Source organism: Euphorbia lathyris, chromosome 4 (assembly GCF_963576675.1).
Source record: "Euphorbia lathyris chromosome 4, ddEupLath1.1, whole genome shotgun sequence".
Taxonomy (NCBI): domain Eukaryota; kingdom Viridiplantae; phylum Streptophyta; class Magnoliopsida; order Malpighiales; family Euphorbiaceae; genus Euphorbia; species Euphorbia lathyris.
In genome coordinates, this window is record NC_088913.1 from 90,263,286 (window position 1) to 90,335,374 (window position 72,089).

The window sequence follows — 72,089 nt, forward strand, 5'->3', positions numbered from 1 at the left end:
AAATCTCAGCAAATAAGCTTTTAACCATGTGCATGATAGATGAATCAAATTTCAGCAACACCCTCACAGAGGTCACTCATTGCACTCAAGTGTTTAAGATATAATTAGTTTTAAAAAATCACTCAAGTCACAACCTAGAATGAAATTACCATAAGCTTGCCAATATATCAAATCTCCACCACTTAGTATGAATTCAAGACATTAAGTCAAAGGGACTTAAAACATGGTGTAACATAGGTTGGGGGTAAGGTTTGGAAAGGAAAGGATGAAGAAAGGGAAACCGAGAGTAGTAAAAATGTACATTCTACTCTAAAAATGGCCAAAATGGAAATCAAAGCTCAATTATTTACAAATGACTTACAATTCTCAAACTTCAGAATGAATGTTCAAGATGAACTTTAACAACTATAAACAGATTGAAACGAAAAAAAAACTAACAAGAAATTTTTCTTTGTTTCTTTTTCTTTTTCTTCTTTTTTTTTCTGCCTCTGACTTTTTTTTTCTTCTTTTTTTCTAAGGCTTTTTTTCTGATTTTTTTTAATATAGAAAACCTTTGAACAAGAACAAGAAAGCTGCTATTTTGCAGACTAATGTCTATGTAGACACTTTTTGAAGCACACCCACATATACTATAACTAAAGGACTATCAATTGAATCCTTATACTTTGATTAACTTGTGGTTTTCGAACACGAAAATTGCTCAAAGAAGCAATTAATCATTGAATAAAGTAAAAGAATATACAGAGTCTGATGGCTAAAATGTCCCTGACCAAAGGACTCAAACAAGGGTTGTGTCAAGAATGGGGAAAAGGCTCAAATGTGGCTAAACTAAGGGCTGGATACTGTTATTTTTGTTAGTCTTGAGCAAGACTAAGGGTTCGAATTTATTTGAAATGACTAAGAAAAGAAAACCTACTGCCCTTATCAGTTTTAATGCTCAAATTCATCAGATGTGGTCTCGAAATGCATAACATAGCAAGTTCTAGAATTTCAAACTAAAATTTGACAACACTCAGAAAAATAGAACAAACTGTAATGTATTTTGTTCTTGCATTTAGGCTCAAAGTCTTTCCAAAAATAGGGATAAAAGTGGTGTTGCTTCATTCAAAACATCTTTCCATGTAAAGGGAGATTAATCAAGTAGTTCATATGCATCTTTAAGGTAATTATGCAATCCTGACCCTTTGAAATCAATGACCTTACTCAATACAAGACTTAAGGATTTCAGTACTAAGTTAGCAACCTAGTTTCAATCGAGCGCAAAATAGAGAGCTAGCATTGGTAGTTTTAGGGACGAAGCAAAAGGTGGACACCTCACACTATTTTCAACACATATCCCATAAAATTATGCCTAATTTTGCAACAGCAAATTGCACATAATCCATCCAAATTTCAGCAGCAAATTCATCAATTTATAGCAGTAAATCAGCACCCAAAAACCAGAGATTGCATCAATATACTTAGAAAATTTCAGCAGCAAACTAAAAAAATTTCAGCAGCAGATTCAGAAATTCAATCTCAAATATACCAACACAAAATACAGAGTAAATCATCACTTCTAATTAAATTAGAGACCCCTAAATACCTCACACTTAATTCTCGTATTGTCCTCAATGCGGAACAAAACATGATTATAGGATGAAGGGTAATAGAAATTAAATGAAAGAGAAAGAAGAAACTGCCCTGATATGAATAACCATTAAATGATGTAGTGGAATGGTGAGGGGTTTATCTGCACCGAAGTTGACAGTGACGGGTCTGATCGGTGCTGTGTACTGACTGCTACATGGGAGGGATGACGACCTCCTTGAGTTGTAGGAACGGTGGAATCCGAATGGTGAAGGTGGAGTGTGGATTCGAAATTGGAGAAAGATTGGGGAATGGCGATGGTACTTTGTTAGAAAATGAAGGAAATGGAAATATGAGGGTGGTGGTGGTGTTGGGAATGTAGTGAAGGGGTCAAAGGAGAAGTAGGAATTAGAGAGTGACGGTGGTGAGGGATAAGTGGAACTAGGGTAAAAAAAGTGTGATTTAACAAAAATTGGAAAATTAAAACAATGGTGAAATCAATTTTTTCCCTTTTTAACCCCTGTTATTCAGCATATTGGGCCATTCCTCTCTTTTTTTTTTCTTCACTTCTTTGGGCCTTTATTCCTCCATTCTTTACTTTCCTTCATATCTGTAAATCAAAAACCCAGAAATTGTAAGCCCTTTGAAGAAGATGATTGTAGTTAAGTTGGTTAGTTAAATAAAAAACAAATCAAATGAAAATGAAACTATGAACATTAGTTGGGCAAGACCAATACTGGGCTGCCTCCCAAAAGCGCCTCTATTTAACGTCTTTGGCCAGACGTCTTTGATTTTACATTATCCAATTCCTAACCGTTCATCCTCCTTTCCATCCCAATCATAACCAAAAATATTTTCAAGATTGTCCGGGTTACTCTTTTCCTGCACAGTGGAATCAATCAAGCCAACCTGAAAAGCACAATTAAATTCAATTGGATATAAAATTATACCCTCTTGAATATCCAAATTTTCATTAGCCTTAGATGAGTCAAGCAGAAAATTTTGCTCTGAATTTATGATTGAAATGTTACTTGCATCCAAAACATAAAAATCCTTTGAATAATCTAACTCAATGTAATTTTTATCATCAATTACCTTGTCATTCTCTATTATTTCATCTTCCTCTAACGCATAGTCATGAACTAAAATTGGAGTGGATAAATTCAAAACAATTTCATCAAGGGACATACCTGAGGTTGATGAATTAATAGAATATGATTGATAATTATCTGAACTTAATTGGTTCCAAAAGAAATTGGGACATGGAGAATAATATGGATCAGAATTCTAGCGATACTCATTGATGAGTTGAAGCACATGATCCATAATTATGAAAAATCACTCAAATGAAAAAAAAAATACAAACCTGATTATTAATAAAATTAAAGCAAGTTAAACTAATCCCCGGCAATGACGCCAAAATTTGACGGGTGTCGAATCCACCAAAGATAATTATAACTTCACAGCCCTTAGGCTTGCACAAGGGTAAGCAAAGGTCGAACCCAAAGGATTAGTACTGATTTAACTAAATTAATAACTAAAAAAATAACAAAATTAAATAAAAGGGGGATTTGAGTAGATTGATGAACTAAGTTAACAGAAATAACAAAATCAAAATTGAAGTTGAATATAATAAGTAAAGAAGATTTCAGTCAAGGGATTCTCAGGCAAGGATTTCAGTTAGTCTTGATCATTGACGGAAAAGATTATTCTTCTAAATCAAATATCAGATTAGTTTGGATTATTCTTCCGTATTATTAAATTGGTTAAGTAAGGCTATAACCAATACCTAATTAACAGATAACCTTTCCTCAGCGGCTAAGATTCAACCTATTAATATCATTATGAAATAGAAGAACCGAATCTAAGCCAACTGATTCTCAGCGTCAGCGATATCGATTCAGAAACTTAATTATTTATTCACTTGATGTGATAAAATTGAATCTTGATGTATTAATGTCACGTGGAGAAAGGAATTTCAGATTGTCAGTCTGATTTTATCTCCGAATACATTCCAAGATTCGATTTTATGTTATCAATCACTATCTTTTTTTGATTCAACTAAACAATGACTCTTCGATTCCCTAGCTTAATCAAATAGTTGTATGTTAATTTAGTCAAAGAACAATCAGCCGTTATTACTCAAATGTAAATTAACAATTGGGATGAAATCTCTAAACACAGCGAATAAATAAATGACATCAATAGAGAAGAATTATAGAAGTAAAACGATCTCACAATACTTGAGAAAACCTGCCCTTGAATTAACCCTTAACCGAAATTGGAAATTTAGCTATGAATAGCCATGGAAGAATAACGCTTTCTCTCTTGGGAAAGAGAGAACAAAATAAAAATAAAAGCTAAACCTAAAACTGAATAAAAAAACTAAAAACGGAATTCTCTATTAGAGATAGATCCTCTCCTATTTATAGGAGTTCTCCAACCCTAATTTGGAGATAAATCCTAACTAATTATAAAAATTAAATATTCCAACTTCCTAATACTATTTGGTTTTTTCCTTTTTGATTTGTAGGCTCAAAACTCCTTAATAGACATCTGAAAACGTGATGGAATGGAACAGATTCGCACTTTATCTATTTGGAAAGATTTCTGCCCGCCTGCTTCTTAGTCTTGGGCAAGACTAACTCCAAGTTTCGACTTCAGGTCTTTAAAACAGTTCCAAATTTTATTTTTAGCCAAATTAGCTCCAAATAGCCCCAATGCAGCTCCTTTCTTCATAATAAGTCCCTGTAGAGGCATAATACACAAAACAAGCAATAAAACCCGTGATAACAATCAAACCGGCTAACAAATAGCATAACAAGTGGGTATTTTATCGCTGAAATAGATACTTATCACTCCGCGTACCTTCATTTTAAGGAACTTGCTCCTTGCTCCAGCTTTCTCCTTAATTACAACCCTGCCACTCCTTATTTACAACCCATGTCACTCCCTATTTACAATCATACCACCCATTTACCATTAACCCACTTTACCCTTATCTTTGTCATTTTAATTAGTTATTTGATTTACCCTTTTATGTAATTTATTTTAGAGTTTTGAGATTGTATAAATACATCTCTTTCTTTGTAACTGAATTTAACTTTTTATCAATCAAAATTATATCATCTTCTTCAAGAAGTGTTTGTTAAGGTTTTCACCTTCAACAATGGGGGATCTTTGACTTCCTACGGATTTAGTCCGTAAAACCCGGGATTCATTCCTTCTAGTTTAGCTAGAGAAGAACATCTTTGTTAGTTTACGATTAAAACTAACACATCCAGAAACCGATCCGTATCAGCTTTATACATTCAGTAAAATTTAAAGTTACTTATCAGAACTTACTTGTTTCAATAGAAAAATCAATTCACTTGACATCGAAAAAACAACTTACTTCAATGCGAGAGGAACTATTCGATTTTTTCTTTTGGATTTTAGAAGTTGAAGTTGCAACTTTTGACGAAGAATTCTGATTACAATCTAGGCTTTTGAACCCGATATTTATAATTGCTAGTTCTTCAACATTCAACAATCCTAAATGATTAGAAGCATAATCAATTTAAGCTTTTCCGCTAAATAAAAAAACAAAAACTTGGATTTTTGAAGCATGTAAAGAGTACCTTCACTTGTAAAAAAGGAAGCATCCCAATCTAAACTTTTCCAAAAATCACCAATATTCACTCTTGAAGATTTACTGGATACAAAATCTATTTGCCTATTTTCTTCCGATATATTATCTACAAGTTGAATATTAAGAGTTTCAGACAATTCTTCGGAATCGAGAAGCCCTGAAAAGGTAAAAAGAAAAAAAAAACATTAGTATGAGATTGAAACTTGTACAAAAGTTGCATTTTTCATACCCGGACTGTCAGAGAAGGCACTATCCCATGTCAAACTCTTGCGCGGATCGAATAAGAGTCTTGATTTGGATGACTCTTTCCCTCTATGCTCAAGTATATCAGGGCGATTTTCGATGTTCTGAAGGACAACGTTCTTCCTCCAATCTGGAAGTTCTGCTAAACCATGGCCTTAGAAAAACATGAATGTGAATACAAAATTATTTAGGGGTAAGAGAAACCATGAATAATGGAGTCAGGACTTTATCAAACACATTAAAATTTCATCGTTTTTGTGTTGAGGCTATAAAATTGAAATGATCTAGCTTTAAGGGTAGATATTTTAAATTTTTTTATTATTACAAAACTGATTCAAAAAAAAATTATCTTTTTATTTTCAGTTTTAGATTTCTTATATTTTTTATAGATTAAAATTTAATTCAACAATTAAGTTTTTTTTTTAGTATCAAAAGTTCAAAAAAAAGGGTTAAAAAAGTAAAGAAAATAAATAAAAATAATGTCTTTTGTTAGTTTGGAAAAAATATAAAGAGCAATGAAATTCAATCTCCAAATTTGTACTAATTTGAAACTAATAAAAAAAAATAGGTCAAATAATTGAGGTTGATTATTAAATTTGATAAGGGATTTAATTGACTTTAACCTAGGTTGATTATTAAATTTGAAAGATAAGGGATTTAATTGACTTTAACCTAAAATATTAGGGATCTAATAAATCTATGAAAAGAAAAGAAATTCAAACAAATTTTGGTTGGAAATGGACTTTAATTTTTGTTAAGCCCGTTATGGCCAGGCCTGTAGAAATAACCTGTCCACTTATTTTTTTTTAAAATTCAACCTAATCAAAACGACCTAGTTTTGATTAGGTTGAATTGAAAAAAAAAATAGAGGGGTTTTGTTTAATCTGTCATGACTCATGACTACCCAGCCATGGCAGACAGAAAGTCAGAGCCAGCTGGGGTTTTATAGGTCGGAGGGTATGTCAACCTTCCTGTGATCCTTGGTTCCATCTCTGGAAACCACATGTAAATAAGATTAACATTTTGTTGAGCCATAATTTTTTTTTTTTTGCCGGCACTGAAGAGAAATTTTACAATACTCTCATAGCCGGTAATGGTAAATGCAAAAGATTCGAAATTTATTTGACTATGCTGATTTAAATATACATTTTATGTATAATCATCTCCCATAAATATTGACTATTATCATCATATGAATTTAAAAACCAAAACCTATCGATGTAATAATTTGTTATAACAATCTTAAATTGACAATTGTGCAACAAATATAATGTCATAAATTATCAAACATGTAGAGAAGGAAAAGGTTTTCAATAACAAAAAATTAGATTTAAGTGTATTGACGAACCCAAACAAAGGGTATTAAGATATGAGATATTTTCTTAATTAAGATTAGAGAAATTTTCCTAATTCAGAGAGGGTATTAGGATCATGGTTATAAGTTAAATAATTTTCTTAATAAATTAAATAATTTAAGCTAAATTATAAAATACATATTCTATTATTTATAATATCCTATTATTTAGGAGTTCGTAATATTAATAAAAATAATAACTATTTAATTTCAAAAGTATTTTTTTTCAATTTTTATATTTATTTATCATATTAAATTTATTGCTTTAATATCTCAAAATATCATGTTTTGATATTAAATAAATATTATATTAATATAACTTTTATAATTATCGTTAATATTATATTATATTATAAGGTTAAATGTGAATATAAATATAATTTTCACATGATTTTTAAACACCGGTTGAATCCCCATTGAACCCTAACTAAACCTCTAACTATTTTTGAATCAATAATTCAATCAAATTAGGAAAGAAAGATATATGTGTCCAACCTGCATTTCGTGCTAATCCAACAGATTTTTCATGTAACAGAAAATTGATTATTTAAACGTTAGACAATGTACGGCTAGTAGAAAAACAGTAAATGTATATTTGGATATAAAACTTATTACGGAATCGAAGTACCCTAGTTTTGGGGATGGCAACCATAGAAAAGAAGGTGTCAGTTTTCTCAAAACACTAATTAATATGTAGATTCAGCAACTTGTTTTCGTGAATTTCATGCCCGAAACAGGACTGAATATGATAATGTGTAGCACAATTAGCAACATAACTATTTGATCTCTGCTCGCTATATGTGAATGGTTGTTTTGAGGATGATCTATCCATGGAACTATCGAGGAATGTGCAAGACGACTTCGGTGAGGAAAATTCTCCGATGTTTTTGAAGTGTATTTTTCTTTTCAATAATTTATGTTGAGAGAAGAAAAGAGATTGAGAGACGTGTGAAATTGGAGGGGGATTTATAGACGAGGGAAATATTTAAATAAATAAAAGGGATAAGTTCAAAAAGTATCCCTGTGGTTTCAGCATTTGTCAATTTGAGGATTGTGAATTTTTTCTTGACAAAATGATACCCGAGGTTTGCTCCATTTGCAAAGTGAGGATTATTTCTTCGCCTCTTTGATTCATATGACATGATTAAAGAGTTTTTTCCTCCATTAATTTGTAAAGCTCATAAAATAAAGTGTTTTATTTAGCTACTTGGAAAAACTCATCAATAATATGTGAATCTGATTATATGCCTCTCAAAACTCTTCTATTTTCCAATTCCTTAAAAATTTACCATCTCTTTTTTTTCACACCAGTTACAGGGAATGATTTTTCTAGATATCGCAATGAGAAAAACTTTTATTTTTGTTCAAAGTAGTGTATATCTCAAGTGCAGAATTGATACTATTTTGTCTGGGTAGTGTAGATTGAGTAGATAACTAATAACTAGGGTTACAGTAATAGAAAAGAGAGAGTTTTGATAGACATATAATCAGATTCACAATTTTATTATGAGTTTTATAAGTTGATGGATGAAAAAAACCCTTTAATCATAATGGTGTGAAAAAACAATCCTTACTTTGCTAATGGAGCAAACCTCATGTACCATTTTATCATTAAAAAATTCACGGTCCTCAATTTGTCAAACACTAAAACCACGAGTTTTTTTTATGTACTTATCCCTGAATAAAAAAAGGGACAAAAAGAATTAAGGAAATTAAAGAATTTGACCATATAATTTGACTAAAAGTCTGTTTTTAACCGTTGACTTTAACAAATTAATCACTTCTAAGAATACAAAGACTGGGTAATTAATGTATAAAAGCAATACAAATTTATAAATTATTTACCAACATAATTAAATAAATTGAGGAAAGCTTGGCAAGAGAAGGTAGGAATGGATGTAGGAGCAGTATCTGATAAATTTATCATGGAAGCTATCGAAGAATATAAGGAGATGTGAAGAGGAAATTGAAGTCATCAGAATAGACCTGTTCACGGGTTCGGGTATCCGTCCGGCTTCCAAGCCCGTATTCTTTGGACCGAGTTTGGACAAGAAAATTTGTCACTATGTCTAGTCCAGTCCAGGTCTGCTAAAGCCCGTCTCTTTTTTTGGGAACGCTTGGGATTTATAAAAATAGTACAGACCGGTCGAGTCCGGGCCAGCCTATTGATATTAATTAATAAAATTTATATATAAATATTTATTTTTAAGTATAAATTTAATTTTTTATTATTAAAAACTATACATATATATTTAGGTGGGTTTATATGGGTTGGGCTTGGGATTTGATTTTTTCAGCCCGTCTCTTTTTTGGGTAGGCTGGGGATTTATAAAAATAATATGGGTCGGTCCAGCCCAGTCAGCCTATTGATATTAATTAATAAAATTTATATATCTATATATTAATATTTATGTTTAAGTATAAATTTATTTTTTTATTTATTAAAACTTATACGTATGTATTTAGGTGGCTTTATATGACTGGGTTTGGGATTTGATTTTTGAACTTGAGCCCGTCTAAATAACAGAGGGTTCGGCTGAGCTTGTGCTGAGCATTTTTAGACAAAAGCTCGTTGGGCACAACCTATGAAAAGGTCTAAGCATGTGTAGACCTGTTAATGGGCTTGGGTACCCGTCCTGCCTATCCAAGTCCGTGTCCTTTGGACCGGTCTTGGACATGAAAATTTGTCATAAGGCCCAGCACGGTCCAGGCCCGCCTCTTTTCTGGGCGAGTTTGAGATTTATAAAAATAGCACGGGTCGGTCCAGCCCGGCCTGTCTATTGACACTAATTAATAAAATTTATATATTTATAAATTAATATTTATTTTTAAGTATAAATTTAATTTTTTATTATTAAAAACTATATTTGTATTTAGGTGGGTTTATATAGGCTGGGGACGAGATTTGATTTTTGAGCCCGAGCCCAGTCCGGTCCGAGCACCTCTGAATTAACAGTGGACTGGGTTTGGACTGAGCATTTTTAGACAAAAGCTCGTTGGGTCCAGCCCAGTCCGGCCCATAAACAAGTCTAAGCATTGCATGAGTGACGTTACCGGTGGAAAGATTTAATTTGGCGACAAGATAACTGAGTTTACTAGATAACTGATTCAGAAATTTTGCTTTTAAATCAGAGTAGGAGAAGATGCCAATTTTTCTGTCATTGTTGGTTCAAATGAAGAGAGAAACAAAACAAATTGAAGGGAGATGTGAGAGAATGATGAGACAGCTATCGGAATACTTTAACGGGGTGTTTGTTAGAGTGGATAAAGACACTGGGATAGGGATAAAAAAAAATTGAGACGAGTTATCTCATGTTTGTTTTAGAGATAGGTTAGGGAGATAAGAGCGGGATATGAGTCTTATCCCTCAAATCATATACCCAAGAGGGGGTGGTACAATGAGGTGGGATAAACTCCTGCGATTTTAATAGGATGGGAAAGTCAATCTTATCCCTCAAATTAATGTTATGTAGTTTAAATAAGGTTAAAATAGTAAAATGTATTATTTTATCCTTATCCGTATCCCACATACCAAACATTGAATAATAATTCTCGACTATCATATTTTTATCCTTATCCCGGCCATTTATCCTTATCCCTATCTCAACCTTTATCATTATCCCTATCCCAATAGAATATCAAACACCCCGTAAACGTTTATGGGGCTAATCAACCTTTTTGGATAAATTCAAGAGGCAAATGATGTATTAAGCATTTTATCTATTTAGTGGAGACTACATTACTTTTTTTTGTTACAAGGAAGGCATAGCCCGGAAAAAAAACAAAATAAAAAAACTAGTGTACTCCTCTTTTAGTTGACCTGCCTAGCCGGTCATCTTCAAGAATAGTTTGGAGGCCTACAAGAGGCGCATCATACTCATGATAGCCCAAAGCACATTTCCCTGCGAATCTTATCATCCAGTCAGTAGCCTGGTTCCCTTCTCGATAGATATGGACGATTCTCGTTTCCCACATCCTTTTCTGAGTTGTCTACATTTCTATATGAGGCAGATTTGAGGATGTTGGTCATTTGTGTCCTCCTCCAATGCTTTCATCACATTCAGGGAGTCAATCTCAATTTCAACTTGTTTGAACCCCTTCCCCTATGCTAACGACAGTTCGTAGTAGATCCCCCATAACTCAGCCATGAACGCGGAACAGATACCTATGTTTGCAGTAAATCCTCCACACCACCTTCCATTCTGATCTCTTATAACGCCCCCCGCCGCTGCTTCTCCCGGGTCTCCCTTTCTTGCCCCGTCAGAGTTAACCTTTACCCAATGGATCTCCGGAGGATGCCATTTGATCCAGTTTTCCGTTCTCGGTTTTATACCATTTAACTGTCGTTGTTCCATCGCCTTACTGAACGCATCAGCTTGGTTCAGAATCATTTCTGCTTTTCTACCCCTAAAAACCTTTTCTTTAAAAACGCTCTGGTTCCTCCACCTCCAAATCCACCACACCGCAAACGCAAAAATTGTTTGCCATTTAACTCCCCTGAACAATCTCTGTTCCTTCATGTTTCTATTCACCCACTCTTCCCTGCTTAGTTCGAAAAACGTAGCCACCACGTTGCTTGGTAGCAGATCGAGCCAGATTGTTCGGGCCTCCATACAATCCCTTAATACGTGCAATGTAGTTTCCGTTTGTCCATATTCCGCGCATATCTATAGTTTTTTGCATGCATTTCTGTTAGTTATGATTTTTTTTAATGAATTTTTGCTTGGCCATATTGGATTTAAGCTAGAAACTGCAACTTTTTGATTTTTCAAAACTGCTCTTAACTTTTTGTGCTTTAGGTATGCAAAACTTTTTGTAACTGCTCTCAACTCTATGCGGTTTTGGTATACATTTCACCGCAAGGGAAGAATGTATTCTACAACAATGATATCTAAGTTATTAAGGTCGTCTTAAACATTTTTGGGGCCCTATGCTAAATGAAAAAAAATTGGACCATATTCATTATAAAAATTAATACGTTCATATCATACCAATGTTTCTACAAAATGAAACATCAAGATACTTTTAACTTGATTTTTAACATAATAAATATAATAAAAATAATTAAATTAGATATAGTATAATAATAATAATAATAATAATAATAAAAGTTTGGCCCTTAAGACTCTTATAGCATTAATTTTCTGGATAAATTAACATTCACTTAATTTTTCACATAATAATTAATAACAATAATTTATTTAGATTTGTATAATAAAAAAATTGGGCCCCCTTAAATTTGGGGCTCTATGCGGGAGAGCTCCTTATACACCCTTCTCCTACTCCCATGTAAGTTATTACAGAGCAATAGTGAAAACTATCACTGTTGATATTGAAATTTTTACTGTTTATAGATCTTTTTTGGTAAATAGGGGAATGCTAAACGCTCAGAAAAAACACAACAGAAAGAACTAGTTAGAGTGGAGGCCTACAGGAGGCGCAACACACTCGTAAAAGCCCAAAGTATAATAACCTGTGAAATTCACCATCCAGTCAGCTGCCCTATTCCCTTCCCTGTAAACATGTGTTATCCTTAATTCCAACTTCGTGGTTTTGAAGCGATTGCAATGTGTAATGATCCATGCGAAAGGATGATGTGCGTGGATCGGATCGGTCATGAAATTAGCCACAATTTGCAAATCCAATTCAATCACAACTCGCCTATGACCTTTCTCCTATGCCAGATTTAGGCCAAAATAAAGACCCATAATTCTGCTACTCGTGAGCAGATTCCTAGATTCACAACAAAACCGCCTCTCCAAACACCTCTAGAATCACGAATGATTCCTCCTGCGGTAGCGAAGCCCAGGTTGCCTTTACAAGCCCCATCACAGTTGACCTTAAACCATCCCTCGTGTGGGGGATGCCATTTAATTTGAATCTCCCGCTTAGGACTTCTATTTAGACCAGTAAGCAAACGAAAAGTGTCCTTACATTCAGTGCTCTTCTAAAAAATGTAGCTCACAGCGTCGCCCTGATGTCTGTCACCCATGCCTAGAACCCTGTCGTTTCTCCAACGCCAGCACCACCAGATTACTATTCCGAAAACGATCTGCCATCTGATACCCCTCTAGTTAGCGACCAACTGCAAATTGATAACAACCCACTCCTTATGAGGTAAATTAAAAAAAAAAATTGTGTATGATTTGGGTAGGAATTATGATGCAGATCGGTTTCGGGATGAGTTAGTTTTAATCGTAAACTAACAAAGATATTTCTTCTCTAGCTAAACTAGAAGGAGTTAATCCCGGTTTTATGGACTAAATCCATAGGAATAATGAAATCCCCATTGTTGAAGGTTAAAACCTTAACAAAGCTTCACAAAGGAGACGATATTAATTTGATTGATAAAAAGTTAATGGATTGCAATGGAAAGAGATGTATTTATATCATCTCAAAAACCTAATTGCCAAATTACATAACGAATTAAAATGTAAGGATAAGGGTAAATTGGGTTAATGGTGAAAGGGGTGGCATGATTGTAATTAAGGGGTGGCAGAAATTGTCCCAAGCAACCAAAACTTGGAGAGGAAGTAGTCTTCAGCAAGGTACGCTCCGGGTCCATGAGGGCACGCCCCGCGTAATCGACCTCCTAGAACTCATTCGCTCCGAACACTCGTTCCAAGCTCCGCGTAACTGAAGATGCGCTCCGCGTGGATGACCTTCTGGACTCTCTTCCTGGATTGGGGCTCTTCACGCTCCGCGTGTCTTGATGATTGCCGATGCTTCCTTCCTCCTTGGATGGCTCTCCATAGCCCTTGCTAGCTTTGGCGCTAAGCTCCTCGTCCCTTGGCTTTGGGGTCGTTGTTATTGGAGAGATGCCCCGCATCAAATTATACACTGTCAAATACTTCGAGCCTTTGAACAGTCCCTCACAATATACATATATTATTTTAATTATTTGGTTGGTTTTTATTATTTGTTTTTTAGGAACTTGGAGTTGGTGATTTGGATAATTGGATAGTTGATATACATAAATCAAGTAGCGATTAGTGTGCATGGTTTTGATTTGTGCAACAACGAACCATCTAGCCACTAGAATTTTTTTGAGAGTTAAGATTTTTTTTTTGTTTGTTTTTTTAGGAAATAATGATTAATAATTTAGAAATGATTTATACAAAGAAATTAGATTGCTACAAGAAAAACAAAAAATGGGATTATATGTACTTATCAAATTTGACGCTAACGTTTTTGAAAAAGTGTAAACTTAACCTTATGTATGAAATTGTATAAATTTAACTCTAATATTTATAATCAATATTAATTTTAGGTATATGCCACCAAAATTTTAAAAAAAAACTGAATTAACTATTATTTAACTATAACATTAGACATTCCAAATAAATTTATCGATAAATTACCAGTTTCACACATTTTTGGTTGGTTGTAAACATTTTAGACGGTTGAACAAAAACAATTATGATTAACTAATACATGACAAACTTTAGTATTTTAACAGTTCTTTTTATAATTGCGTTAATAACACATAAAATATGTTAGATATAATTAATTTTAAAAAGTCAATTGTGACTGTCAAATAACAGTAAGCCAATATTTTCAAACTTTCAGTAATATAAGGCTAAAATTGATATTACTTAGAAATGTTAAAGCTAAATTTGAAACATTTTCTACGTTAGAACTAAATGTACATTTCACCGAAAATGTTAAAGAAAAACACTGTAATTCCATAATTTAAAGCAACACCAAACTTTTTTTTATGACATTACATTAAAGATAGTACAAGCAGAGACTGTGTGAGCATATATTATATGTATGCTCAACAAAATTTGATTACCTATGGTAATAAATTTATTATTATTATTTGATTATCTCACCCAATTTAACAAGGATGGCAACATAAAATTCCAAGATAGCTGGACCAGCTTGGACATTTTCTCTGGTGGATTCATAATCTATTTTAACTAAACTTCCATCTGATGCTTTAATTAAAGTTCCATCAAATTGTAAAACCCAATCATAATTATCACTGACGGTAATAGTATATTGGAATGATTTGTAGTGATCAACAACATCTCCAGCTATTACTTTATAAGTAATTTTCTGAATTCCTGGTTCCACCACGTCATCCTTTGTTACTATATGAGTTTCTGTCTTGATTGGACATCCTATTTAAAATTATACAAGAACAAAAATTAAAATGAAGATTATCGTAAATTAAAACAAAAAACGGTACTTCAATGTAGCACGTTCTACTCCTAAATTTATAATTGTGTTCCACTATTCGATTCAATCACAGTATAAGTAGTTTACCTTGAGCATATTCGACCATGAAAGTAGGTGGCTTATTGGTGATTTTAGTAATTGCTTGTAAATTTCAGACAGTAACCCACAAAGTCTAACCGCATCTTCTCTATATAAAATATGCAGTATATAATCTGGATTTGCTTTGCATAGGAAAGTGGTTTCGCCAGAGCTTTTGAAAGCCATAATACAGTTTTTGATGTCTCAATCTATGCTTAATCTGCAGCATAATCAAGTATTTATAGTAATTTAAGAGTTAATGTGAACAATGTATAAAGCCTAGAATATTTCATGACTTAATTAATTAATTAATGACTGAGACTCTATAAATTCCTTATCAGAAAAATGTACATGATTCTATAACGTTTTAAGATCACCATTAATGCAAAATGGAATGCTATTTCTACGAGAATCTATCTATCTATTGATGCAAATTAATATGTGATATAACCGGAGTATCAGTAACCCCAAAACGTAATATAAAAAATAATAAATTTTTTTTTTTTTTTTTGACAGAATAAAAAATAATAAATTAATAATCATAAATCAACATATAAAGAATGGAAGTATCTTCAGAAAAAAAGAAAAGAAAAGTATGATAATTATAAAATTGGAGGTATGCGGGGAAGGTAGCAGTGAGTAGTGGAATATGACGTCAGTCAACACACAGCAACTGCCCACCTCGTTTTTGGCTGCCACTCTCCGACAATAGTTGTCCACTTCTTTTTCTTAATTAATCATTCAAGTTTTTTAATCTAATAAAGTCTCGATTTCATATAGTAGTATTTTTTAAATCATATGATAAAATTATATAATAGTGATTTTTAAAAGTGCAAAACCATATGATCTAGAACTCCTCCTTTTGAGAGGTCTTCCTCCTTTTGAGAGGTTTTACGATCTTTTTTAGGGTTCCTTCATTTTGAGAGGTTTTCATCCGGTCAGTGGTGGATTGTGGGCTTTGTGATTGTGCTAAGATGGAAGACGATCTTCAAAACTTGAGAATTGTGGAGGACGGATTCGAGTTCATAGCGGCAGAAGAATCGTCGGTTTCTAACTTGAAGCTCTGCCTTGTCGGCTCTCTCATCACCGATAGACCTTTTAATTTCCAGATTTTTAAGAATCGGATGGCAAGTATTTGGAGGCCAGGGAAGGGGATCTCAATTATCGAATTAGGAGGTAAACTCATTCTATTTCGATTTTTTCATCAACATGACTTGAGATGGGTGTTCGATAATAGCCCGTGGACCTTCGACAACCATTTGTTATTGCTGCATATGCTGAAAGAAGGGGAAAACCCGTCTGATGCCCCATTGACACATACCAATTTTTGGGTGCAATTTCACGGATTACCCTCGGGTCTATTTACGGACACAGTGGCGAAGGCGTTGGGGAATTTTGTGGGAGTGTATGTGGCTGCTGATGTGAAGAATGTCTGGGCTAATGAACAGAGTTTTCTGAGGGTCAGAATCTGTATTGACATTCGTAAACCATTAGCGAGAGAGAAGAAAGTCCGTAGAGCAAGAGGAGAATGGATCACCTGTAAGTTCAGATACGAGAAACTTCTCATATTTTGCTTTATATGTGGCCTCATTGGTCATCTGGATAGGCATTGTGAGGTTTTTTTTCAGAACTCTGAGGAAGAGGTGGTTAGACTATGGGATGTGTCGCTTAAGGCTCCGTTTCGTAAGCAGAATCTACTAGGAGGTGAGCGTTGGCTTAGGGAGGAAGGGGGGTCATCACAGCAGGAGGGTGTAGTTAATCCTGGTCCGGAAGGGTTTCAGTTACAAACTATCATTCAGCCTCCGAGAGCTAGGAAGAATTTGCAACATTTAGCCCGGAACTTTGGGGTTAGCATCTTTGAGGAAGGTGAGATTAATAAGAGGGCATCAGGGATTCCTGAAACAGAGATGGGTCTGGAAATCGTAGAGGAAAGGAAGCGGAGAAGAGGTGAAATTAGGGTTGGGAAGATAGTGGTAGGCGAGAAAGTCCAGGAGACTGTGGTGCACTCGATGGAAGTTGATAGCACAGTTGGAAGACAGGAGGATAAGGAGCAAGTGAACCCCAATGTCCAGGAATCATCTGGAAGTATTAAATCCATTCCGGCGGACCGAAAGGTCTGCCCGCAACCATGAAAATCTTCAGTTGGAACTGTCAAGGTTTGGGCAATGCCAGGGCAGTTCCTATTCTCCATGAGCTTGTGAAAGCTCATAAGCCTGATATTGTATTTTTATATGAAACTTTGGTTAGCAGCTCACGTATTGAGAGTATCAGATGCAAGCTCGGGTTCGCAGGGTGTCAGTCTGTGGATAGTATTGGGCGTAGCGGAGGAATTTATGTTCTCTGGAGGAATGCAAACGATTGCTCACTGCTCTCTTTCTCCTCCAATCATATTGATCTCACTATTCAGGATTCTGTTAATGGTGACTAGAGGCTTACTGGTTTTTACGGGTGTCCGGAGAGAGCTAGACGAAAGATTTCTTGGCAAATGCTCAGGAATCTTGCTGCCGCCTCTCCTCTTCGTTGGGCTATTTTGGGGGATTTTAATAATCTTCTTCATCATAGTGATAAGAAAGGTCTTCATGAGCATCCGGAGTGGTGCTATAGGGGGTTTAGAGAAACGTTGGCGAGCTGTGGATTGCAGGACATGCCTATGTTAGGGTATCCTTTCACTTGGATCAGAGCAAGGGGGAAGCCAAATGAAGTCCAGGAGAAATTGGACAGGGTGCTTTCAAATGAGGAGTGGTCGGCTAAATTTCCTAATAGCAGCTGTTCTAATGCTATTGCTCCAATTTCGGATCATTCTCCTATTATCATGCACACGAATGAGGAGGTTCCATTTGTATTAAATCGTAAATTTCGTTTTGAACAGAAGTGGATAAGGGAGGAGGATTTGAATGATATAGTGGAAATGGCTTGGGTGGGGAACAGTCAGGTAAATTTAGAGGGGAGGCTTCATGACATGGCTGGAATTCTTAGTAGATGGAGTAAGGATAAGCAGGGGAATCTTCGTAAATGCATTTCAAACCTTGAGAAGCAGCTGTTGTGGCTTAGGGCTAGTGGGGATCCGATTGATGCAGTAAGGTATGAAACCTCTCGAATTGAATTGGTTAAATTGCTGGTTCAGGAAGAAGAATATTGGAGACAGAGATCTAAGCTAGTATGGCTTCAAGAAGGCGATAAAAACACCAGATTCTATCACGCTTTTGCTTCGGGTCGTCGAAAAAACAATAGGATCAACAAGCTTCGTAAACATGGGGGTGAGTGGGTTACGGACAATGACGCCATGGGTCAGATTGCTAAAGACTATTTTGAGCAGCTATTTTCGGAAAGTCATAGTGATTGGGGGTCGGTGGTTGATAAAGTTCAGTCCTGTACCTCAGGGATTGATAATGATATGCTGCTCCAACCATTCACAAAGAAAGAGTTCAGGGATGCTTTATTTGCAATGCACCCCGATAAGGCAGCCGGCCCGGATGGATTTAATCCGGGCTTCTATCAGCACTTTTGGCACATTATGGGAGAGGATATCTTTAAAGCGGGGATTGGTTGGCTCGAACAAGGTATTTTCCCTCATGAACTGAATAGTACTATCATAACTTTGATTCATAAATGTGAAAATCCTGTGGATATGACTGAGCTTCGTCCAATTGCGTTGTGTAATGTCATTTTTAAAATCATATCCAAAGTTCTTGCTAACAGATTGAAAGAGGTTTTGCCGTCAATTATATCTGTGAATCAATCTGCTTTCATTAAAGGTAGATCTATCCATGACAATGTGCTTATTGCGTTTGAAGTAATTCATAGCCTGGATAGTAATGTTGTGAAAAAGAAAGGGAATGTTGCGCTAAAGCTGGACATGAGTAAGGCTTATGATAGGATTGATTGGAACTATCTTAGGAGTATGATGCTGAAAATGGGTTTTGATGAGAAATGGGTGAGTATGATCATGCTTTGTGTCTCTACTGTGAAATATATGGTTAAAGTGAATGATCAGTTAGTTGGACCTATTATACCTAAGAGGGGTCTAAGACAGGGGGATCCTCTATCTCCCTATCTTTTTTTGATCTGTATGGAAGGGCTGTCTGCTTTGTTAAAAGATAGGGAATGTCGGAACCGAATTCATGGTTGTCGTATTGTCAGAGGGGCGCCGACTGTGTCTCATTTGTTATTTGCCGATGACGCATTTTTGTTTTGTGGGGCTAATATCGAAGAGGTAAGGGAAGTTAAGTTGCTACTTGAGGAGTTTGAGAAAGCATCTGGGCAAGCTATTAATTTCAGAAAATCTGGAATCATGTTCAGCAGGAATGTGGCATCAGATTTAGCTACGGGTTTGTCCAGTATAATTGGGGTGTCGAATCCTCTTAATACGGGAAGGTATCTTGGGTTGCCCTCACTAGTTGGGAGGTCTAAAAAAGCTATTTTTGCCCATTTTAGAGATAAACTGTGGCAGCGGTTACAAAGATGGCGAGGTAAGGGCATATCTAAAGCAGGTAAGGCTACTTTAATCAGAGCTGCCGGGCAGGCAATACCTATATACTTCATGAGTGTTTTCTTGCTTCCTATCTCAACAAGTGAGGAACTACAGAAAATGCTAAACTCCTTCTGGTGGGGTAATAAGAAATTGGGTGAGAGAGGGTTAAACTGGTTGAAATGGGAGAGGTTATGCGCACCCAAGCAGTTTGGGAGACTCAGCTTTCGTAACTTCACTGCCTTCAATCTTGCTATGTTGGGAAAACAAGGGTGGAGGTTGTTTACCGACACTACTTCGCTAGTAAGTCGAATCTACAAAGCTAAATATTATCCACGAGGGGATTTCTTGAGTGCCTCTTTAGGCCACTCACCTAGCTTTATTTAGCGAAGTATTTGGATTTTTCAATTGATCATTAGAGAAGGTGTGAGGTGGAAGATTGGTAATGGTCTCTCAATTAATGTTTGGAAGGATAAGTGGTTAAGGGATGAGACGGATGGCTTTATTCGAACACCTGTGTTGGTTGGGCTGGAACAATTGAAGGTCTGTGATCTGTTTATTCCTAATTCAAAGGAATGGGATATTGAGTTACTTAATGAGCTGTTCCATGAGCGTGATATTCAAGAAATGCAGAAAATTCTGATAAGTCGGGCTGCTGGTGCTGATAAATTGATTTGGCTTGCACATCCTTCTGGGCGGTACACGGTTAAGAGTGCTTACCGGGTGGCTACGGACATGGAAGGCAGTGATAGACATCACATTGCTGGGCTATGGAAGCATGTTTGGAGTGCAGAAGTTCCACATAAGGTCAGATATTTTATTTGGCAACTGGCTCGGAATTGCTTACCAGTTAGGGTTAATCTGCAGAGAAGAGGGGTTATGGTGGATTCGTGTTGTGCGATTTGTAATGGCGGTTGGGAAGATGAATGGCACACATTTATTGAATGTGGTTGCGTGCAACGAATTTGGAGGAACAGAGGGCTATGGCGACTGATTCAGGAAAAAGCGGCTGGTGCGGACAGTATCTCGGATTGGTTCCATTTAGTTCTTAACAGCCTTAACAAATTAAAAGGTGAAGAGTTTCTAATGCTGCTTTGGAGTATGTGGAGAGAGCGGAACGAGTGCTTATGGAATGGTAAACAGGCATCTGATGAGGGGATCTGTTTACGAGCAAAGATTACGCTCGAGGACTGGAATAGAGCCTGTCAGCTGAAAAATGCAGTAGATCAGCAAGGAAAATCCCAGAACTGCAATTTGTGGCATAAACCTGTACATAATAAGGTTTCTTGCTGTGTTGACGCAGCGCTTTTCTTTAGTGATGTTTCTGCAGGTATCGGGACTGTTATTCGGGCGGCGGACGGAAGTTTTGTGGCTGGTCGGAGTGAAAAGCTGCAGGGCTGTCCGCTGGTACAGGAAGTGGAGGCGGAGGCCCTGTTGAGGGCGATGTTGTGGGTTCAGGAGTTGCATTTGGGTGAGGTGATCTTTGAAACTGATGCTAAACGGGTTATTAACGCGATTCAGACTGAATCGGGGAATGACTCTGAATTTGGGGACCTCATCTCATGTTGCAAGAGTATTCTTAGTTCGAACGACGCATTCTCAGTCAAGTGGATTAGGCGACAAGCTAACGAGGTGGCGCATGCTATTGCAAAGTCAGCCCGTTTTAATACTTGTCCGTTATTCTTTAATTCTTTACCGAGTTTTATTTCACCAAGTGTACTTCTTTCTTACCAGTTATTGGCTCATTAATTCATTGATTCGTTGGTTTCAAAAAAAAAAAGAATGGAGAAAATATATGATAGAAAAATATATGTGATATACCTGTGGTTTTTTTTTTTGCAAACACAGCAATGTGACTGCAAAATTTTACATGTTTTTTTTTACTTTGCCAAATTTGGCAGATAACGACCTCAAAATGAAAATTTTTCAAGAATTAAAGTTGTTTAGTATCATATTTACTATGAAACCATATTTTTTATTTTTTATTTTTTAAAATCATCATTTTTTGAGATTTCTCTCTTTAAAGATTATCTCTCTCTCATAAAATAACAACACTTAAATGACCCCAAACCTAAAAAGTTGAAAAATTTAAATTGCTTAAAATATCATTTAACTTTTGAAAATTTTCATTTCGTGGTCGTTATCGACCAAATTCTGACAAAGTAAACTCAAAATACCAAAGGTACCGGTCTGCAAATCGACCAAACCACAGGATAGTTATTTGTAATTAACTTTAAAAATAATTTAAATAACTAAATAAAAATTATAAAAATAATAATTTATAAATAACTTTATTTTCCATATAAATATAATTTCAAAATTAATACCATAACTTTATTTTTCATATAAATATAATTTCAATGTCATTGGTCTATTTCACAAAATATTATAGTAAGAATAATACTTTTCGGTAACAATATTACTAATAGAATTTGATTGTGAATATGTGGAATCTAATTAAAATCCCACTGCTCATATGGATGCAACTCAGTGGATGTGAAAGATTCCAAACCACCGCTGAAAATTGTTTGTTAACAACTGTTTTTAACTTTAATTTTGAAAGGGCGTATATGGAAAGTAAAAGCAAAACGCAGAGTTATAGATGAAACAGCAGGTTTTGCTGCTGTTCGAATACGCAGGTCTTTTCTTCCCTAAACGCAAGGAGTAGCTGTTTATAATTTTAACAAACATTTTTGCATATACTTTTAAGTCTTAAACAGCAAACATGAGATTAAAAGGGAGAAAACAAACACCCTGTTAGTTGGTTTTATTTTATATTGTAACACAAGTAAATTAATGAAGCCTGTATAGAAAAAGATGCTAATTTCTATCTTATTTCATTTGTTATTTTGCTTATTATCTCTCAAATATTTATATTGCTATATTGATTAATTCAACATTTATTGGAAAATTTATAATATTCTTATTACGTATTTACATATATCCATAAATAAATAAAATTGGATTGAAAAGAATCAACAAATAACTTTCTGTGAATCTGAATCTCCATTTTTAGGATTTAACCAGTGGCAGACTTTATAGCATGGCTAGGGCTTTTTTCTCACAAGAATTCGTGAAGGCTTAGCATGGCTAGATATCTTCAGTGGTTTACGAGATGAACCTGATTCTCCTCTTGGTGTATCATGCTTTATACATTCAATAAAATTTAAAATTACTTATCAGAACTTACTTGTTTCAATAGAAAAACTAATTCATTTGACATCGAAAAAACAACTTACTTGAATGCGAGAGGAACCATTCGATTTTTTCTTTTGGAGTTTAGAAGTTGAAGTTGCAACTTTTGATGAAGAATTTCGATTACAATCTAGGCTTTTGAACCCAATATTTATAATTGCTAGTTCTTCAACATTCAACAATCCTAAATGATTACAAGCATAATCAATTTAAGATTTTCCGATAAATGAAAAAACAAAAACTCCGATTTTTGAAGCATGTAAAGAGTGCCTTCACTTGTAAAAAAGGAAGCATTCCAATCTAAACTTTTCCGAAAATCACCAATACTCACTCTTGAAGATTCACTAGATTCAGAATCTCTTTGCATTTGCTTCCGATATATTATCTACAAATTGAATATTAAGAGTCTCAGCCAATTCTTCGGGATCCAGAAGCCCTGAGAAGGCAAAAAGAAAAAAAAAACATTAGTATGAAATTAGAACTTGTACAAAAGTTGCATTTTTCATACCCTAACTATCAGAGAAGGCACTATCCGATGTCAAACTCTTGCGCGGATCGAACAAGAGAGTCCTGATTCAGATGACTCTTTCCCTCTATGCTGAAGTATATCAGGACGATTTTCGATGTTCTGAAGGACAACCTTCTTCCTTCTATCTGGAAGTTCGCGAAACCATGCCCTTAGAAAAACATGAATGTGCAAGTAATACCAAATTATTTAAGGGTCCATCGAACACATTAAAATTTAAGGTGCAACAATGCCCCCAACGTTTTGGGTGAGGAGCAATTTTATCCGTAACGTGTAAAATGGTGCAATTTTGCCCCTAACGTTTTTAGCCAATAGCAATTTTAGCCCTAACGTTGGTAATTTGGGTCAATCTTAGACACTATTATAAAACACATATTTTTATTCATTATTTTGCACAAATTGCATATCAATTCATTCTAAAAAAAAGGATTTCATATTTTTTATAATTTAATAATAGAATTGGAGATTAATATTTATAAATTCGGTGAATTTTTTGAATTTTTTTTGTCTAATTCGTACAAAAGACAGTATATTTTTTTTATTATTTTTTTTCAAATCCCAACATATGTTTATGATTTGTTATTGATAGAATAACGTACATGTGAAGTGTAGATGATAAGATTCATAACCGAGAAGACAGCTTGATGAATTATTTTTGAAATTGACTCAATTTATCAATGTTAGGGGTAAAATTGCTCTTGGCTATAAACGTTAGGGGTAAAATTGCACCATTTTAGACGTTAGGGGTAAAATTGCTCATTGCCCAAAACGTTAGGGGTATTTTTGCACCTTAACCTTTTTTTTTTAATTCAACCTAATCAAAACGACATAGTTTTGATTAGGTTGAATTGAAAAAAATATACATAAGATGGGGGCTTTGCTTAGTCTGCTATGACTGTCCAGCCATTGCAGATAGAGAGCTGGAGCCAGCCGGACAACCTCTCCTTAGGGTTTTTCGGTAGGTCGGAGGGTTGGTCAACCCTCCCCGCGCTCCCTGATTCCGTCCCTGGAAACCATATATAAATAAGATTAACATTTTGTTGAGCCATAAATTTTCATTTACGGGTACCGGAGAGAAATTTTACAATACTCCCAAAACAATACAATACACTCCACTAAACCTAGACATGGACCGACGAGCCCTCCCGGCCCGCCCAGGCCCAGACCCATTTAGCCGGACTTGAACACATGAAAATGCTATCAGGCCAGCCCGGCCCAAGCCCGTATAAGCCCGCCAAAAATTGAGCGGGCTTGGGCTTTGCTAATTTTACATCGGGCCAGCCCGGTCCGGCCCGATATAATATATATAATATATATATATATATAAATTGTAATATATTTTTTATAAAGATAAATATAAATAATTTAATTTTGCTGGTTTCATTATCTTTGAATTAAAAATTTTAGGTAGGCTTAAATCATTATTTTTTTTGGTTGAAAAAATGATAAGGAAATTCTGCAGTGTGTGGATTACAGGTGAAGGATTGAAAAAATTAGGGTTTTAGAAATAACAACTTTGATAATTAAAACCAAAAAAAAAAAAAGGATAAAGTACTTATTTTTTTTAATTAAGGATAAAGTACTTATTTTTTTTAATTACACATTAATATAAATTTAATTGTATTTTATTTTATTTTATTTTAATATACAGATGGGCTTGAACGGACGGACTTGGGATTCATATCTTAGGCCCGAACCCAGTCCGAGCCCGACTAAATTTCTTACGGACTGGGCCTGGGCTCGTCAGGCTTTATTAAAAGCCTGATAGGCCCGGCCCGAGCCCAGGTCTACACTCCACCAATCAATAGGTGCGACTTATACACGTTTATTTTTTCTTAAAACCAATCATCTCCCATAAAGTGGTATAAAGGTGTATTACTCACAACTAGGTAGAAATTCTCATAGCTGGTAATGATAAATGCAAAAGATTCGAAATTTATTTGACTATGTCGATTTAAACATGTATTCTGGCTATTTATGGTATAATCATCTTTATGGAAAAGTTAACTGTTAAAGTATGAATTTAAGTAAGAAAACCTATAGATTTAATAATTTGTTATAACAATTTTAAATTGAGAATTGTGCAACAAAATTATTCAAACATGTAGAGAAGGAAAAGTTTTTCAATAACAAAAAATTAGATTTAGAATATAAGTGTATTGGTGAACGTAAACAAAAGGTATTAAGATAAGACAGTCTTGATCACATGCACCTTAACGAGTGAGAGTATATTAAAATAGGATATATTTTTCTAATAATTAAGATTAGGGAGGGTATATTAAGATAGGATATATTTTTCTAATAACTAAGATTAGGAAAATTTTCTAATCAAGATTAGGGAACAAGGAAGTTATTGGAAAAGAAGGAATTATGTTCTAATTAGGAAAGTGATCTCCTAGTTGTTAAATTATTGTTGTACCTTATGAGGCATTTTGAGTTTATATGGTTATTTAAAATCAGAAATGGTTAATTTCACAAAATAAGAAAAATCCATAAAGAAATTCTCTGTTATTTTAATCAAGAATTTAATCAAATTGGAAAAGAAAGATATATGTGTCCAACCTGCATTTCGTGCTAATCCAACAGATTTTTCCTGTAACAGAAAATTATTTATTTAAACATTAGACAATGTCCGGCTAGTAGAAAAACAGTAAATGTATATTTGGATATAAACTTACAAAATCGAAGTATCCTAGTCTTGGGGATGGCAATCGAAGAAAAGAAGGTGTCAGTTTTCTCAAAACACTAATCTGTAGATTTAGCAACTTGTTTTCCCAATTTCATATCCGAAACAGGACTGGACATTATGTGTAGCACAATTTGATGTTTTAGAGGAATCACTTATAGCATAACTATTTGATCTCTGCTCCATATATGTGAATGATTGTTTTGATGATGATGTATCCATGGAACTACCGGGGAATGTGTAAGACGATTTCGGTGAGAAAAATTCTACGATGTTTTTGAAGTTTATTTTTCTTTTGAAAAATTTATGTTGAGAGAAGAAGAGAGATTGAGAGAGGTATGAAACTGGAGGGGGATTTATAGACGAAGAAAAGATTTAAATAAATAAATAATGGACAAAAAGAATTAAGGAAATTAAAGAATTTGACCATATAATTTGACTAAAAGAATTTCTGTTTTTAACCATTGACTTTAACAAATTAATTAAAGAATTTGACTAAATCGTTTCTAAGAATACAAAGATTGGGTAATTAATATATAAAAGCATACAAATTTATAGTGTATTTACCAAAATAATTAAATCATTTTTTATAGGATAGTTTAACATTTTGAGCGACTCTAGTATTGAAAGTGATTGCATCGTCTTCTACTTCTAGGGTAAATTACACCCATGGTCACTGAACTTTACCCATTTAACATTGTATCACTGAACTTCAATTCTTAACAGTATGAACATTACACTTTTTAACACCGGAAGTCATTCAATATCTCAAAACAATCGTTGACAGTCTCAAAATAAAAAATTCGAAGAGTTAATGGTATTTTAAGGAACTATAATTTTGAAAATTTTCGTTTTGAGGTCATTTAGGTGTTTTTTTGTTAGGAAAGAGAGTGAATTTGTAGAGAGAGAAAACTCTAAAAAATGTGATTTTGGAAAATAAAAAATGTAGTTTCATGGTAAATGCAGTTCTAAAAAACTTTTAATTCTTGAATATTTTCATTTTGAGGAATTAGTTAAAGTTCAGTGGCCATCAATACTAAAAAAAAGAATAAAGTTCAGTGGTTATACGGTTAGCAATTGAAGTTCAATAGGCACAATGTTAAAATGAGTAAAGTTCAGTGGCCATGGTGTAATTTACCCTCTATTGCTATTGCTATAGCTCGGATGACAAGGCGGGGTTTGGTGGATGAAGGTAGGAATGGATGTAGGAGCAGTATCAGATAAATTTTTCATGGAAGCTATCGAAGAAGAGATGTGAAGAGGAAATTGAAGTCACCAGAATAAACATGTTTACGGGGTTGGGTACTCGGCCCGCCCCAGACCCGTGTCATTTGAACCAAGTTTGGATATGAAAATTTGTCACTAGGTCCAGTCCGGTTCAGGCCTATTAAAGCTCTCCTTTTTTTGGGCAGGCATGGGATTTATAAAAATAGCACGGGCCGGTCCAATCCGACCCGCCTATTGATATTAATTAATAAAATTTATATATTAATATTTATTTTTAAGTATAAATTTAATTTTTTATTATTAAAAACTATACATATGTATTTATGTAGGTTTATATGGACTGGGCTTGGGATTTGATTTTTGAGCCCGAGCCCAGCCCGACCCAAATCTGTCTAAATTAACAGTAAGCTAGGCTACGCTAGGTTGGGGTAAAATGCATATATTGTGATTCTTTTTAGAATTATTAGTTTAAGGGGTTAAATGCATCATTGCTCACTAAACATAAATAAGTATTTCAAAATGGTCACTCAACTTCAATTTGTCTCAATAAAATCACCTTAAGTTTGAATTTTGTCTTAATTAGGCCACTCTGACGATTTTGGTGGTCAAAAGGCGTCAGAATGATGATATTACTGTTATATCAGCATGAGTCAACTTAGATATTTGATCAAAACGACACGTGGTGTCGATTATTTTTATGAATAAAAAAACTTGAGTTTGTTTCTTTTTCATAAAAATAAACAACATGTGTTAGTTAGTTGGCGCGTACGTGGATGAGATATATGTCATTTCGATCAGAACTATGAGTTGACTCATGCCGACGTATCACATGTGTCATCATTCCGATCTTTTTAATTATTGAAATCGCTGGAGTGACCTGATTTGAGACAAAACTCAAAGTTGAGTGATATTATTGTGACAAATTGAAGTTGAATGGCCATTTTAAGATAATCATGAAGTTCAATGACTATTGGTGCATTTAACTCTTAGTTTAAGTCAATTTTATTGTTTCTTTCTACCACTCAACTCAAATTTAATATTATTATTTAATGTTTTACTATGCAAAATTAATGTTATTATTTGTTGTTTTACTATGCAAAATGTCAACAAAAAAAAAAGTTTTACATATGTTATAAAAATATAATGAAATGGTATAGGATGGGGACAACAAAAAAATTTTGGTTTAGGTTTTGAGGACGAGAACATGGAATCACCGATATGTATGGAAGCAAGGATGAGGGATGCATTGAGAGGCAGTCATTGAAGAAGGATAATATGTGCTATTGTCGTTGCTCTTTGGTTCCATTTTAGTTGATTATGTTTTTGTTTTTTTTATATATGATTGTGAATTACTAGGAAAAAGTATAAAAATAAATCTTAATATTTGGTCGATTTGTAAAGACAATCCACGTGCTTTAAAAGTTTGCAAACAAAAGCGTATACTTTTTGCATTTTAGAAACTCAATCATTCCTTCAAAATAACCCTAAAGGGGAGCAATTTGAAGCAATTAAAAAAACTGGGTGTGTAAAATGTAATACCCCAAATTATATATATTTAAGCTAATTGCTAAAATAAATTAATTAGAAGGAGTTAAAGTTAAAATATAATTACTTTTAGGAAATTTTTAAAATATATTATAAATATAGGGACTAAAACGGAAATTTGGCCAATGTTTGTTAAATAAAAATCTGCCGACTGCGCGCAGATCATCTTCTTCCTCCAATTCAAGCTTCATTTTCATTCCTCAATCTTTTCCAACCTTGTTCTTCCTCATTTCTTCACCGTTTTTGGCGTTCTTTATACCAAAACGAAGCTCTCAACTCCAGCTACAAGTGCATGTAAGTTTTATTGTGAGATTTTGAGTTTTTAAAAATCGTTTAGAGAGAGAAAATTCGCTACTTTTGTTATTCTCTCTATTTCTTGGTCCTATGTTCATTATTTTGCAATTCTAATACCAAAAATGGACTTAGGAGGTCGATTTACCTATGGGTACACAAGATTTTGATGCATGCAAGGAGTTTTGAGGTGTAATCGGAGTTTCGCCGAAAAAAGTAAGAAATCTAACCAAAGTTTAATTTTCCGGTTGATTTTGGGTGTTTTAAGAGTGATTCTAGACTCCTGAAATCATAAGGAACAAAGTGGTATAATTAGTTTCTCAAAACAATCAATTTTAATTTTTCTGATAGGCGGATCTCGAACACCGGTGATATTTTCCGGTGACATACGAAATAAGGGCAGAAAAATTATTTGTTGAACTTCAGAATGTACTAAATATTATTTGGAGCAACATTACTTCTTGGACTTTGGCCAAATTCCTTACCGTTTAGTCTTTATAAATTACGAAAGTATATAGTTGGGTGAAATTAAGGAAAATAAATTAAGTTGGGTTAAAATTAATTTTTGGATCCTTATTTAAATAAATATTCAGAATATATAATTTTAAAAATAAGGGTTGAAGGGAGATTGGACTAAGCATAATTATGCTCTTAAGATTATTGGTTAGTTAATTTGATCGATATAGATATTATGAAAATGAATTATAAGTATATATGTTTATATGTTATTTGATTATAAGTAATTTTGGGAGTAAAGTATTGGAATTACTGACAGTTATGGAACTGTCGGATGATTGATGTCCAACCGGGTTGATAAATTGCAGTCTATGGAGTCCCGATTTGGACTTTGGATATTTTTGAATATAGAAGTGTATTTTATTGCAGGGTAGACCCTAGTTATTACTAGGAGGATGTCCGTTTTATAGGGGAGACTCTGCCGAATTTTCGGTAGACAGTCTATAAAACGAGACAAAATAAATTTTATTATTTCCCTAAACATATATAAATTCTAAAAATAATATTATCTAAAACCGATAAAAGAAATGATACGATAAGTGCTCCCGTTTTGGAACCGCCGCTACCTCCATCCTCGACTTACTGCCGCCGTCGATGGCAAGCGATTCCCACCGGTGATTGCCGTCCTTCCGCCGTCGTCGTGAAGGTTGTCTCAGGTCGTCTCTGAGTATTGAGTAAGTCTTCTGTTCCGTTTTTTCGCTTTCTCCGGTTTTCTGTTCTTGCGGTTCTGTGCTCCTGTTTCGCGTCGTTGCCGAACTGCTGAGTTTTCCGATGGCTTTGTAGTCGTCGTGTGGTGTTACGGCTGTTAGTAATATCTCTTGTTGCTGCCTTTAGTTTTTTGGCATCGATTTTCTTTTGGTTTGGGATTTACTTCTCTACATCTACTGGGGATTGGGTTTTTTGGTTCTGATTAGGGATTTTGATTCCTAGTCTATGTTTTAGTGGAGTTGGTTGTCTCTCATTGATGTTTGGTGGCATATTGGTGGAGCTTTTGTGTAGATTTGGGAGAAGTTTCTTGTTTTTGTGTTATGGTTTTTTGATTGTGATTGTTGTTTGGTGGTGGAGTTTTTGTGTGGATTTTTGGAGGAGTTCATGATTCTGTGTTAGTGGATTTCTTTTATTTTAATTGCTGCTTGGTAGTGTTTTGGTGGAGTTGTGTGAAGAGTTCTTGCTTTTGTTTTTGCTTGCTGAGTTGGTGGAGTTTTGTGGAGATTGCTGGAGTTTTGTCTTTTGAGTGTTGTTAGGTAAGAAATGGAGAGGGGTATGGCAGGGTTAAGAATTGGGGAAGAAGGAGAGGGGCATATGGAACTAGAGGTTCAACCCCAGGTGTCAGTCGTGGAGGATAATGGGCTATGGTTTGTGGGAAGATTCGTGGCTGATAGGCCTCTAAACTTTATGATCTTGAGGAATCGTCTGGCGGTGCTATGGAGACCAGGAAGGGGTGTCGACATACAGGAGGTAAGTCCTAACCTCTACTCTATCGAGTTCTTCCATTGCATTGATAGGGATAGGGTTCTGGCCGGAGGGCCATGGACCTTTGACAACTATATGTTGATTATGAACAATTGGGACTTAGGAGTGAACCCGGAGGAGATTTCACTGTTTATGATGCCAATTTGGGTCCAAATTTATGGCTTACCTCTAGGTACTATGTCTGAAAATGTGGGCAAACAATTAGGGAACTTTTTGGGAGTGTTTGAGGAATATGATATGAACAACAATCTTGGTTTTTGTAGACTTTATATGCGTGTCCGAGTCAGTATTGATTGCAGATTACCTCTAAAGAGGTTTAAGAAAATCAAAAGCCAAGGAAATGTGTGGTCTTTAGCTACGTTCAAATATGAGAGGCTAGGAGTTTTCTGCTATATATGTGGGTTGATGGGTCATACAGACCGGTACTGTGATAAACTGTTTCATCTGCAGGGGGGAGAGATTCAAAGGGACTGGGGGGAGTGGTTGAAGGCCCCGATTAAGAGGAGTGGTGACCAGAGTGGGGCTAAGTGGTTGAGGGAGGGTTCTAGGGGGGAACTGTCAGGTCGGGGAAGGGGAGGGCGTGGTAACCCAGGGGGAGGGAGTTCGGGAATATTCCGGGATATAACAAATGTGGGGGCGGGTAGGGGTGAAAGATTCATACCGACAAGGGTGGTGTCAGGGGAGGTGGAGGTGGGTATCTGTCCCATTTCAGGTCCGTTCCTTAGGATACCCACAGGGGGAGAGTCACAGGAGGAGGGGGGTGAGAGAGAAGTGAATGAGGAGGTTCAGGAGGATACGGAGATGGAGTTACAAGAAGCTAGAAAGAGGAGAAGGGAGGGGAAAGAGAGAGAGGGGAGTCAAGTAGGAGTGAAGGATACAGGAATCCCAATTCTAGACAAGGATATGGAGAGCCCTAACGTAAACTTTTCGGCGAGCCCTAGTGAACAGGGCCACCGGTTGGGATGAGTTTTATCAGCTGGAACTGTCGTGGCCTGGGAAACCATCGGGCGGTTCGTCAATTGAAGGAGATTGTTTCTTCCCAAAAACCAGTTCTTTTATTTTTAATGGAAACACTTGTAGAGGATCACAGAATTGTCAGCCTCAAACAACAGCTGAAGTTTGAGGGAGCCTTCCCTGTAAATAGAAGAGGGCGGAGTGGGGGTCTAGCATTGTTCTGGACAGGAGGAATGCAAGTAAGTGTGAAGAGTTACTCAGAGCATCATATAGATGTAGTCATAAATGATAGTGTGCGTGGTGATTGGAGGTTGGTAGGTTTTTATGGTTTTGCTGAACGTAGCAGGCATAGAGAGTCTTGGGAGCTGCTAAAGAGATTAGCAGGAGAGTCACATCTACCGTGGGTGATCATAGGGGATTTCAATTGCATTCTTAGAAATGAGGAGAAGAGGGGAAGGGCAATTTTCCCTGCCTATCTGATGAGTAACTTTCGTGAGACAATTGAAGAGTGTGGGGTGATAGAATTGGAGCTTAAAGGAAACCATTTTACTTGGGAGAGGGGTCGAGGTACTGATATGTGGGTTCGAGAGAAATTGGATAGGGGTTTTGCATCTGCAGGCTGGATTAGCATGTTTGCTAACTATCAATTTAATTCTTGCATGTCGGGGTACTCAGATCATCTTTCTCTTGTACTTCGAATGACCCAACAAGAGTCATATCAAAGGCCGAAAAGGTTTTATTTTGAGGAAATTTGGCTGAAAGAACAGGAGTTCAAGGACCTAGTGATTAGTAGTTGGAATAATCAGGGTCGAAGGCCTGTGCCTGTGAAATTAAAGGAGTGTGTGAGGAAAATGACGGATTGGGGGAAAAGTTATAACTTGAGATTCAAGAGTCGTATCAGAAAGTGGAGGAATCAAATGCAGGCTTTACATGGTAAAGGAGACGGGGCTTCGATAGCGCAGTTTTTCTTAGCCAAACGAAAGTTGAATGAGGCATTGGAAGCAGAGGAGAGCTTTTGGAAGCAGAGGGCCAAAGTGTTCTGGTTGAAAGAGGGTGATAGAAATACTCAGTTTTTTCATGCTAGTGTCAAAGCAAGGAGACAACAAAACTCAATTACCTCTCTTTGTAATGACTCTGGAATGGAATTTACAAATCAGGGTGAGTTAATGGTTTTAGCTCATCATTACTTTCAAGAAGTGTTTGCTAATCCCATCATTGCTCAGAATGACACTGCTAATGTTATTGAAGCTGTGATTGACTCGGCGACAAATGATCTGCTCACGGCACCTTTTGAGATTAAGGAATTCAAGGATGCACTATTCTCGATGAGTCCAAACAAATCCCCTGGGCCTGATGGGTTGAACCCTGGGTTTTTCCAATCTTTCTGGGACATCATTGGGAAGGACTTGGCTGTAGCCTGCGCAGAGTGGCTCAATGTAGGGAGATTTCCTTCTGATCTAAATGATACTACTATTGTTCTTATTCCAAAGATTGACAACCCTAGATTGCTAAAGGATTTTCGTCCTATCTCCCTGTGTAATGTGTTATACAAAGTAGTGGCGAAGGCCTTGGCTAACCGTTTGAAGGGGGTCCTGCCTAGAATAATTGGGGATACACAATCTGCTTTTGTTCCTGGTAGGTCTACAATTGACAATGTGCAGGTGGCTTTCGAATCCATTCACTTCATGAAGAGACAAAACAGAGGAAGAAAGGGTCAGGTGGCTCTTAAAATTGATATTAGTAAAGCCTATGACAGGGTTGAATAGGAATTTTTGAAAATTGTAATGTCTCGAATGGGCTTTAATGACATCTGGATCAACTGGATGATGTTGTGTGTCACTTCGGTCAGGTATAGGGTGGCAGTGAATGGAGAATGTACTGAGCAGATCATCCCTGGCAGGGGTCTCAGGCAAGGAGACCCGCTGTCACCTTATCTATTTATTTTTTGCGCAGAAGTTCTATCCAAACTAATTAGGCGAGCTGAGAGCGAGGGAATGTTATCTGGTTGTCGTATTTGTCACAGAGCTCCATCAGTCACACACTTATTTTTTGCAGATGATAGCTTTCTGTTCTTTGGAGCTTCGGCAAGTGAAGCAGGAAAAGTTTTGAGCATCCTGACTGAGTATGAGAGGGCATCTGGTCAGGCAGTTAATCGAAATAAGTCAGGGATTTTCTTTAGTTCGAATGTGAGTGGGAATCTGGAAAATGAAATCAAAGGCATTCTGCAGGTCCATACCCCTTTGGATACGGGGAGATATCTTGGTCTCCCATCTCTGATTGGGCGGTCGAAAAGGCGCATTTTCAAGTTCCTGATTGATAGACTGCGTCAGAAGTTTGGAGCCTGGGGTCTCAGATTTCTTTCTCAGGCTGGCAAAGAGGTGTTGCTTAAGTTAGTGGCTCAGGCTTTACCTACCTTCTGTATGAGTACATTCCTTCTACCCTTGTCTATTTGTGATGAGCTCCAAAAATTGATGAACTCCTTTTGGTGGGGTTTAAAACCTGAGGGAAAAAGGAGTATCCATTGGTTTGATTGGGCTAAATTATGTCGACCAAAGGATGTAGGAGGCATGGGCTTCAAGGACCTACATATGTTTAACTTGGCATTGTTAGGAAAGCAGGGCTGGAAGCTAGTGAGTGAGCCAAATACTTTAGTAAGTAAAGTTTTCAAAGCTAAATATTTTCCAAAGGAAGACTTACTTTTCTCCAAATTAGGCAATAATCCTAGTATGGTTTGGAGAAGTATCTGGAATGGATTGTGGGTATTGAAAAAGGGGCTAAGATGGAGAGTGGGAGATGGTAAGACCATTAGAGTTTGGAAGGATGCATGGGTGCCCAAACTAGATGATTTTTGCATAAACTCATTTTTGGTCCCTGGGATGCAGGATATGAGAGTTGCCGACCTGTTACTTGAAAATGGTAGGGGATGGGATCTGGATAGGCTTCATGGGTGTTTAAATGAAGCAGAAGCGAGTGCTGTTCGTGATATCATTCTACCTTTTGATGTGAGAGAAGACACTAGGGTGTGGCACTGGTCGAAAGATGGTTTCTATACCGTGAGGTCGGGTTATACTGAAGGGGTGAAGGGGGAGGAAGAAGATGTGGGTAATGAGGGCTGGAGAAGTTTGTGGAGGTTGGATGTCCCCCCTAAGCTTAAAATGTTTATCTGGCGTGTCTGTTCAGATTGCTTACCCACAAGAGCCAGATTGGCTCAAAGACGTGTTCCCATCACGACTGAATGCCCTGTATGTGTGGAGCAGGACGAAACGGCTAACCATTTATTTGTTAATTGCAGCTTTGCAGGTGATTTATGGAGGATAGTCGACTTACCGATCCCTCAACTTGGAGAACAAACTGTTGCTGATTGGCTATTGCGTGAATTGTGCATACCAGATCAAGACAGGCTCATCCGGACGTGTTATGCTTTAAAGACTATTTGGGATCACCGGAACCGGGTATTATGGCATATGGAATGGTGGCCTGTGGACACCAGTTGGCGACTTGGATTTGAAGAGTACCGTGAATGAAGAGCGTTTCAGCGTGGATCTAGTGCTAGTCCCATGATTAGACAGCGACATCATGGCAGGGAACAATTTGACCCGTCAATCGCAGACCATCGACGTCGGCAGCCTGATCAAGAAGGTCCATCACGACTAATCCCGCAGGTATTAACCGGACTCTCCTTTCCCGTTTCTGTTCCCTCTCCGAAATGGAAGCCCCCAGCGTTAGGTTCAATTAAATGTAACGTTGACGGGGCGTTGTTCATGGAGGAGGGGTGTTGTGGGATGGGAGCAGTGATCAGGGATGCAATGGGAGCATTTTTATTTTGTAGCAGCAGCTGTGTCACTGGTTCCAGGGAGCCTCGAGTAGTCGAGGCACATAAGAACTAGTATGATTTGGTTGATGGCTTTGCATTACACACATGTTGAATTTGAGTCTGATGCGAAAGTAGTTGTGGATGCAATTCTGTCAAGCAAAAGAGACATCTCGGAGTTTGGATCTCTAATTCATGATTGTCAATTTATTCTAGGATCCAATCCCGATTTTAAATTGTCATTTATTCCTCGTTTAGCGAATAGGGCTGCTCATTTGGTAGCTAGGTAGGCCTATTCCAATGCTAGCGATTTTGTATCTTCCGAAGTGCCGGAATGGTTGTTAAACACTATTATTGAGGATGCGAATCCTATTGATATATGAGATTTCCGTTTTTTGGGTTCAAAAAAAAAAATAATATTATCTCTTTTAGATACTCAACCGGTAGGAGGAGCAGCAGTACTTGAAAATTAGGACAGTCGGCTAGGAGCAATTTGTGAGTTAATTATATGTTATGCATTTTTAATTTAGCATTTGCATTCATAATAAATGATTTCATTATGGTTGAAAGTTCAAAAGTGCAAGTCTGTGATTTGTTTGTGTTGGATAGTATTTTTAAGAATTTGACCGTTGATAGTATCGAAATGATATTTACTAACTTGGTCCGAGCTTCCAAGTCCCGTAATCGGCAGATACCAATGGGTAATTTAATTACCGACATTGTTTTGGGTGCTCGGGGCGAATTAGCGGATTATCAAAATATGTCTCCTGTTGGTTTGCCTTCCTTGGATATTACGGCACTTCAAAGGGCTAATTTGTTGAAGAAATCAGGACCACCCACATTTATTTCCAATGAGGATCGTACAAGACGTGTATTTGCTACATTGGGTGGTGAAGCTTCAAGTTCACAAGGCTTAGGCGCCCAAAAAGATGATGAGGATGATGAGGAAGAAGATGAAGAGGAGGATGAGGAGAATGTTGATGCCCATGCTCAAGAGCATGCACATGCGGAACCAAATATTGAGGAACAAGTTGGATGGCAACGTGTTTTGACACAAATGCACGAGCATAACCGTCAAATGAATTTGCGGTTAGATGAGGTCGTTGCCAACAATAACGAAATGAGTTCGAGGATAACCACGGTGGATGCCAATTTAACTACATTGAGACGTGAGCACACATCTACTCGTCGCCGGTTGCTATCTTTCTTCCGATGCCAAGGAGTTGAGACTATGCCTTCCCCACCGAGTTCACCTTGATAGGTTTTATCCTTTCTATCTTTCACTCATTTTCGTTATTATGTTTTATTAAGTTTGGTACAATAATTCAATTCTGTTTGGTACAATTATCTTTATTATTATGTTTGAATGTTATCGTACCATATTTTCAATTCAAATTCGTATGGTTTATTTCGTACTATTTTTCGTGTTTTATCGCTTTTTGCACCAATGAGGACATGGTCCAAATTAACTGTGGGAGGAGATCTTTCATATTCGTTTTAATTTTAAGTACGAATGAATGCAACGAATGAGAATGAATGCTATTTATTTAAGTATAAATGCATGTTGATATTAATGTTTAAGTAATGTACACAATGCAACATTTTTATATAAAGTGCAACATTTTTTCTAATTTTTGCATTTACCTTATAATTTTTCCAAAACAATGATATTTTTCATAAACGTAAATTTTTGCTTAGTCTATATTTCATATGTTTCAATAATTCTATTTTAAAATAATTTTAACATATTTTAAGGTTATCGTTATTGTTAGAAATAATATTTCTATACGGGCAATATCTTTTTGAAATATTTTTACAAAATCTCCGAAACGCTTTTTAACAAAACGTCTCGAGTGAATATATATAAGTAAAAATTTCTTTAGTTTCAAATCTCTATTTTATATCATGCAATACATGATAAATATAAATCTTATTTTCAATTTTCAATTAGGTTTACAGGCATAAATCGAACTAACATCTTTAGGTTTTTTTAGCTCGGTTTGACTTCGTCTTACATTAAAAACCAATTGAAGTTTTTAAGGAAACTTTAGCCATAATACATGTTGAATTTCAAAGTCAATATAGGATGAATGTGCTATTTTTCTTCCCCAATTTTATTTACATGTTAATTAAATCAAGTAGTCGTATTCTTAACTTTTGGCCACGATTGAGACCAACCTTATCACAATCGATGTATGAAAGGGAAGAACATTAAGTACTATTTACTTTTGGCCACGATTGCGACCACCCTTATCACGGTCGAGGTATGAAAGGAACGTTAAAATTAAAGCAAAATTAAACGTGTTTAAAGTTTTAAGTAACGATTGCGTCCACCCACGGCATGGTCGGTACCTCTTAAACGAACACAAAAGAAAATTAATTCATATAAAGTCACAGACGAGACCACCCTTATCACGGGCGTGACTAATCAAATATATTAAACCTAAGTGCTTAATAAATCTATATTTGTAATAGTTTAGGTTTGGGAAAGGAAATTTTGTGCTTTGAAATGCCTTGAGACGAAAGATTCAAAAACATGCGTGCTTACAGGCCTGAATACTTAAATATAAAAATTGAGATGCAAGACGAATGATATATCTCTTTTACACTAGCTAGTTTGATTCTTTGCGTATAAATTTACCATGAAAAGTTTTTCTTTCAGTTTAACTAATTCAAAGAGGAATATATGGATATATGTTCTATTTATAGAGCGATTGAGTAAAGAATAAATTCAGTGAAATTTTGCTCGGGACTAGCAAAAGCTTAAGTGTGAGAGTTTGTTAAGCCCAAAATATACCTAAAATATCATATATAAATACGTTGAATTTACATTGAAATCGTGCTAATTATATTCATTTGGAATACTTTTACATCTTTATTTACTTCTTTGATGCAAGATACTTAATTATTTGGTTAAATCCAAATAGGAGCTAAAACGGAGCCAAAACAAGGGAAAAACCTAAGTTACGTGCCAAAAATACGTATAAATCAGAAGACTGATTCAAGGAGACGAGAAGCAGCCGAGAGACGGAGGAGAACACCTCTGTCGCGATTGAGATTTTCAGAATCTCAGTCACGACACGCTAACTCCAGTCAACAGAAATTCGAAAATCTCATCCTTCCTATGTACCCCCTGTCGCGACTGAGATTCTCAAAACCTCAGTTGAGACAATCTCAGTCGCGACAGCAAAGAATTCTACACTGTTTTCACATGTTTAATTCCAGAAAACGGGTCCGTTCGTTTGGATAAAAACGACTCTTCATCAGCAAACACGACCCTTCAATTACAACACTTCACCAACTATAAATAAGTGATCCATTTCAGAAATCAAAGATGGAAAAGTTAGAGAAATTAGAGAAGTTGTTATTATATTGAAGAAACTCTGATTCAGAAAGAGTTAGAAGATTAGTTTACATTTCTGTACAAACAAACTTGATGTACACATGTTGTTATTAGATTAGTTATAAACACAGTAGTATTAGTTTAGTTTCAAAGGTTGATCAGAGACAAGACTTCATTCTGGTAGTGGACCTAGCGGTCTCTATTCCGAAGATTCAACGAGAAGAACTAACGGTTGAAGCGCAAAAGGGTCTGACAAACCTACGGAGTTTGAGTGAAAGATTGACAACCGGGATCTCAAAGTTTTCGTCAAAATGCTATCCGTGTTTCTTCCTCTCTGTTAACTTGTGAAGATTAACAATTCACTAATGATACATTTATTTTATTCAATACATTCTTCTTCTTGTTGTTATTTTGATATTGTTCTGACAAAATGATTTTCAAAATGATAAACTGGTGTTTTTATTAAAACGTTTTACATAATTAAATTCACAAAGAAACTTTGTTGAACACTTGAAAGAATTAGTTTTTGCAGATGATATGATCGTGATCGCGGCTTATCGGATATAAAACACTAATTTGATTAAGGTAGAAATCTGCTCCGATCCAGAGAGATTTCTACGGTTCAAGGCCTTCTAATTGTATAAATTTGTGTATTATTTTAGGGTAAATTACACAATAGTCAAGGTTAACCAATTATTTACAAGTTCTCAAACTATTAAACAAATTTATTTAAATGTCAAATGTGGTGATTATTTTTAAATATGTATTTTTTCTAACAACTAATTAACTGAAAATTTGATAAAAACAAAAATAAAATTATGATATTCTGATATTTTAAGATTTAAAATCATATAATGATAAAATACATAAAAACGATTTTCATAATTCTAAATAGTTTTTCAAAATTGAATTTCCGCGTAATTTTCCCATTATTTTATGTTCATAATCTTACCAAAGTTATAGTTGTTTTCTTTGCTTAATGAAAACAAGTTTTATACCTTTTATTTATTTCAAGTACAAAGCGTCTGTCTTGTAATCAAAATCTCAAGACAGAATTGTTCTCTAAATTCAATATGATATTCTCATCTAATCCTAATTAATCCAATACAATCAAATAAACGATTTTCTTAAGTTAAACCTAAAGTCGAGAATAAAACTGAATTAAAATAAGTTTAAATTAAAAAAAGCGTTCCATGTGGGTTCGATATCTTTTATTACTACAAGCGTATACCGTGCACTTGCAGAAATCGCTCAACAATGACTACAAATCTTTTAAAGAAATCTCATGTGACGTTTGTCAACGAGCAAAGCAAAAGAAACTGTCATTCCCAACAAGCAATAGCATAGCTAAGCAAGTTTTTGACTTAATAAACGTAGACATATGGGTTCCCGTCAGGGAATCATATTCAGAAAAGCATTATTTCTCGACTATCCGGGATGACTATAGCAGGTACACATGGATAGGATTATCAAACAGCAAGAGATTGTCGAAGTATTTGAGACTCTTTTCTTTCTGGAAATAAGAAAAGAAGAAGAAGAAAAAGAAGAAGAGTCCAATATCAAGTACAAATGAAAGCCACAAGCTTTCCTTCTTCTTATCTGATCGAAGATGTCTTTTAGGTTACCAAGGGCATTTCGGTATTCTCAGCCAAGCTAGGGGCATTTGTGTCTAAACGCAATAATAGCACATTCTAGAACCTTGAGAGCACATGACGTGGTGCACCGCAAATCACTCAACCAAACCACCACAAATCTCCACCATCCAATCTATGTTGGTGTGCCCTAGTTCATAGGCATTGGTTTTTATAAAATGTATTTGTGTCACATTAATAAAGGCATTAATCTAGTTCATATATATCTTGTGCTATAATATGAATAGAGAATCCATTGATTGACAATCGTAAAACCATATCCCAAGTCTATTCTATCATGGGAATGATTAGGACCACAGACTTGTATATTCGACGACTGTATGGTAGTAATTAATACTAGCCATAGCACTTGATAAGTCAGTTGTGAATATGGGTACATGTTGTATACATGTGACTGGATCGATCCGCCCGAAAAAACTACATGGTGGTTGTGTCATTAGTTTTCTTAAGTAGGTCCCTAACTATCTTCAGACCATATTTCATTATAATATCAATATGGGATCCGGTTCACTTTGACATACGCCTAACAGGTCTGTAACAGGATGCTAAATACGGGTATGATTGGGTGAACAAGTGAACACGTTGGTATTGATATTGAAGTGATGGAATTACCACTCATGTAATAGTGAGATGATATCACAGGCCACTTGATAAGTGAGATTGATAAGTGTGTGGCCACACCCTGATAAGTAGTTTACTTATCTGTTTCATCAATCTACTTAAGATCAAGAAATATCATAAACATCAGAGAGGATGACAGCCGCCATGCCTCTAGTTTATAATATCGATATCGAATGGTAAAAGAAGTTAAGAGATAACTACAGGGTCTCTGCATCTTTAGACTACTGAAACTCTGTATTAGGTAGGGGCAGTAATGGTTTGCTAGAACCCACTTACTGTCTGTGAGCCATAAGCCCACTGCTAGCTAAGGACAGTCCCATAGGATCGTGCACATCGAACATCTGAGTTAGAACTTATAGAACGGTACATTGAAGAGATAAAATTAATTGACTGATTGACAGTAAAATGTCAAGGTAATTAATTGGTGGTTAATTAATTGATTAATTGATACTTTGTATCAAGGTAATTAATTAATGATCTTAAGTGTTGAGTATTTAATTGATTAATTAGTTTGCACGATGTAATTAGTTAGTTTGTAAATTAATGAAATTGCATTCGGTGAATAATTAATTAGATCAATACGTTAATTTATTAATTAGTGTTATTCATTTAATTGGGGTAATTAAATTTAATCTAATCATAATTAATTGCATAGAATAAATATTATTGGTATTTATTTATGTAATTAGATTAGGATTGGATTAGTTTTGTAATTAACCAATTAACCCTAAACCAATTAGGTTTAGGAATACACTATATATATAAATTAAAACACTAAAACCCTAATCTAACCTAAGACATATTCGGCCAAAACAATTTTTGCTTGGTTAAGCAAAAATAAACTCAAAATCGCCAGCCACCACTTGAAAAGTGGAGGAAGAAATTTGGCTAATTGCGAAATCTCTCCAGTTCTTCTTCGTTCTTCGGCTAGCACCGGTTCTGGCTCAATAGCTGTTCGTGCACCTGACTACGGAGATCTTACTACCTTGTGGATTCTTCAGCCGTCTCTAGAAGAGACAGTCCGGGTATGTTTATATCCCTAAACGGATCAAAAGGTTTTGTTCAATCAATGGTTAACGGACAAAGATCAAGCTATAAGGGATTAGAAATAAATTTTAAACCGCAATTCCGCTGCGCTACAGTTGATTAACTGGCTTTAATCCCTAACAGTGGAATCAGAGCCATGGTTTAGTCCGTTTTGATTGATTGAAAATTAATAAGATTTGGTTTTTATTATTTTTCCAAATAAGTTTTGAGAATTCCTATTAATTCCTCGTGTAGAAATTGTTCTAGGAAGTTTTCTATTTATTATTTCTGTCTTTATTTTGTATTATTTGGTTCTGAAATTATTTTAAAATAATTGAAGATTAAAAAAAAAAAATACAGCAGCCATTTTTAAACAATAAAAGGACAAAAAAAAGTTTCGGACACGGAACAGCAGTCACGGGACTGCTGTCCGCTAGACAGCAGCCCCGTCACTGTCCCGGGTCCGTTAAAAAATTCCGAATTAGTCTAATTTTGGATTTAACGGGGCTGATTTTAATCTTTAAATTTTTCACGGGTAATTTTAATAAAATCAGGGCCCTAATACCGTTTAATTTATTAAACGTGTTTTGAATGAAAATTAATTGGTATTAAAACGTTTTTTATTGGCATGCATATTTAATTTTAATCGAATTGATAATTTGTATAAATTGAATATGGTTAATTTATGAAATTGGCCCAATAGACCGTGACACCGGTTTAAATTGGGAGGGCTAAATTTTAGATATGTGACGACCCTAAAATTCAATGGGAGCGAAATTATAATTTTACATTTAAATGGATGTTAACCATTTGGGCCTTTATGGGCCTTAGTCACATATGGTAAAATTGGCGATTTCACCCTAAGTAACTCGGCTTAACTTTATTAGATGATTTTGGAATGCCATGATCATGCATTATATTTGTATGTCTTACTGTGCAGCAATGTGTTATAGAGTTCTATGGGCCCTAAATTAAAGTCGGTTTGTAATTTAATTATTTTGGGAAATATGGCATGCGTGCCATTCTTTTATTAATGTAATTTTAGAATAAATTCTATTTATAAAATTGTAATTGATCGTGAAGAAGCCCAGATGGTCCAAGCCCATGGTGGGAGGCCAAGGAGACTTGAAGCAAGCCCGTGAAGATTAGATAGTTTATCTAGTTTCACTAGGATGTATTATAAGGCCCATAGAGTCTCTATGTTTATTTTAATTATACAATTGCTTAGTATAACATGAAATATAAGTGGCAAAGATCACCAGATCATCACCCGCGATAATTATATGTTAAAGCCGTATCACTTAATTAATCCGGATAATAAAATATTGAGTCGCTTAAAAGTGCTTTCCAGATTCACACCTCTTCCTCCCAAGTAGTGCTACAGTGTATGACGTGCCCTAGCAGGTATGCTGTAGTAATTAATGGGCCGTCGAGGGCTAGGATACTTCGGTATGTCTAACGCGTGTATGGTGGTTGGACTCAATGTGGGTAGCATTAGCTCAGAGCGGGCCCTAAGCACAGATGGGCTAAGTGTCACAAAGCCCATCAAACCAAGAGTCCTCGTGGAGGATTGGATAGTTTATCCTACCAAATCGTCAATGGTCGACGGTGGAGCCCTAGCTCGGTCGATTGTTGATGGATTGTGGATCTTGGTCAAGATAGCCAAATAAATATCACCAATAACGAATTAAAATGGATTATTAATTTGATCTTTGGCTTAAGCCCTTTTATTCTAACTCTAATGTAATTTTTCCACATAGATTAAACTCCACATCAAAATTACACGAAAAGAAAATTAAATGGCTGCAACAAGCAACAACTCACTCAGACCAATCCTGGAAAAGGAAAAGCTTTCAGGGACTAATTTCCTTGACTGGTCCAGGAACTTGCAAATAGTTCTTAGACACGAGTCGAAGGAATATGTGCTGACTGCTGCCTTACCAACAGCTCGTCCTACAGGTCGGGGCATAACCGTTGATCAAATGGCGGAGTATGACCGACATGTTAAGGATGATAGGGATGTGTCATGCATTATGCTGGGTACCATGGTTCCTGATCTTCAGAAACAGTTTATGGAGCAGCACGCCTTTGAGATCATGGATCAACTCAAAAGGATGTTCCAAGATCAAGCTCGTTAGGAAATATACTTGACAACAAAGGCGCTATGCAGCACTACGATGCAAGCCGGGACTTCTGTTAGCACACATGTGCTAAAGTTGAAGGGTTTTATTGACACATTGTCAAGGCTTGGCTCACCAGTGCCTGCACAACTAGTAGTCGACATCATTCTTGGATCACTTCCGGCATCCTACAATCAGTTTATCATGCACTACCACATGCAGGGCATTGATAAGTCTGTAGTAGAATTGCATGGCATGTTGAAACTTGCTGAGCAATCCTGCAAGAGGACTCTAGAAGTTTTGCTGGTTAACAAAGGGAACGTACCTAAGGGAAAGGCCAAGTCCAAGTCCAAAGCAAAGGCCCAAAAGGCCAAGCCCAAGGCTAGGAAGGCGGCATCTTCTAAAGGTAGGTTGGCCTCAGCAGATGATATCTGCCATGAGTGTAATGAGAAGGGACACTGGAAAAATGCGTGTCCAAAGCTAAGGGAGAAACAGAAGGAAGAAGCTTCTAGTTCAGGTATTTATGTTGTTGAGTTTAATCTGGCTATTTCTACATCTTGGGTTGTAAACACTAGATGTGGCACTCACATTTGTTCAAATGTGTAGGGACAAAGAAATAGGAGATTGCTGGGATCTGGTGAAGTGGATCTTCGAGTCGACAATGGTGCTCATGTAGAGGCTTTAAAGATCGAAGATTATTTTTAGAGATACCTAGTGGATTAGTTTTAGAAATTAGAAATTGTTATCTTGTACCTGCAATGCGCAGGAATATTATTTCAGTTTCTATGTTGGATATTTATGGTTTTAATTTTAATATTGGACGTGGTATGATTTCTGTACATCGTGGCAATATTGTTTATGGAACCACATTTCTAGAAAATGGTTTGTATATCCTTGATCTAAAACGTAGTGAATCAATCTATAACATAAACGCTAAAAGGATTAAGACTAATGAACTAAATCCTACATATATCTGGCACTATCGTCTCGGCCACATAAATGAGAAACGCATAACTAGGCTTTACTCTAGTGAAGCGCCAGGGTCATTCGACATATAGTCTTGTGACACGTGTGAATCTTGTTTAAGAGGGAAGATGACAAATGCGCCTTTCACCAAAACTGGTGTAAGGGCCACGGAGCTATTGGAACTGATACACTCAGATGTATGTGGTCCAATAAGCACTAGTGCTAGATCTGGTTTTCTGTACTTTGTTACCTTCACAGATGACTATAGCCGGTATGGGTATGTGTATCTGATGAAACATAAATCTGAAACTCTTATGAGATTCAAAGATTTTAAAAATGAAGTAGAAAATCAACTTGGCAAGAAAGTAAAAACGCTCTGGTCTGAAAGAGGGGGCGAATACTTAAGCCAAGAGTTTGTCTCATTCGTGAGAGAGTGTGGGATTGTATCCCAACTCACTCCTCCTGGTACACCCCAATGGAATGGAGTGTCAGAAAGGAGGAATAGGACCCTGCTCGACATGGTCCGCTCAATGATGAGACAAGCTTCTCTCCCTATCTCCTTTTGGGGATTTGCTTTGGAAACTACTGCTCATATAATTAACAATACACCGAGCAAGGCAGTTGAAGGAACACCATATGAATTATGGACAGGCCGAAAGCCCAACGTTTCCTTCATGAAGATTTGGGGCTGTGATGCACATGTCAAGAAATTGATGAGTGGAAAACTAGAGTCCAAATCTGTCAAATGCCAGTTCGTGGGTTACCCTAAGGAAACTAAGGGCTATTACTTCTACAGCCCAACTAAGAATAAAACATTCGTGGCTAGGTTTGCAAACTTTTTGGAAAAGGAATTCCTTTCCAAAGTAGACAGTGGGAGTGATATTGATCTCGTTGAGATTTAAGACTCACAAACTCCTGCAGCTCATGCTGAAGATGCTTTGGGAACCGATATGGATCCTCAAAACATTGAGGAGGCTAAACCGGTAATACATGTGGTGTTTCAAGTAGATTCGTACAGAATTCTAATGAACCCTGTGTGTATATGAAATTCAGTGGGAGCATATCCACTTTCCTAATATTGTATGTCGATGACATACTGCTCATTGGAGGCAATATATTAACACTGTCAGATCAACCAGTGGCTGAGTAAATGCTTCACAATGAAAGACTTAAGAGAAGCTGATCAAGATCTACAAGGTTAGATCCAACCGACTTCTAGGCTTGAGTCAGGTATCGTACATAGACAAGAATCCATCATGTACTCTATGTTATGTACAAAGCCATATGTTGCGTGTTGCACCAAACATGACTAGTCGGTGCCAGTTAGACCCCGATAAGGAACACTGGAAGACAGTCAAGGCAATCCTAAAGTACCTTAACCGTACCAAGGATGTTTTTTCTTAGTATTTGATGGGTAGAAGGAATGGAAATATCAGGTTACACTGATCGAGACTTTGAGGATGATAACCAGTCACATACTGGTTATGGATTTCTCTTGAATGGCGATGCCATTAGTTGGAGATCCTTAAAGTAGCCAACCATTGCCGATTTTATGACGAAAGCTAAGTACATCGTTGCATACGATGATGCAGAGGAAGTAGTTTGGATTAAGAAGTTCATAACTGATTTAGGAGTAGGTCAAACTTTCTTAAGATCAGTTGATGTTTTCTATGACAATATAGGGGTCATAGCACAAGCACTGGATCCCATGTCACACAAGAGATCCCAACGCATACTTAGATAGTAACACCCTACCCGGTGACATTACATTGTAGAGGGTTGACACTGAGAACAATGTCGCTGGTCAGTTTACCAAGGCAATCGGTAGTACTAGATCTATAGTGTTTAGGGCAATACCCGCTTGGAACTAGTTCAAGTGGGAGACTGTTGGTGTGCCCTAGTTCATAGGCATTGGTTTTTATAAAATGTATTTGTGTCACATTAATAAAGGCATTAATCTAGTTCATTTATATCTTGTGCTATAATATGAATAGAGAATCCATTGATTGACAATCGTAAAACCATATCCCAAGTCTATTCTATCATGGGAATGATTAGGACCACAGACTTGTATATTCGACGACTGTATGGTAGTAATTGATACTAGCCATAGCACTTGATAAGTCAGTTGTGAATATGGGTACATGTTGTATACATGTGACTGGATCGATCCGCCCGAGAAAACTACATGGTGGTTGTGTCATTAGTTTTCTTAAGTAGGTCTCTAACTATCTTCAGACCATATTTCATTATAATATCAATATGGGATCCGGTTCACTTTGACATACGCCTAACAGGTCTGTAACAGGATGCTAAATATGGGTATGATTGGGTGAACAAGTGAACACGTTGGTATTGATATTAAAGTAATGGAATTACCACTCATGTAATAGTGAGATGATATCACATGCCACTTGATAAGTGAGATTGATAAGTGTGTGGCCACACCCTGATAAGTAGTTTACTTATCTGTTTCATCAATCTACTTAAGATCAAGAAATATCATAAACATCAGAGAGGATGACAGCCGCCATGCCTCTAGTTTATAATATCGATATCGAATGGTAAAAGAAGTTAAGAGATAACTACAGGGTCTCTGCATCTTTAGACTGCTGAAACTCTGTATTAGTTAGGGGCAGTAATGTTTTGCTAGAACCCACTTACTGCCTGTGAGCCATAAGCCCACTGCTAGCTAAGGACAGTCCCATAGGATCGTGCACATCGAACATCTGAGTTAGAACTTATAGAACGGTACATTGGAGAGATAAAATTAATTGATTGATTGACAGTAAAATGTCAAGGTAATTAATTGGTGGTTAATTAATTGATTAATTGATACTTTGTATCAAGGTAATTAATTAATGATCTTAAGTGTTGAGTATTTAATTGATTAATTAGTTTGCACGATGTAATTAGTTAGTTTGTAAATTAATGAAATTGCATTCGGTGAATAATTAATTAGATCAATACGTTAATTTATTAATTAGTGTTATTCATTTAATTGGGGTAATTAAATTTAATCTAATCATAATTAATGGCTAAGCAAAAATAAACTCAAAATCGCCAGCCACCACTTGAAAAGTGGAGGAAGAAATTTGGCTAATTACGAAATCTCTCCAGTTCTTCTTCGTTCTTCGGCTAGCACCGGTTCTGGCTCAATAGCTGTTCGTGCACCTGACTACGGATATCTTACTACCTTGTGGATTCTTCAGCCGTCTCTAGAAGAGACAGTCCGGATATGTTTATATCCCTAAATGGATCAAAAGGTTTTATTCAATCAATGGTTAACGGACAAAGATCAAGCTATAAGGGATTAGAAATAAATTTTAAACCGCAATTCCGCTGCGCTACAGTTGATTAACTGGCTTTAATCCCTAACAATCTAAGCCCTAAAATCAAAGCACCTGATTGTTTCATGTGTCATTGTCCTTTTGTCCTTTCATTCTGTTAGCGATATTTTGCGAATATGCTAATTTCAACATTGTCACGTGTGGTTAGGGTGCGGGCGTGCCAGAGAAGATTACTTCTCAATTATTAAAGTTGGTTAAGTTTATGGATTTGCACGCCAAAACTTGAATTCTAAATGAAACGATTGGCGAGGGACACAAGGATTGAAAAAGTCTCTCTTGGGTCTCTAGCACCGTTATAGAAACTTTGCTAGATAAATTGTTTTATTTAAGCTAATGCGAATAAATTGAAGACGTGAAAAATAAAGAAATTGAAAGATGCAAAATTGACACAAGATTTGGTGAAATTTGGTATTTTATTGATGAATAAATGTTTGAATACATAAAATTGGAAATGAATTACAATTGAGAGACCTCTATATTAAACATATAGGTAATCAATTGAATTAGAAAGGCAAATCAAATACAAGGAATTGAAATGCAATTAAAATAAAATTGGAATTAAACAACAAACTCGGAGCCACAATAGCTATCTCGGATTGATGTTGAATTTTGATGTCGGCGTGAGGTCCTTGGAGAGCTGCAATCGGTCGGGCCCGTACGGTATACGATCTTGGCAATGGCAAAACGTTGGTAGGCAAATGGGGCAGATTTAGACCTTAATTTCGGGAGCTTGGTTGGAGTGCTTAAGAATACGGAATTGGGCAAGTAAGTAGTGTAAATTGAACTTCGAGACGTCAGGAACAAACTTTTATAAGGGATCGAAGGCTAAAACGGACTTTAAATAGACGTAATTGAGGATTGAAAATGACTGGACGAATCTGGAAAAATCTGGAAACAGAATGTCTAAAAGAATTTGGGCTGCAAAGATCGGCTTGTAACTATAGTTTCTGGGTACGAAATTGGGAAAGTAAATACACTAAATCGAAATTCAGGACGTTAGGAAAAACTTTGTCGAAGGGATCGAAGGCAAAAAATAAAGTTAAATGGGCAGAATTGGGCTTTGAAAAAGGATGGACGAATCTGGAAAATTACTTTAGAAAGGAGATTCTAATTGAAAACTTGAGCAGAGTAATGACTTAAAAACACTAATTTGATTTGAGGAACTCGAAAAGAGGCTTTGAAACTCGAATTGAAGCTAAAGGAAGCTAAATGAGGGATTCAAACTAAGAAAAACGAAGAACGAAAGGAAGAACTTTGACGAACTTGAAGAACTAGAAGCTAAGAACTAAAAACTAAAAAGAAAGAGCATTGAAAGGGACCTTTAGAGAGGGGTTTTGTGTTGTGTTGAGTGTGATTTTTTTATGAAGGGGATGGGGTATATTTATAGTATTTTAGAGTGGCATTTTGGTAATTATTCAGTGGCATTTTGGTAATTATTGAGTGGTAATTTGGTAATTAGTCACCAACTAACTCAACTACCTCCATGCCACATCACCCCACTACCTCAACTTCCACTAACTACCCTCAACTTCCATTGACTACTTCCAACTGTTTCCGGAAGAGACGATACGCCCCGCGTATCCTTAGTTATGCCCTGCGTATTGAAGGTCTTGAAGCCTGTGCGTTTCGTTGATGGTATCTGCGCGTGGCGCCTCTGGTGTTACGTCCCGCGTAGGAAAGTACGCGCTGCGTAAGAGAAGGGCGCCCCGCGTGTTTGTGCTCCTGAACTTGGAACGCCTTGTTGATGCGCTTTACGCGTGGCGTATAGGAAGACACGCCCCGCGTAAAGCAGTCTCTGAAGCGGAACGTCTTCGGGTGTGTGGAATACGCCCCGCGTGTGAAAATACACGCCCCGCGTATTTGATGTGAGCTTACGAATTGTTTTTTTGATTTTTATTTATTATTATTATTTCCTAGACAAAATATAAACTATATCCTAAATTTGACAACAAGCATTCTATATATATAAAAAATAAATTTTATTTATTTTGGGCCAACACATTCCTTAGTGTAATTGTATTGTTTGTAGAGCAAACCTAAGAACAATATAAATAAATATATAAGTTCTAAGGTTATTAAAATTAATGAGAATCAAATCAATAAAAATTTATTACCTTTTTACCTCATTCATTTTCTTACATAGCAAGATGTTTGATGAAGCAATGGCGAGTAATGCTAGAGTGACTGTGAGGAGTGTGATTGAAAAATGTAGAGTGACTGTCAGGAGTGTGATTGAAAAATGTGGGGAGGTTTTTTTATGGAGTAGAAAGTTTAGTTGATGTTGGTGGTGGCGGTGGAAATGGTACTTATGTGAGTATGTGGTTGACAGTGCCGGTCCTGACAATTTAGGGGCCCTAGGCAAAACAAGTAGTAAAGGCCCCTTTAATATAAAATTTACTAATTGATTTTGAGTTAAGATGCAAAATACCACTAACGTTTTGAATCAGGAGCAATTTTACTCATAATACCTAAAATGGTGCAATTTTACCCCTAACGTTGGAAGCCAATAGCAATTTTATCCCTAACATTGATAAATTGGGTTAATTTGATAAATATTTCATCAAACTGTCTTCTCGATCATGAATCTTGTCATTTACACTTCACATGCGTCATTTCATCAGTAACAAATCACAAACAAATGTTGGGATGTAAAAAAAATAAATAAAATATATTGTCTTTTGTATGAATTGGACAAAAAAATTCAAAAAATTCACCGAATTTTTAAATATTAATCTCCAGTTCTATTATTAAATTATAAAACACGTGAAATCTTTTTTTAGAACGAATTGATATGCAATTGGTGCAAAATGAGAGACAAAAAACATCTGCGTTTTATAATTGTGTATGAAATTGACCTAAATTATCAACGTTAAGGGTAAATTTGCTCTTGGCTACCAACGTTAGGGGTAAAATTGCTCCTCACTCAAAATGTTATGAGTAATTTTACACCTTAACCCATTGATTTTTATTCATATCTTTGTATAAATTAATTTTTAATTTTCAAAATTTAATCAAGGTAATAAAATGATTTTTTTTTAATTTTTAAATTTAAAATAGTTATTCTAAAATGAGGTAATAAAATGAAACTTGTATCAAAAAAATGACAAAGATGAGAATTGAACCCACACCCTCTTTCATAGAAAGACAATGTAATACCATTAGGCTAGTTTGAATTTGTGTATAACACTTAAAACATATGCAATTTATTTACAAACCGAATTTTTTTTTGGGCCCCCTTCCGGCCTTGGGCCCTAGGCCGGCGCACCCCGGGCCTATGCCCTGGGCCGGCCCTGGTGGTGGAAGCATTTCCGGTGGATTCAAGGGATTAATTTTGATCTTCCTCATATTGTATCAGAGTGTTTCATATGTTGGTGGTTTCTGAGTGTTCCAAATATTGATGTTCCTTCTCTTTGGTTAGTCAATATAAACCTAAACGCTGAACTTTTAAAATATCTGATTTGATATCAAAGTAATAGTCTGACGCTACGGCTGTAATGGAGCTGAACCAAACTGAGTTTTGGCTTATTCAGACTCGGTTCATCATAATGTTAAAGAACTCGAGTCGAGCTTCAAGCTCGATTCGAACTCAAATTTATGGTTGAGCTCACTCATTCATCTTGTTCACGAGCTTAGCTAGCGAACTGTTCGTTTATTTTGTTCAGGAGCTTGCTTACATTTATTTTGTTCACAAATTTACTCACAAGCAGCTCGCTAAATATGTCCATCAACAAGCTCGTTTACTGTGTTCGCAAACAAACAATAACAAAAATAATATCATGTTTAGCAAAAGAAATAATACAAAACAATAACAAAAATAATATCATGTTTAGCAAAAGAAATAATACAATTTTACCTACATAAACATTAAAAACCTACTTTTAATCATTAAAAAAATTAGTGCGAGGAGAGGAAGGCGAAAATGAAAATCAGCATGAGGAGAGGAAGGCGAAAATGAAAACAGCAATATGAGTAGGAGAAGTGAATGTGATGAAGATATGAAGTGACCTGATAATGATTCAAGCTAAAAAATAAAAAATTAAATCATCCCGCTGTCCTCCTAATTTGAATTTATATTTTACTATAATATCAAATAAAAGAATTTTGTAAGTTATATATCAAATTATAATTAATTTTTTTTTGGTAGGCAAAGGAAAGAAAAAAACACAAAACCACAACACTAACCCGAGATTAGCCTGGGAAAGCTAACCCCAACCCGATCCTCAGAAAGTAAGGAAAAAAGGAAATCTGGAGGTGACGAGAAGGTAGTGATTCCCAGCATCCTCACCTGCCCCTCAGCAGCAAGGCGGTCAGCAACCCTGTTCTGCTCCCTAAAGACATGCTCAAAGTTGATGGAATCAAGGGAAGAACATAACCTTTTGATTGCTGTTACTAAATTATGGTTACCCAAACATAAGGTCTTCTTATCAAAGATAATCTTAACTGCTTCAAGGTTATCTGATTCCACCAGCAGATTCTTCAATCCCAGATTTTTTGCGAGCTCAGAAAAAATACCCCAGAGCTCAGCAGAAAAGGAAGATCCCACACCAAGGTTCTGAACAAAGCAAGACACCCAAGCCCCTCCAGCGTCTCTCAAGACCCCAATCAAATTATAATTATTAAATATAAATAATATTCGACATTATTCATGAGCTTCTACCAAGCATGTTCACGAACCTCCATTGAGGCTATTCATGAACATCATAATCGAGCTTGTTCATGAACTTATTCAGAAGTCTATAACAGAGTCTGCTCGCGAGCTTTGTCATGTTGAACCTCGCGGTTCGTTTACGAATCGAGCCTATAAATCGTGTTCGCGAGCAGTTTGTTTATAAATTGAGCAAAACCGAACATTTACTTGTTCTAAAAGTTCCCCATATAATAATAACTTTAGTTGATTGATAAATATGATATGATATGAATGCAGTTGGTTCTGCACGATTGGAATGATGAAGAATGTATAGAAACTCTGAAGAAATGTAAAGAAGCTGTTCCGAAAGAAAAAGGCAAAGTGATAATTATCGAAGTCGTGGTTAGTGAAGAAAAAACTCATGATAAATTAGAGATGGCTCATATGAACACTGGGGCAATGAAAGAACTGCTAAAGAATCGGAATTTCTTATTCAAAAGGCTGGTTTTTCCTCTCATTTGATAACTTCTATTGATGTTGTTCAATCAGTTATTCAATGTTTCCCTTAATTTCTTTTTTAAGTCCTTTTATTTATAATTTTTATTCTTATATTGCCCTATAATAAACAATGTTATCAAAACCGGACCGGACATCAAACGGAATTGGTGACTGGCTTTTATTTCCTCTCATTTCGTGTTGATGCATGCACATCCTCCCGTATTGCTGAAATTGATATGAACATTGCAAATAATTTAGAGAAGCTTGATACAGCTTCTGCTGTCACCCGAGGTGGCTTTCTTTAATTTATCCTTCTTCTTATTTTTATTTTTTATGATTATTGTTAGAAGAAATGGCTTTGGTGTTGAATAAAATGGCTTTGAAGTGTGGGGTATATTTGTTTTTAGGGATTTTGCTTTCAAGAGCACTTTTACAATCCCACATAGGAAACATATAAAGGTATAAGTGGGTATATATAGAAATGGGCTTTAGAAGCCTTCAAATTGTGTTAAGTGGTTTTTAGCAAATATACCACACGCGCGCGCTCGCTCGTCCCGACTGGATTGGGCCCGAATTTTATTTTTATTTTTTATCCGTTTCAACTTCTTTGAATTTTTCTTCAACATTTTAATTAGTAAAAAACGGAACTTTATTTATCTCTTGGTCTCACTCCACGTTCTAACGTGTATATGCACGTTGTAACGTTCTTATTTCTGTAGCCTATAAATACAACAAGTTTCCAGCTTTCAAGTTACAATTTTTTTCTCTTAATCTTTTCGATCAAACTTTCTGGGCATTTAAAATACACTCTTGCTGTTCCATCATCTTCGACTTTGAGTGCACAAGTTCGAAGGTTTATGTGTTAACCTTGTTGAGCGACCGAAATTACAAATTGCACCTCGGTCTGCCAAAATCACTTTCAAAACAGTGGCCTCCGCCACGACACAGTTCGATTTCTGTTCTCAATTTTCAATCGGTTTTTTCTGTAACCCTCATCTGTTTCTTACAATTTGAAAGCAACTTTCTGTTTAGCAATCATCTCTGCCTTAATTGCGAAATCCTTTCCTAACCTCTCCAAACTTGAGCCTCTGGACGGTCTTAATTACAAAAGATGGTCGCAGAAAATTCTGATATTCTTTGAACAACTCGAACTGGACTATGTTGTTGTCTAGGATCCACCCTCTGACCCAAATGGTCCTGCCATGTCTCTGATTGTTCAGCAGTATGACACCCGATCTGCAAAATATGAAAAAGACAACAAAACAGTTAGGGGTCATCTCCTAAATCATATGTGGAACCCACTGTTCGATATTTTTGTCAATAAAAGGTTTGCCAAAGAAATTTGGGATACCCTGAAAGAAAAATACGGGTCTGATGATGCAGGTAAACATAAATATGTGGTTGGAAGATGGCTCAATTATCAAATGGTTGATGAAAAATCCATCGTTGACCAAATTCATGAATATGAGAATCTAGTTGCTGAAGTTTTGGGTGAAAGCATGACAATGTCTGATTTGCTGCAAGCCAATGTCCTCCTAGAAAAATTTCCACCCTCCTTGAGTGATTTTAGAAACCATCTGAAGCACAAGAAAAAGGACTTCAGTCTCCAGGAGCTTGTCAGCCACATGAGAACTGAAGAAGCAAATAGAATGAAAGATAAGCAACTTTCCTCAAAATCTGTTTCAATTAATGCTAATATTGTTGAATCTGCTGTGGTGCCAAAAGACATGACCAAAGGACCCTCAACCAAATTCTAAAAAGGCTCAAACCAGAACAAGCCTTTCAAGAAGAATGAAAGAATTCAGAAGAGGAAAGTAGTGGAATGTTTTGTGTGTGGTAAACCTGGCCACAAGGCATTTCAGTGCTACAAAAAGAAGAACCAATCAGAATCCAAACAATAGAGCTGCTCCAAAATCCAATCTGGTGGAAAATGAAGAAATTATTGCTGCTGTTGTGGTTGAAGCTAATCTAGTTGAAAACAAAACGGACTGGGTTCTAGATACTGGAGCTACAAGGCACTTATGCTCAAACAAGGACTTGTTTAATCACTTTGAGGATGTTGCCGATGGGGAATGCGTCTACATGGGAAACACCACTACTGCTGGTGTTGTCAGTAAAGGAACAGTTTTAATTAAGTTAACTTCTGGAAAAAGCTTGTCTTTAAATAATGTGTTGTATGTGCCTGCTCTTCGTAGGAATCTTATTTCCAGTAGCTTGCTAAATAAGGCTGGTTTAAAAATTATTTTTGAGGCTGATAAGGTTATTCTCACTAGGAATGGGACTTTTGTGGGAAATGTACCTAGCTGATGGCCTCTGTATTTTAAACACTGTCCATGTAAATTCTGTTGGAATTAATGCAACTACATCTGCTTTTGTTTGCTTGAGTGAATCCGTTGATTTATGGCATGGTAGATTAGGACATGTAAATTTTGCTTCCATTAAAAAGTTGGTAAATATGCATGTTATAAATATTACTAATTCTGCAATTAATTCCAAATGCTCTATATATGTGGAAGCAAAATTTGCAAAGAAACCTTTCTTACCTGTTGAGAGTAGAAGTACAGAACTGCTTGGTTTAATTCACTCTGATTTGGCTTATTTTAAAAATTTTGTTAGCAAAGGTGGCAAAAGATATTACATTACTTTTGTTGATGACTTCTCTAGATATACCAAAGTGTATTTATTGAAATCAAAATATGAGGCTGAGCATATGTTTATTAAGTTTAAATCAGAGGTAGAAAATCAATTAGATAAGAAAATAAAAAGGCTTAGGTCTGATAGGGGAGGAGAGTATGAAACTTTTTTCCTTAAGTCCTTTTGTGAGAATAATGGCATTGTACGTGAGACTAGTGCACCGTATACACCTCAACAAAACGGTATAGCTGAAAGGAAAAATATAACTCTCAAAGAGATGATGAATGCCATGTTAATTAGTTCTGGGTTATCTGATAACATGTGGGGGGAAGCTGTCTTATCTGCATGTTATATTCGGAATAGGGTTCCTCATAAAAAGTTAGATAAAACTCCTTATGAATTGTGGAAGGGGTTTGCACCCAATTTGAATTTTTTGAGAGTTTGGGGTTGTCTTGCTAAAGTTGCATTTTTATCCTTTAGAAAGCCAAACATAGGACCCAAGACCTTTGATTGTGTTTTCATTGGTTATGCCTCAAATAGTGCCGTTTATAGGTTCATGAATCTGAACGACTATAGCATATGTGAATCTAGAGATGTAGTGTTTTTTGAAAACATCTTTCCCCTAAAGAAAGACAAATAGTGTGATGCAACTAGTGCTTCTACTTCATTACCTATCTCTACTCCAAGTGTGTCTGCTTCATCTCTACTTCAGGATGAGAATGAAAATGATGTTGATTTTGGACCAGATTTCATTTCAGCCTTTCTATTAGAAAATCCAGATAACATTACTGATGAGATTATGTCTGCCTATCTAATAGAAGAAGACCAAAAAACATATAAAGAAGTTGTCACTTCTATAGATGCTGATTTTTGGAAAGAAGATATTAAGAGTGAAATAGATTCCATTATGGCCAACCATACATGAGAATTAGTTGATCTGCCAAAAGGCTCTAGACCTATAAGGTGTAAATGGATATTTAAACGAAAATTGAGGCCTGACGGATCCATTGAAAAATTTAAGGCTAGATTAGTTGTAGTGGTTTATAGTCAAAAGAAAGGAATTGACTATTTTGATACTTATTATCCTATTACTAAAATCTCAACTATTAGAGTTCTGATTGCAATTGCAGCAATTCATAACCTGGTGATACATCAAATGGATGTAAAGACGGCATTTCTAAATGGGGATTTAGAAGAGGAGATCTATGTACACCAACCAGAAGGACACGTCATACCTGGACACGAGGACAAAGTGTGCAAATTGAGAAAGTCACTCTATGGGTTGAAACAAGCACCCAAGCAATGATATGAAAAATTTAACAGTGTTTTACTTTCTAATGGGTATGTGGTTAATGGATCGGATACATGTGTTTATTTTAAGTCTTGTGATTCGAATTATGTGATTATATGCCGATATATATATAGATGATATGCTTATCTTAGAGATAAGCTTAGATATGGTTAATGACACAAAATCCTTTCTATCTTCTCACTTTGACATGAAAGACATGGGAGAAGCGGATGTAATTTTTGGCATCAAAACTACTAAGACAGAAAATGGGTTCTCATTAGGACAGTCACATTATGTTGAAAAACTGTTGAAAAAGTTTAATTGTTTTGATGTTGTTCTAGCTAGAACTCCTTATGATCCTAGTCTAAATTTAACAAGTAATAAGGGAGGAAATAGTGTTTCCCAAGAGGAATATGCTAAGATCATAGATAGTGTAATGTTCCTAATGAACCATACTAGACCTGACATAGCCTATGCTGTTAATAGATTGAGTAAATATACTCATTGTCCAAGTAATGAACACTGGAGTGCACTTTATCGCTTATTGAAATACTTAAGAGGTACCATGAACTATTGTTTGCACTTTACTAAATTTCCTGCTGTTTTAGAAGGATATACTGATGCAAATTGGGTATCTAACAATGATAAGGTGAGTTACACCAGTGGCTATGTTTTTGTTCTAGGTGGTGGTGCAGTGTCTTGGAAATCATCCAAGCAAACATGTATTGCTCGATCAACCATGGAATCTGAATTTATAGCTCTTGAACTGGCTAGTCAAGAAGCAGAACGGTTGAGGGCTCTAGTAGTAGATGTTCCGTTGTGGGGGAATTCTTCTGCACCCATTTCAATGCATTGTGATTCACAAAGCAGCTATCGGTACTGCAAAGAATAGTGTCTACAATGGAAAGAGAAGACCTATTCACATTAGACATGGAATTTTGAAACAACTCTTGAATAATGGGGTAATTGCCTTAGACTATGTGAGGTCGGAAAAGAATCTAGCAGATCCTTTTACCAAAGGGTTACCTAGAAGAGTTGTACTTGAGTCATCGAGGGGAATGGGACTAAAGCCTGTTGAGTAAAGGAAATATGGTGGACACCATTCGTGGTCAAACGAAGCCATATTGTTCTTGCTATGCACTATACTTCTCCCATTCCTATGGCAAATAATAGTGCGTGTGTTATCCATAGCCCGATTAAGTGGTGGTTCATGATCATGGACTTGATGGATGTGTTTTGAGGGTTGAGTTAGGAGAAACTCTTAATGATCTCATTTTAAGATCACCTATTTGAGTGTGGAGGTGGGCCGCCTTCTATGAAAGACTTAGGCAGTCTTTCTAGAGCACTCATGAGACCCAATGTGTACGCATGGCCTTCAAAAGCGTTATAATGTTTTATCGCGGAACAACAAAAGTTTTTAAGGTTATTTACGTGTTGTGGGGGTCTCGGATGAAGTTTTAGAAGTTCAAGAGCAATTCACTTCTACAACGTCACTCTGTTGCCTCATCTGATCACTACTATCAATTCAATCGAAAGACATTGATACTTAAGTTCTTCATAACCTTATCCTAGTCCTTTTATTTGCCCAGAAAATTATCTTCGTTGTAATATTTTTGAAAATGTTTTTTATAAAGCCATTTGTGGGGGATTGTTAGAAGAAATGGGTTTGGTGTTGAATAAAATGGCTTTTAAGTGTGGGGTATATTTGTCTTTAAGGACTTTGCTTTCAATAGCATTTTTACAATCCCACATAGGAAACTTATAAAGGTTTGAGTGGGTATATATAGAAGTGGGCTTTAGAAGCCTTCAAATTGTGTTAAGTGGTTTTTAGCAAATATACCACACGCGCGCGCTCGCTCGTCCCGACTCGACTGGGCCCGATTTTTATTTTTTATTTTCTTCAACATTTTAATTAGTCAAAACGAAACCTTATTTATCTCCTGGTCTCGCTCCACATTCTAACGTGTATATGAACGTTCTAACATTCTTATTTCTGTAGCCTATAAATACAACAAGTTTTCAGCTTTCAAGTTACAGTTTTTTCTCTTAATCTTTTCGATCAAACTTTCTGGGCATTTAAAATACACTCTTGCTGTCCCTTCATCTTCGAATTTGAGTGCACAAGTTCGAAGGTTTCTGTGTTAACCTTGGGGAGCGACCATAATTACACATCGGTCTGCCGAAATCGATTTCAAGGCAGTGGCCTCCGCTACTGCACAGTTCATTTCTGTTCTCAATTTCCAATCGGTTTTTTTTTTTTGTAACCCTCATCTATTTCTTACAATTATTACTTGGAATTGTTTTGGAATCGGTGGTAATGAGTTTCATCGGACTCTTCGTCATTTGGTCAAACTGCATGATCCCTTGATTCTTGTTCTTCTGGAGACTCGCTTACCTTGATCATGTTCTGAGGAGCTGCATAAGAAACTCAATTTCTCTAATGTTATATGTATTGAGACTGATGGTTATAGTGGTGGTATTTGGTATTTCTGGCATGCTGAAAGGGTGGACATTACTGTTATTGAAGAAAATGTTCAATTCCTTCACTGCTATGTTTCGTTTTGTAATGGCCCCCCGGCAGGACCAATTAAGGTTTAATCCTCCAATTTACGAAGGTATAAACTAATTACATTTAATTTAATATGATGCTAGATGAGAATAAAAGAAGGAAATTGTGGTGGAGCTTTCAAGTTTCAACCATATCATCAAATGAAAGAAGGAACGAATCCTTTAGTTCTTTCAACCATTTTCATTTCCTAAATAAGAGTTCTTTCAACCATATCATCCAATGAAAGAAGAAGAATATATTTTTAATTCATTAGAAATTAAGTTGGTTAAAGAAAAGGATGAATTTATATAACGCCATCTCCAACCATCTATTCTATTTTTTCTTACTTTATTTTTTCCTACTTCATCTTTAATTATAGAGTTACTACAATAACGGTTCTCCAACCATCTACTCTATTTATAACTCTAAAAGAATTATTTCTATTATTAGATAATATTTTATTATTATTATTATATTACTTTTATGGGTGCCCGCTATTGTTACTTTATTTTTTACAAAGTAACGGTACTTGGTGTGTTTTCACCATTGGATGATGGAGCATAAAATTAATCCAATGGTGAATATGAGCACCAAGTAACGGTACTTTGTAAAAAACAAAATAACCATAGCGGACACCTACTTTTATGTACCATTTATTACATTAAATGATGTTTTTTTATCTTAAACAATCATTAAACCTTACTCTAAAAATAGAGTAAAATATTTTGATTCTTTATATATAGAGTATCAAAAGTCTTACTCTAAAAATAGAGTAAGATTTTAGAGTATTATTGTAGTGCACTTTTACTTTAAAAATAGAATAAAGTTTTAGAGTACCAAATTAGGATTTAGTCCTTATTCTCTCTATAAATACCAACTTCTTTTCCTCACAATACTTCACATTGCTCTAACTTATTCAATCTTTTTATTTCTTACAACTTCACTTCGTTTTCTTCTTTCATTTTCTGAAAATATGGTCATCGTTCATCCCATTTTGTGAGATTTAACAAGATTTACTTTCCAATCCGCAATTGTTTTCTTGGTTAAGAAGCTCGGTGGTGATCTTTTACAAGTCTTTTTTGCTTGCCACTTCGCCGGCAAATTTTTTGATAACTTAATGACTAATTTCTGACAGAGGTAGCAAAATTTTCGATTTGATGTTGTATTTTTATTTATTATTTTTATTTTTTTGTAATAGCTTGTTTTTATATTTTAATTAATCAATGAGATGTTGCTCTTAGATTTCATTTCATATGCATTTTCGGATTTTGTTTTCTGCAGTTTTATATTTGAAGTTGCAATTAGACAGTTAATGAGCAAAAAATTGTTACAAAGTTACATGTTAATTGATATTTGGAAAGTCTAATGTGACAGTTAAACCAGTTTTTTCAAAATTTTGCTAGTACAAGGTTAAAGTTGATCTTACTTATAAACGTTAGGTTAAATTTAGACTATTTTATAAGTTAAATCAAATATGCACTCTACCGAAAAAAATTGACATTTTGGATTTCGAGCCAATTTCGGGATGCTAATTTGGCACCCGATTATTATTTCTTGGAAACAGGGGATCAGAACGACCACAACTTCAAATTTCATGAAAACATTAGGGCTGGAACTACTCGTAGTTATAATGGTCCAAACAGTCGGAGGAGCACAGACCCCTCTATCTTCGTCCTTGGAATTCAATTTGACCCTTATACCAATAAATATTATTATTACTAGAATTTTTACCTAATATTAATATTCATATTTAATTTAAAAATTATAAATATATTTTTTTATTATTTTTTAAAATAAGAAATTAATAATCTCTCCTACATTAAAAAGGGAGGAACATTAAATAATATTAAATAAGGGACTTTGCTTTTGCAGAGTCCTTTATCTTTTTATAACATTACGATGTGCAATACATCTTAGTGGTAATTTTTTTAACCATATTACAAAACAGCTCATTGGATGAATTTTTTTTTAACTGATGCCACTTAAATAATTATTTTTTTTAAAAACCCCAAATTAGGGTTTAGTCCATCTTATTCTCTATATAAATACCAACTTCTTTTCCTCACAATACTTCATATTGCTCCAACTTATTCAATCTTTTTTTTTCTCACAAATTCACTTCATTTTCTTCTTTCATTTTCTGAAAATATGGCCATCATCCATCCTATTTTGCGAGATTTAACAAGATTTACTTTCTAATCCGCAGTTGCTTTCTTAACTAAGAAGCTCAGTGGTGACCTTTTACAAGTCTTTTTTGCTTGCCACTTCACAGACAATTTTTTTTGATAACTTAGTGGCTAATTTTGACAAAGGTATCAAATTTTTCGATTTGATGTTGTATTTTTATTTATTATTATTATTTTTTGTAATAGTTTGTTTTTACATTTTAATTAATCAATGAGATGTTGCTCTTAGATTTCATTTCATATGCATTTTCAGATTTTGTTTTCTGCAATTTTATATTTGAAGTTGCAAATTTAGAAGGTTAATGAGCAAAAAATTGTTACAAAATTACATGTTAATGGGAGATTCATCTCACCTGACCGTAGGTCACGCGGGAGATTCATCCGCCTAGCATAAAAAAACAAAAGAAATCGTCAAATTTTTTGTGATGAAAAGTGCAAAGTCGTCCAATTTTTTGTGACGAAAAATGCAAAAGTATCACAAAAAATATGTATTATTTTCATGATTTCTTAATTTGAAAGTTTCCGACTCGTAATCATCCATTTCTGGAGTTCTCTGTTAATTATTCTCATAATTTCAATTACTTTTGTTTGAGTTTGTGATTTTGGAGAGAGAACTTTTAGTTTTTGATCAAAATGTAGAAGAGCAAAAAAGTCTAAATGGGGATGGTGATAAGTAAAATGGGAGCGATATTTAAAGACCTAAAATCACGGGTCAGTCCTTTATTTTTTAAATTTTGATTTGTTTAGATTTAGAGAAATTGAAATATATAAGTTTAAACAAGTTTAGTGACAAATAGATTATTATAAATAAGTGCAAAAAGTGAATCACTTTAAATAAGTGGTCAATCATATATTTTAAACAAGTTGCTAGACTAACCAAATAGTTTGTAAGTTGGGGATAATCAAACTATTGAGACAAGTTAGAGGGGCTTTTAATGATATCTTGACCGTTGGACAAATGAAGAAATTGATGGAAGGACACTTTTATTTTTTCATTTCCAAGATGTAAGTAAAGAGTCTCGATACATCATGATGCCTAAATGTGTAAGAGAAATTTGATTGATACTATCAACATTCAAAATATCCCAAAATCCCTTTCTACATGTTTAAAATTTATTCAACTACCATTGTAAAATAAATAAAATTCTGAGGTGTACGTGGAAGGTGGGTTACTAGGAATGACAATGGGTAGAGTATCTGTCGGCAGTGTCAATCTTAAACTCTTATCTCTTTATTTTTTAATTACCTTTATCCATCCTATTACCCTAACGGGTATATGTTTTTTTTTTCTCATGCCCGTCTCATTTAATTCACAGGTACCCGTCACCCGCTAATAATTAAAAAATAAAACAAAAAATATTACGAATTTAATAAAGTATAAATTTAATAAATCATTTATCTAAAAATTGAACAAATTAAATCTTAATCAATAAAAATAAAGTAGTTTAATGGTATCAATTAATAGACGAATCACAAAAAGTTGGTGTTCAAATCTCATATCTTGCATCTAAAATACAATAATATTTTTTTAATATATAAAAGAGTTATGACGGGTAACGGATACCGAGTACCCTAGGGGTATTCTCATACCCGCCTCATACCCTTTTATACAGGATACAAGTAGTCTCATTAGGGTCGGGTAGTGCTGGATACCTGCGGGTGGAGTACCTATTGTCATCCCTATATGTTACAGGCGTCTTGGAAATATAAAAGACCTAATGTTTTTATAGCCCCCTTAGCTTATCCAAATTGGTCATTTTACTCCTCCTCAACTCATTGAATGTCTTATTTACCTCTTTAACTTCATAAGAATGCTATTTCTTTCTCCTTTATAGTTTAAAATTAATAGGACTTATTCAAATAAGTTTGAAAATATATTTTTTTAATATCAACTTTTTATTTTGTTTTAATTTGATAATTATATTTATCCTTCGTGTGTTTATTACAATAATATTATATTACAATAATTAGATAATCAAAATTTAACTAGAAAAAAAAGTTGAAAAGGGAAAGAATGAATAAAAGATACAAATACCAAAAACATTAATATAAACAAGTTAAAGACATTATGACCCTGTTTGGGAATTAGCTGTTAGCTGATTATATTAGCTGATTTGACTAGCTGTTTGTGCAGACCTGTTAGCTAAAAATTAGCAGATTAATAATAGCGGTTTGTGCAAAAAGACGAATAAGGGCATTAATTTTGGCGCAGGAGAAACTATTAGGGTTAAAGAAGTCCATTAATTTTAATATTGCAAACCGCTAATTGAAAAAACTATTTTTAAGAGCTTTTTCTAAATTAGCATTTTCATCCCAAAACTCTCTCCCAAACCTCTCTCCACCAAACATTTCAATTAGCGGTTTCAGTGGTCAAATCGCTAAAGTTGGTCAAAATCGCTCTTTTTATCCCAAAACGCTCTTTACCAAACATGGCCTAAATGTAGGGATAAGATATCAAAATAGGCCTATGGTTTTTGGAGAAGTATCAATTTAGGTTCAATGTACAAAATAACACCAATATAGGTTTAACGTTTAAAAAAGGATATCAATTTAGACATCGATAACGGATCGTAATGGGGTGAGAATTTTATAGAGTTAATGGAGTAAATAGGACATTCTATAAGTTGGAGGGTAAATGGACTAGTTGAGGGGGTGAGAAATACCACTTTTATGGAGTTAATGAGGTAAATAGGACATTCGATGATTTATATGGATAAAATGACCAATTTGAATAAATTAAGAGGGCTATGAAAGCATTATTAGGCGAATATAAAATGACTAAGGTAGAGGTATAAGTTCTAAAAGGAAAAATATTACCAATGAGGAAGTAAGAACTTGATTTAAAATATTTTAATTTATTTTTTGAATTATGTTATAAAATTTTAAGGTGTGTCCAAGTTATTTTGGGCATGCAGTTTAGTTTTTTTTTTTTTTTTTTTTTTGCAATTAATAATTAGTTAAATTTTAAACAAGTTAAAGAAAGCTACTCAAATACTTTACAAGTTTAGGGACCAAATTAATTTTTCTTTTGTTGTACAATTTCAACGGTGGATGATATATTAAGTAAATTTTACCGTCCTTAATTACTACCTACTGCCTCCATAATATTTTTGCGTTTTTTCATAATTTTCTTTCAAAAACTGTTAATTGGTTATCACTTCCGATCAAAATTGAAATTATAAAAATAATTGATGTGTGACAACCTGAGAACCCCAGAAATGGATGATTAAGACTCAGAAACATTGGACGAGATACGAATTTCAAATTTTTCATAATTTTCCAATAAAAATATATATTACTTTTTCAATTAATCGAATGAATATATACTCCTATCGAGAAAAGAGACTAAAATTATAATTTATTTATAATAAAAGGGCATGGCATATCGCATACGAAGAATGCGAACCCATCTGCATGAAAGCCTATATTTATTTGCAGCCGTTATGGCTACACTTGGTATGTTGTTTGCCCTCAGTCTGCTTTTCGCTTCAGTTTATTATATCTTTCATTGTTGTTGTTGATTGTGAAGATCTTCACCCATTATGAACATGTTACCTCATCATTCAACCTGTTTAGCTTGTTGCTTTATAGAAAATGTACATATTCTGTGATACTGATAGAGATTGTGAAATGGTTTCCGCAAACAAGTAAGTAATTCAAAAAAGAACAGAGAAGATCTCTGGTATTTGTTTATATAATAAGTAGGAACTCAAAATTAAAAACAAGAATAACAAAAGGATAATATGGATTGAAATGAATTCAATCCCCTCCCTCCCAAAGGAAGAGCCTCTATATCTAGCAGCCAAACAGAAATCCCAGCAACTAATTCGATACCCCAAAACAACCCAGCCGACCTTCTCTAATACCCTGCCATCCAAAACAGCACAGACCCCACCATCACTAATCAACTTGCCAGCTCACTAACTAATTCCCTTGTCCTGTAGTGTGTTTACCTTTTCTAGTATAGACTTTCCACACCTTGGGCCTTCCCCCATCCTGAACTACCATATGGGCCGCCTGTTCTTTATCAGATACCATGTTAAAGCCTCACTTTGATATTATACATATTACTAGCAGAGTTGAACTTGCTGCGCTATTTTTAAGCAGGTAGTTAAAATAAAGCAGTGGCTTTAAACTTGTATTTCTTTCAATATTACTTCAGTGTCCGTTCACATAGTTGCATATGATTGGATTTTCAATTCTATCCAAGGATATCTAAATTTTGTTTTGGAAAATTGGGGATAGTTGATACAGTTCTGGATTTATCATATTAAATTGAAAAAATCCAAATGGTAAACTAGGATTGAGATTTGAGACTGAGCTGGCTACAAAAGATTAGATTACGGGTTTCCTGAACAGGGTGCAATGTAATAAGAGGTTGATTTGTTGCCAATCCATTGAAGGGTTTCTGGATATACTGAAGCTAAAACACCTGGTGGACTTGTGGCTATACCTGTTCTTACTAGTTATTATAAGAGCAATCAATTTAAAGAATATATGGTGATAATAGTGATGATATTTTGATTCTAATTTTGCATTGGAAGGTTGATAAGTTAGATTTTCTTGCTTGCATTGGAGCTTTTTCCGGAGTCTTATTGGCCGACCATCAAAACGTTGGATATCATATCGCTGTTTCACAACCAGTTTGCCTGAGTATTCCCTTTGTGTGCCAGGTACAATGTAGCTGTTGCAGCAGAGGCTCCAGTAGTTAAGAGAATCGGCATTACCTGAAACATCACAGCCCTCAGGTGAAATTAAAATTCCATGCTTTTCTGTTATTATATTTGTTGATTGAATCTCATATTGAATAACTAGATCTGGCATATAAATAGAACAAATAAAAGTCATTTAGATGAGTTCCTGAAAATGAATAACTACCTCATCAGGAGCAATCAAGATAATGCACTGCTTCTCACAATCTGCTTCTTCTTGCAAAAGCTTATGATCATTTAGATTTATTTGTGATCTTGAAGTAATATGGATAGGCCTTTGTATGAATGTAGGGATAATTTGTTCTTCTAATTTGTTCGTCAATTATTCTAGGGGTGTTGCTGTTCTCAAGGTTTGCCTTTGCCTACACTTCCCCATGCCGATACAATCATATAGACTACTGCATTTGTGTGTACTAAATTGTAAAACTTTGGTTGTTACAGATTGGAGGAGCTAATGAAACTGAAGTTGGTGAGAAGAAAGATACGGTTACAGATTCTTTAAATGCCTCAAAGGCAGTTGTCGAAGAGGGTATTATACCAGGTAACTTAAGTTCTAAATTTCTCTTCATAAATAATGCAAATGAAAATCAGTAGGCAATTCACTCATGTGCTCTCTTCTTTACAGGCGTTGGTGTTGCTCTCCTGTAAGTGAAGATACTTGGATCGATTCTTATCAGTCTATCAATTGCCTGTAAGTGAAGATACTCATATCCCTCTTTCTGAATCTTGCCACAATTTGGTTTGTTGCATTGCTAGTTATCTTGATACTTGTTTCCTCCTTGTAACTATTGGAATCATATAAGGACAAAGCTTGGGCTGTTCAATTGTTAGCCGTAGCCTGTTTATCAGTAGCAGCCAAAATGGAGGAAATTAGTATGCCTTTCTCATTAGATTTACAGATATATAACTTGATAAAAGACTATAATTTCATGTATTAATGATTGATATTGATTTTTTTGATGTTTTTTTGATGTTCTTCTCCTAATGATGTTGTTTTGGGATAGGTAGGAGCACCCAAGTTTGTGTTTGAAGCAAAAACAATACAAAGAACGGAGCTTTTATTGCTGTTTACATTGAAATGGAGAATGCAAGCTAAATTTCGTCTGTACCATTTAAATTTGGGCAGTAAAATTTAAAACGTAGTACCGATTGATTACTGACAGATTTTCTGTCATTAAATTATAATTTTTTTTTTTTGAAAATCGGTTCTAGAGGCGGTTTTAACCGCCATTATAAAGCGTCGACGCTGTCGTAAAACCGTCGTAAATGTAGCAAAAGTCGCATTCGCAACACTTTTCCAACGGTTTTTATAAACGTCGCTATTGTTTATAGCAGCGGTTAAAACCGTCGCTAAAGTAGACAAATTCCGTCGGTAAAGGACTTTTTTTTTGTAGTGAAATCAAGCACAAAGAAAAAAGATATTCAACTTATTATTACTCTCTAAAATTCACCCAAACACATTACAAATACAAATAGACTCAATTTATAGAGTCACACCAATTTTTTATTTTTTTTTGATAAACAAGTCACACCAATTATTAATACATAATAAATCACACTAGCCATATAATTTGACTTCGCATGCATTATTTTTTTTTTTATGAATTAAAATTTAAGTTTAATATTTGAACAACACTAAGATTGAAATTCTGAAAAAACTTTTTAAAAAATGATTTCTTTAAAGAAAAAAATCTATAATAAAAGAATTCTGAAATGTGGAAGAGAGGGGATAAGGTTGAGATAACATAAAAGAAACAAACAGTGACAATAGACAAATTGAGGAAAAATAAAATCTAAAAAAGTGATTTTAAATGTTGTGATTAGATATAATGCCGAATAACCATTTGTACTAGAGACTGTGAAATAGCTAGGACTGACAGTAGAACCAATAAAGATTGGGCTAAGGTATAAAAATATTTCAAAGTTTTGGACCAGAGAGAGATTTTATTCATAACGTTTTAAATGATGTAATTTTACTCGTAACGTTGATAAATTGGAATCAGTTTCAGACACTATTATAAAACACGGATATTTTTATTTCTTATTATGCATCAATTGCATAACACTTCGTTCTAAAAAAAGGGTTTCATTTTTTTTATAATTTAATAATAGAATTGGAGATTAATATTTATAAATTCGGTAAAAAATTTAAATTTTTAAATTTTTTTTTGTCTAATTTATAGAAAAAGACATTATATTTTTTTTTTCACATCCCAACATATGTTTATGATTTGTTACTGATAAAACGATGTACATGTGAAATGTAGATGACAAAATTCATTACCGAGAAGACAATTTGATGAATTATTTTTCACATTGACCAAATTTATCAACGTTGGGAGTAAAATTGCACCATTTTAGACATTAGAGGTAAAATTGCTCATGACCCAAAATGTTAGGGGTATTTTTGCACCTTAACCCATAAAGATTTGTACAATATTTTTTTTAGCTTAATACATAACTTGTTTCATTTTGTCACTTAGCTCCATTTATTTAATAAGAAACTTGTCAATCCCTGAACAACAAATGTAACACTTGGTTCCCCTTTACGTGTTTACATGACATTGATTAGCCTTTCAATCTATCTTTTGCAACTTCTTAGTCCCCTCATGTAAAAAATGAATAAATAGTTTATATCGTGGTGCAAAAGATGTATTAAAATTGATGGAGATGGTGTCTTGAAAAGTGTACTCAATCTCGTGAAAACACAAAAAGATACAAATGTATGATAATTTTTGAGGTGAGATGTAGATAGATTGACCAGTAAGGTTCTATTCTTTTTTTACTGAACTGAACTGAATGCTATTAAACTGAAATTATAATATTATACTTTAAAAATAGCAATAATAATAATAATAGTTATAATTATAATAAGTTATTATAAAAATAAAAATAATTATAATAAATAATAATAAATTACTGAACTAACCTAAAAATCATTGAACTCCAATTAATGATACTGAAATTAAGTGATAAAGAGCAATGTCCAAGTAGAGGGACCTAAATAACAAAATTGGACAAATTCAACAGGCAACAGAGGCATTAAGCCTATTTTTCTTTTCTAAAATTAACTGTCTATCGAATTTTCTAAATCTTGTATACTTCAACAAATCTTTAATTCATATTCTAAAAAAAGGAAAACGTGAAAAATAAAAAAATATATGAAAAATTAAATACTTGAAAAACACGACAAGCATGAAAATATGTAAACATTAAAAACGTAAAAATGGTAAAATGAAAAAACAGGAAAAACGAAAAAATACAAATATAATGAACAAACGTAAAAAGCATGCAAAGTCGAAAAACGTGGAAAATAGTAAAAAAGAAAATCGGTATAAATACGAAAAATATTAAAACAAACAAAGAACATGAAAACATAAAAATGGAAAAAACGTGAAAACGATAATAAAATACAAAAAACGGGAAAAACAGGAAAATATAAAAACAGTAAAAATGATAAAAAAAAATGCAAAAAAAAACAGTAAAAACTAAAAAATTTGGAAAAACGGAAAAATGAGAAAATGAGAAAAAGAAAAAAAAACATGAAAAATAAAAAAGAAACGTCAAAGTCAGGAAAACAGTGAATTGTGATAAATGGAAAAACACAAAAAATGGTAAAAGAAATATAAAACATGGAAAATGATAAAAAAAACGTGAAAATAAGACACAGTAAATGTGAAAAAACATGAAGTAAAGACATAATTACTCTTGTGGTCTTGGTCTGAGGGGAGGATTGTTGGGTATACATCTCAAGTCCCACATCGGAAAGATACAAGGGAGATGCATAGTTTATAAAGAAGTTCACCAACTACATTAGTATGAGGCCTTTTAGGAAGGAACCCAAAAACAAATCCGTGCGGGTTTGGTCCAAAGCGGACAATATCATACCAATGGTGGAACTGTTGGTGAACTTGTGGGCCCTACAATTACTAATGCATTAGTAAACTTGAAGGGTTAAAATTGAATCACAATATCTAAATTCAGTAAAAAACGAAGCACAAAAACTAAAATCACAAATTCAAAATTTACCTCCAACTAAACTAAAACCATTGAAATTCAAAATTTACATGCAACTAAAACCATTAAGTACCACTTAAAAAAACTCTAAAAATTTATAAAAAAAAATCAACCATAATAATATAAATAAACTATTTCAGTTATAATGTATTAATATAAATTGCTTAAGCATAATATTACATATAAAAAAAAGAATGACCAATTTAAAGTAAATTAATAGAATATTATTTTCAACAGTAAATTTAACAGATTAAAACTCCTAACTCCACCCAATTAATTATTTCGCAAACAAAGATACCAACTGAATAGGGTAAAGGTTATACTTACTTTGTTTTTGACAAAGTAAGCTTTACTTTGTGTGTTTTCACCATTAGATTAATTTTATACTCCATCATTCAATGGTGAAAGCACACCAAGTAATAATACTTTGTCAAAAACAAAGTAACCATAGAAAGCACTAATGAGTAGTATTTACATGGATCATGAATTACATTGATCAAAATACCAAATAAATTTGATCATTTAATATTACATTTAAGTTTATTAAATTTTTTTTTTTTTTTTGAGAAAAGGTTTATTAAAATCTTAATATGCAGATTAAAAGTATTATAATGCTTACATTGGATAAACATTGATCTAACGTGAGTGACTAAATTCATTTGATAACTTAGCGTTTACGTAAACACTATTGGAAAATTTTGAATAAAATTATATATTGATTTAAATACCAACAAACACCTAATTTCA

At 35.0% G+C, this 72,089-nt stretch overlaps 1 long non-coding RNA gene across 1 annotated transcript; it reads left to right on the top strand.

Annotated features, from left to right (window-relative positions):
- The first annotated feature begins 28,893 nt into the window (after positions 1–28,893).
- LOC136227683 (uncharacterized) lies at positions 28,894–37,147 on the top strand. Its single transcript, XR_010688181.1, has 3 exons — positions 28,894–29,000; positions 29,133–29,213; positions 36,582–37,147. It is a non-coding gene; the product is annotated as an uncharacterized lncRNA (long non-coding RNA).
- The last annotated feature ends 34,942 nt before the right edge of the window (positions 37,148–72,089 follow it).